The 72,089-nt window shown below is 46.7% G+C and overlaps 1 protein-coding gene, 2 long non-coding RNA genes and 1 other non-coding gene across 6 annotated transcripts; 3 read left to right on the top strand and 1 right to left on the bottom strand.

Annotated features, from left to right (window-relative positions):
• The first annotated feature begins 11,029 nt into the window (after nucleotides 1–11,029).
• On the top strand, nucleotides 11,030–15,065 carry LOC119960564 (leucine-rich repeat and immunoglobulin-like domain-containing nogo receptor-interacting protein 1). The gene is made up of 2 exons (XM_038788225.1): nucleotides 11,030–11,105; nucleotides 12,535–15,065. Exons 1-2 carry the CDS (start codon nucleotides 11,092–11,094, stop codon nucleotides 14,465–14,467), a joined length of 1,947 nt encoding a protein of 648 aa, XP_038644153.1. The 5' UTR covers nucleotides 11,030–11,091; the 3' UTR covers nucleotides 14,468–15,065.
• Nucleotides 15,066–24,817: 9,752 nt separating this feature from the next.
• Nucleotides 24,818–29,344, bottom strand: LOC119960550. 2 transcript variants are annotated; one of them, XR_005459443.1, is made up of 3 exons: nucleotides 29,293–29,344; nucleotides 26,591–26,702; nucleotides 24,818–24,877 (listed from the first exon to the last, which is right to left on the bottom strand). It is a non-coding gene; the product is annotated as an uncharacterized LOC119960550 (long non-coding RNA). The 2 variants fall into 2 exon arrangements; XR_005459442.1 differs by lacking the exon at nucleotides 29,293–29,344 and adding an exon at nucleotides 29,021–29,059.
• Nucleotides 29,345–37,545: 8,201 nt separating this feature from the next.
• Nucleotides 37,546–42,679, top strand: LOC119960551. 2 transcript variants are annotated; one of them, XR_005459445.1, is made up of 3 exons: nucleotides 37,546–37,923; nucleotides 39,513–39,596; nucleotides 42,640–42,679. It is a non-coding gene; the product is annotated as an uncharacterized LOC119960551 (long non-coding RNA). The 2 variants fall into 2 exon arrangements; XR_005459444.1 differs by lacking the exon at nucleotides 37,546–37,923 and adding an exon at nucleotides 38,091–38,129.
• Nucleotides 42,680–68,820: 26,141 nt separating this feature from the next.
• Nucleotides 68,821–68,893, top strand: trnak-cuu. Its single transcript has one exon. It is a non-coding gene; the product is annotated as a tRNA-Lys (tRNA).
• The last annotated feature ends 3,196 nt before the right edge of the window (nucleotides 68,894–72,089 follow it).

The raw sequence follows: 72,089 nt of genomic DNA, 5'->3' as shown, positions 1-72,089 counted from the left end.
GGCAATGAATTCCACAGACCTACCACTCTCTGGCTGAAGAAATTTCTCCTCATCTCGGTTCTAAAGTGACTCCCTTTTATTCTAAGGCTGTGCCCCCGCGTCCTAGTCTCCCCTGCTAATGGAAACAACTTCCCTACGTCCATCCTATCCAAGCCATTCATTATCTTGTACGTTTCTATTAGATCTCCCCTCAACCTCCTAAACTCCAATGAATATAATCCCACGATCCTCAGACGTTCATCGTATGTTAGACCTACCATTCCTGGGATCATCCGTGTGAATCTCCGCTGGACCCGCTCCAGTGCCAGTATGTCCTTCCTGAGGTATGGGGCCCAAAATTGCTCACAGTATTCTAAATGGGGCCTAACTAGTGCTTTATAAAGCCTCAGAAGTACATCCCTGCTTTTATATTCCAAGCCTCTTGAGATAAATGACAACATTACATTTGCTTTCTTAATTACGGACTCAACCTGCAAGTTTACCTTTAGAGAATCCTGGACTAGGACTCCCAAGTCCCTTTGCACTTTAGCATTATGAATTTTGTCACCGTTTAGAAAATAGTCCATGCCTCTATTCTTTTTTCCAAAGTGCAAGACCTCGCACTTGCCCACGTTGAATTTCATCAGCCACTTCTTGGACCATTCTCCTAAACTGTCTAAATCTTTCTGCAGCCTCCCCACCTCCTCAATACTACCTGCCCCTCCACCTATCTTTGTATCATCGGCAAACTTGGCCAGAATGCCCCCAGTCCCGTCATCTAGATCGTTAATATATAAAGAGAACAGCTGTGGCCCCAACACTGAACCCTGCGGGACACCACTTATCACCGGTTGCCATTCCGAAAAAGAACATTTTATCCCAACTCTCTGCCTTCTGTCTGACAGCCAATCGTCAATCCATGTTAGTACCTTGCCTCGAATACCATGGGCCCTTATTTTACTCAGCAGTCTCCCGTGAGGCACCTTGTCAAAGGCCTTTTGGAAGTCAAGATAGATAACATCCATTGGCTCTCCTTGGTCTAACCTATTTGTTATCTCTTCAAAGAACTCTAACAGGTTTGTCAGGCACGACCTCCCCTTACTAAATCCATGCTGACTTGTCCTAATCCTACCCTGCACTTCCAAGAATTTAGAAATCTCATCCTTAACGATGGATTCTAGAATTTTGCCAACAACCGAGGTTAGGCTAATTGGCCTATAATTTTCCATCTTTTTTCTTGTTCCCTTCTTGAACAGGGGGGTTACAACAGCGATTTTCCAATCCACTGGGACTTTCCCTGATTCCAGTGACTTTTGAAAGATCATAACTAACGCCTCCACTATTTCTTCAGCTATCTCCTTTAGAACTCTAGGATGTAGCCCATCTGGGCCCGGAGATTTATCAATTTTCAGACCTTTTAGTTTCTCTAGCACCTTCTCCTTTGTGATGGCAACCATATTCAACTCTGCCCCCTGACTTTCCTGAATTGTTGGGATATTACTCATGTCTTCTACTGTGAAGACTGACGCAAAGTACTTATTAAGTTCCTCAGCTATTTCCTTGTCTCCCATCACTAGATTACCAGCGTCATTTTGGAGCGGCCCAATGTCTACTTTTGCCTCCCGTTTGTTTTTAATGTATTTAAAGAAACTTTTACTATCATTCTGTTTCCTGTTGGTTAGCCAATCTTCAGTCCATGCCAGTATGTTACCCCTTATATCCTGAGTTTTCATTTTCTACAATAACCTTTGATATGACAACTTATCAAATGCTTTCTGGAAATCTAAGGACAATACGGTCACCCGTTCCCCTTTATCCACAGTCATGTGGTCCATCAAGTAACTCTGATAAATTGGTTAAACGTGGTTTTCCTTTTACAAAACCATGTTGACAGTGCCTGATTGCCTTGAATTTTTCTGAGAGATCTGACATAGCATCTTTAATAATAGCTTCTAACATGTTCCCTATGACTGATGTCAGGCTAACTGGCCTGTAGTTTCCAGCCATCTGTCCCTCTCCCTTTGTGAATAAAGGAGTTACATTATTTTCCAATTTAATGGGATCTTCCTTGTATCTAGTGAATTTTGGACAATGAAACGAGTGCATCAACTCCCTCATTAGCTGCTTCTTTCAAGACCTTATGGTGAAGTCCATCCGAACCCGGGATTTTGTCAGCCTGCAGACTCAAAACATTGCTCATTACCACTTCCATGGTGGTTGCAATTTTCTTTCCATTCCTTCCTGATTTACGGATATTTCTGGGATGTCATTTGATTCCTCCATACCTGATCAATTCATTTGCCAAAACCTTACTTTTCATTGTTCATTTCCCAGATGAGCTTTGTGGAGAATCAACACTCACTTGAATTATTTACTTACACAAATGTCTATAGAAACTCTGTCTTTATATTTCTAGCCAGCTTTCTCTGGTACTCTAATAATAATAATTGCTTATTGTCACGAGTAGGCTTCAATTAAGTTACTTTGAAAAGCCCCTAGTCGCCACATTCCGGCGCCTGTTCGGGGAGGCCGGTACGGGAATTGATCCCCCACTGCTGGCTTTTTCTGCTTTATAAGCCAGCTGTTCAGCCTAATTATTCCATCCTTATTAATATTTTTGTGTTTATATTCTATGCTTTATATTCTGCCCAATGTTCTGACCCGAAATCTGCCTTTGAGAAGTTACATGCTTTGTAAAAAACATTGATATGTCTTTAACTTTTTTAGTTAAAGACAGATGCTGGGCCCTCCCCTTGGAATTTTCCATTCTCACTAGAATGTATCTATTCTGTTTATACTGAAATATCCCTTTCAATGTCTGCTACTGAATATCTATTGACCTGACACACAAGCTCATTTGAAAGTTCATTTAAGCTAGCTCTGCTTTGATACCCTCATAATTGCTCTTATTAGGGGCAGCACGGTGGCCTAGTGGTTAGCACAACCGCCTCACGGCGCTGAGGTCCCAGGTTCGATCCCGGCTCTGGGTCACTGTCCGTGTGGAGTTTGCACATTCTCCCCGTGTTTGCGTGGGTTTCGCCCCCACAACCCAAAAATGTGCAGAGTAGGTGGATTGGCCACTCTAAAATTGCCCCTTAATTGGAAAAAATAATTGGCTAATCTAAATTTATAAAAAAAGTAAAAATAAATAATTGCTCTTATTGAAGCTTAACTTACTCGTCTTGGACTCAATCTTCTTCCCCTCAAACTGCTTGTCAAATTCAGTCATATTATGATCACTGTTACCTGGGGATGCCTTCACCATGAGGTTATCAATTAATCCTTGTTGCACAATACCCAGCCTGGTGTTACCTGACCTCTGGTTGGCTCCAAAATTTGCTGATTGTAGAAACTATTGCAAGAACATTCTGTGAACTCCTCACCTATGCTACCTTCAACAATCTGATGTTTCCAGTCTAATAGTAGACTAAAATCCCCCTTGATTATCGCTGTACCTTTTCTGACAGACTCCCATTATCTCTTCCTTCACACTCTGTCCTACTGTGTCGTTACAATTAGGAGGCCTGCACATCACTCCCAGAAGTAAATTATTGCCTTTACCATTTTTCATCTCAAACCAAACCACTCCTACATCCTGCTTTCTTGAGCTTAGGTCATCCCTGTCTCATGTACCAACAGCATCAATAATTAACAACGCCACTCTTCCACCTTTTCCGAGATTTCTGTCCTTCCTAAATTTTACATACACTACAATATTCAGCTCACCATCACCTTTTGAAGGGAAATGAGGGATGGGCAATAAATGTTGGGACTGGCCAGAGACACCCACATGCCATGAATGAATATAAAACAATTCAAGCCCCAATCTATGTCTCTGAATGGCCATCAGATCGTACTTACTTATTTCTAGGTGCTGCCAATTCATCAGTTTTGTTTCAAATGCTACTTGTGTTTTGCTGCAGAGCCTTTGGTTTTGTTCTTTTATTATTTTTGTAGTGTTTATCTGATGTAATTTTAAATGTGTTCTCGCCGTCTCTTCCTGCCACAGTCTGTTTATCATTTCCCATATTCTTACCTTTCTCTCTGGTCTTACTCTTTACTACATCATTCAAAACAAATCAGAAAAGATCCAACAATGGAACAGTCGGTAACAGGACATCAATCAGTCTCCTCCTATCTGAAAATGAAAATGAAAATCGCTTATTGTCACAAATAGGCTTCAAATGAAGTTACTGTGAAAAGCCCCTAGTCGCCACATTCTGGCGTCTGTTCGGGGAGACTGGTACAGGAATTGAACTGTGCTGCTGGCCTGCCTTGGTCTGCTTTCAAAGCCAGGGATGTAGCCCTGTGCTAAACCAGCCCCTATCTGAGAGAAATCAAGGACTGGAACACTGTCGTTAACACAAGGCTACTTTTATTAATCTATATCCAGAATATTAAACTCCGGCCGAGTCACAGGAATGATTAACATCAACTGAAACAAACTCCAACTGTCAGAATGAACACGGCTCAGTCCTGGATGTGATTAACAGCAGCAATAACAGAATCCAACCCCTTGTGAACTCACTGGTGTTTCTGCGGGGCGAATGAACGCTAGAATCCTTTCCCACACACAGAGCAGATGAATAATGTCTCCCTGGTGTGAATGCGCTGGTGTTTCAGCCGGAGGGAATGCTGAGTGAATCCCTTCCCACACATGGAGCAGGTGAACGGCCTCTCTCCAGTGTGACTGCGCTGGTGAATCAGCAGATCCATTTTGCCTTTAAAGCTCTTCTCAAAGGCGGAACATTTAAAAAGGTCTCGTATCAGAGTGAACACGTTGGTGTGAGGCGAGTTGGGCAGACTGTGTGAACCCCTTCCCACATTCAGAGCAGATGAATGGTCTCTCTCCAGTGTGAATGCGCTGGTGTCTCAGCAGGGTGGATGACTGAGTGAATCCCTTCCCACACTCGGAGCAGATGAATGGTCTCTCCCCAGTGTGAATTCGCTGATGTACAGTGAGCTGATATGATCGTCTGAACCCAGTCCCACAGTGAGAGCACCTAAACGGTCTCTCGTCAGTGTGAACACGTTGATGGATCATCAGATCCCCAGAACATTTATAGCATTCCCCGCAGTCTGGGCATTGAAACGGTCTCTCATCTGTGTGAACTCGCTGGTGTCTCAGCAGGTTGGCTGAAACAGTAAATCCTTTCCCACAGTCGGAGCAGGTGAATGGCCTCTCCCCAGTGTGAACTCGCTGGTGTGTGGACAGATTAGATGACTCAGTGAATCCCTTCCCACAGTCGGAGCAGGTGAATGGTCTCTCTCCAGTGTGGACTCGCTGGTGTCTCAGCAGGGCCGATGTCTGAGTGAATCCCTTCCCACACTTGGAGCAGTTAAATGGCCTCTCCCCAGTGTGAACTCGCTGGTGTACGGACAGATTAGATGACTCAGTGAATCCCTTCCCACACTTGGAGCAGGTGAATGGTCTCTCCCCAGTGTGACGGCGTCGATGAGTTTCCAGGTGGGATGGGTAAGTGAATCCTTTCCCACACTCCACACAATTCCACAGTTTCTCCTCAGTGTGACTGCATTTGTGGCTTGTGAGGCCTGTTGATCGAGTGAATCCTCGTCCACACACACAACACGTGTACGGTTTCCCCGCACTGTGAACGATGCTGTTTCCTTCCATGATTGATGATATTCAGGATATGATAAATCGAGGACTCTGTCAGATCCTGATGTGATGCTTGGTCTGAGTTTCTGGACTTTGAAGCCTCCCCTTCGAACACCCTGTGAAACTGATTGAAAAGAGAAAATAGGGAGTGAGAGAGAACCCACAAAAACACAAAGGCAGGTTGTGAAATTGAGCTGAATGAACCTGGTCATTTGTGGGGACGGCACTGGGAAAAAGTGACCATGAAAATGGCTGGATTGTCACAAAAACCCAACTGGCCTCTTTGAGAGGAGAGTGAAAGAGGCGAAGAGGGATTTTGTATATCTACAAGACATATTAAGAGAGTTGATGGCAAAGCAAATTCGATCTTGAGCTTCATAAACAGTAATATTGATACCGAAACAGGGTAGCTATGCTTCCAGTGGCACAGTGATTAGCACTGCTGCCTCAGTGATTAGCACTGCTGCCTCACAGTGATCAGCACTGCTGCCTCACAGTGATCAGCACTGCTGCCTCACAGTGATCAGCACTGCTGCCTCACAGTGATCAGCACTGCTGCCTCACAGTGATCAGCACTGCTGCCTCACAGTGATCAGCACTGCTGCCTCACAGTGATCAGCACTGCTGCCTCACAGTGATCAGCACTGCTGCCTCACAGTGATCAGCACTGCTGCCTCACAGTGATCAGCACTGCTGCCTCACAGTGATCAGCACTGCTGCCTCACAGTGATCAGCACTGCTGCCTCACAGTGATCAGCACTGCTGCCTCACAGTGATTAGCACTACTGCCTCACAGTGATCAGCACTGCTGCCTCACATTGCCAGGGACCCGGGTTCAATTCCGACCTTGGCGACTGTGAGTGGAGATTGCACTGTCTCCCCGTCTGCGTGGATTTCCACCCGCTATCCAAAGACGGGCAAATTAGGAGGATTGGCCTTGATAAATTGCCCCTTAGTGCCCAGGGATGTGCAGGTTAGGTGGGGCTATAGTGTGGCACAGTGGTTAGCACTACTGCCTCACAGCTCCAGGGTTCCGGATTCAATTCCAGTCTCGGGTGACTGCCTCTGTGGAGTTTGCCTTTTCTCCCCGTGCCTGCGTAGATTTCCTCCGGGTGCTCTGGTTTCCTCACACAGTCCAAAGATGAGGTTAGGTGGATTGGCCATGATGAATTGCCCCAAAGGTTAATTGGGGTTACTGGGCTACGGGGAGAAGGTGGAGGCATGGGCTTAAACTGAAGTAGGGTGCTCTTTCCAAGGGCCAGTGCAAACTCCTTGGGCTGAATGGCCTCCCGCTGAACTGTAAAGTGTATGATTCTGCACTGTAGGAATTCTTCGGAATCTTTATAAATCTCTGGTCACCACTCTTCAGGAAGGATGTGAAGGTTCTTGGAGAAGGTACAGAGGAGATTTACCAGAATGGTTCCAGCAAAGGAGGTTGAGGGGAGATTTGATTCAGGGACACAAGATTATGCCAGATTTCCATCGGGTGGACAAAGAAACTCTGTTTCCATTCACTGATCGTACAAGCAGCCGGGACACAGATTTAAAGTTTCGGGTAAAACTTGGATTGAACGATATAAGATGCTGAGGGGTCTTGACAGGGTGGATGTGGAGAGGATGTTTCCTCTTGTGGGAGAATCTGGAACAAGGGGTCACTGTTGAAAAATGAGGGGTCATCCATTTAAGCTGGAGATGAGGATTTTAGATTCTCTTGAGGGTTGTAAGACTTTGGAACTCGTGTCCTTAAAAGGCAGTGGAAGCAGACTCCTTGAATATTTTTAAGGCAGAGCTGGATAGATTCTTGATGGGCAAGGGGGTGAAAGGTCATCAGGGCTAAGGAGGAATGTAGAGTGGAGGTTAGAATGAGATCAGCCGCAATCTTATTGAATGCTGAGCAGGCTCAAGGGGCCGAGTGGCCTGCTCCTAGTTTGTATGTAAAAGGTACAGGAGATATGAGGTGATATGAGATATGTTTTTACACAGCGAGCGGCAATGACCTGAAATGTGTTGCCTATGAGGGAGTTTGAAAATAGACACAATGAATGATTTGATTTCAAAAGGAAATTGGATCTGAGGGAAATAAACCTGCGACAATAACGACAATACGGAGAACAGGAGAATGGGACCGACTGGATTGCTCCAGAGAGCTAGCATGGATTCAATGGGCCGAAAGCCATTCTCTGTGCCATCATGTCTCTGACTCTTTTGTGTAATCTAGTTTTGTAATTTAACCCCGGAGGGGTTCAGATATCACTCAGGTAAATCTGTGCTACACTCCCTCCGAGGCCATTCTATCCTTCCTCAGGTTTGTTGCCCAGAACTGAACACAGTTCTCCAGGTTTGGTCTAACCAGGGTTCGTGAATCTTGGGACTTTTCCAGTCACACTGAGACCTGAAATCTTCCCTCACAGACAGAACAGACAAACCTTTTACCTTCCACACTCAGATAGAACATTACAGCGCAGTACAGGCCCTTCAGCCCTCGATGTTGCGCCGACCGTGAAACCCCTCTAAAGCCCATCTACACTATTCGATTATCGTCCATATGTCTATCCAATGACCATTTGAATGCGTTTAGTGTTGGCAAGTCCACTACTGTTGCAGGCAGGACATTCCACGCCCTTACTACTCTCTGAGTAAAGAACCTACCTCTGACATCTGTCCTATATCTATCTCCCCTCAATTTAAAGCTATGGCCCCTCATGCTGGATATCACCATCTGAGGAAAAAGGCTCTCAATGTCCACCCTATCTAACCCTCTGATCATCTTGTATGCCTCAATTAAGTCACCTCTTAACCTTCTTCTCTCTAACGAAAACAGCCTCAAGTCCCTCAGCCTTCCCTCATAAGATCTTCCCTTCATACCAGGCAACATTCTGGTAAATCTCCTCTGCACCCTTTCCAATGCTTCCACATCCATCCTATAATGCGGCGACCAGAATTGCACGCAATACTCCAAATGCGGCCGCACCAGAGTTTTGTACAGCTGCAACATGACCTCACGGCTCCTAAACTCAATCCCTCTACCAATAAAAGCTAACACACTGTACGCCTTCTTAACAACCCTCTCAACCTGGGTGGCAACTTTCAGGGATCTACGTACATGGACACCGAGATCTGTCTGCTCATCCACACTACTAAGAATCTTACCATTATCCCAATACTCTGTCTTCCTGTTATTCCTTCCAAAATGAATCACCTCACACTTTTCCGCATTGAACTCCATTTGCCACCTCTCAGCCCAGCGCTGCTGCTTATCTATGTCCCTCCAAACTTGTAACATCCTTCTGCACTGTCCACAACTCCATTGACTTTCGTGTCATCTGCAAATTTACTCACCCATCCTTCTACGCCCTCCTCCAGGTCATTTGTAAAAATGACAAACGGGGCAGCACGGTGGCCTAGGCCACCTCACGGCGCCGAGGTCCCAGGTTCGATCCCGGCTATGGGTCACTGTCCGTGTGGAGTTTGCACATTCTCCCCGTGTCTGCGTGGGTTTCACCCCCACAACCCAAAAATGTGCAGAGTAGGTGGATTGGCCACGCTAAATTGCCCCTTAATTGGAAAAAATAATTGGGTAATCTAAATTTTTTAAAAAATAAATAAAAATGACAAACAGCAGTGGCCCCAAAACAGATCCTTGTGGTACACCACTAGTAACTGGACTCCAGTCTGAACATTTCCCACCAACCATCAGCCAGCCAATTTCTGATCCAAACTGCTAAATCACCCTGAATCCCTTGCCTCCGTATTTTCTGCAATAGCCTCCCGTGGGGAACCTCATCAAACGCTTTACTGAAATCCATATACATCACATCAACTGCTTTACCCTCATCCGCCTGTTTGGTCACCTTCTCAAAGTACTCAATAAGGTTTGTGAGGCACGACCTACCCGTCACAAAACCATGTTGACTATCTCTAATCAAATTATTCCTTTCCAGATGATTATAAATCCTATCTCTTATAAACCTTTCTAAGACTTTGCCCACAACAGAAGTAAGGCTCACTGGTCTATAGTTACCATGGTTGTCTCTACTCCCCTTCTTGAACAACGGTACAAGATTTGCTATACTCTCGTCTTCTGGCACTATTCCTGTAGACAAAGATGACTTAAAGATCAAAGCCAAAGGCTCAGCAATCTCCTCCCTAGCTTCCCAGAGAATCCTAGGATAAATCCCATCCAGCCCAGGGGACGTATCTATTTTCACTTTCCAGAATTGCTAACACCTCTTCCTTATGAATCTCAAGCCCTTCTAGTCTTGTAGCCGGAATCTCAGTGTTCTCCTCGACAACATTATCTTTTTCCTGTGTGAATACTGACGAAAAATATTCATTTAGCACATCTCCTATCTCCTCGGACTCCACGCACAACTTCCCACTACTGTATTTGACTGGCCCTACTCTTACCCTCGTCATTCTTTTATTCCTGACATAGTAGCCTTGTGGATAGCACAATTGCTTCACAGCTCCAGGGTCCCAGGTTCGATTCCAGCTTGGGTCACTGTCTGTGTGGAGTCTGCACATCCTCCCCGTGTGTGCATGGGTTTCCTCCGGGTGCTCCGGTTTCCTCCCACAGTCCAAAGATGTGCAGGTTAAGTGGATTGGCCATGATAAATTGCCCGTAGTGTCCAAAATTGCCCTTAGTGTTGGGTGGGGTTACTGGGTTATGGGGATAGGGTGGAGGTGTTGACATTGGGTTGGGTGCTCTTTCCAAGAGCCGGTGCAGACTCGATGGGCCGAATGGCCTCCTTCTGCACTGCAAATTCTATGATATCTATAGAAAGCTTTAGGGTTGTCCTTGATCCTACCTGCCAAAGACGTCTCATGTCCCCTCCTGGCTCTTAACTCTCTCTTTAGGTCTTTCCTAACTAACTTGTAACTCTCGAGGGCCCTAATTGAACCTTCACGTCTCATCTTTACATAAGCCTCCTTATGTAATGTAGAGGGAGCTTTACTCTGTATCCAACCTCGTGCTGTACCTGTCCTGGGAGTGTTTGATGGGGACAGTGTAGAGGGAGCTTTACTCTGCATCTAACCCCGTGCTGTACCTGTCCTGGGAATGTTTGATGGGGACAGTATAGAATGAGCTTTACTCTGTATCTAACCCCGTGCTGGACCTGTCCTGGGAATGTTTGATGGGGACAGTGTAGAGGCGGCTTTACTCCCTGTCTAGCAGGTTGCTCTGTGTAGATGAATGTGGGTCACACTCCAGCTTTTCACACTTTGAGCCGGTATTTTCTCTTTCTGCCCCGGTGTTTATCCATGTCAAATGTTTAAATATTCAGGAGGAACAATGTTTATATTGAAACCCGATCAAGCCCCTCGTCCGGAGCCTCAGCCACAGGCTCCAGCTGGTGTGTAACCTGTAACCAGATCCCAGCAGGATTAAAACAAGCTGACAAGCGGCAGTCGCTCCTTGTACAGCGAAAGCTGTTCCCGGACCGTCAGCAGATACAGGACCGAAGAAGACCCTCAAACTCTTCGTCATAAATATGAAGCTTATGAGGTAATCACGATTTTCAGTCAAATATATTCAACCCCTCCCATCTCTCTCTGTACCCCGAAGCCCGCCCTTGCATAGAAATTTGGGAAGGACACAAAGGTGTTTGTGGGAGCGAGGTGAAGCCACAAGAGGGGATGACGATGTGGGGGGTGGGGGGAGGGGGGTGTTGTGGAGGGTAGTGGAGAGGGTACGAGAGGGAAGGTGGACAAGGCTGTGTCATGGGGACGGGTGCAGGGTGGGGATTCCGGAGAGGATCCAGTCCAGAGGAGGTGGGCGGGCGGGCGGTCCTAGAGGCCCCGGGGAAGTTACTGAAGAGTGGGGGAGACCACCCACCCCCCCACCCCAGCATGATGGGGTCTGGGGGAAAAAGAGTCGAACCGCAGAATCCCTACAGGGCAGAGGGAGACCATTTAGCCTATCGGTTCTGCGCCGACCCTGTGAAAGAGCACCTGAATCTAGGCCCACTCCCCTGTCCCCACCCCGTAAACCCGGGACAAATACGTGGTCCAAAGGAGAGGGGCTGGTGGTGTTCGGGACACCGGGGATCCTGTGTGTGAGGGGGCTCCTGTGGGTGTCTGGGGAAAGGGGTTCCTATGCGCGCGGGCATTTGTGTTTGGGGGGGAGGTGGGGCATCCTGTGTCTGGGGCGGGGGGGGGGTCCTGTGTGTGGGGGGTGGGTGTCCTGTGTATGGGCCGTGGTGTTCTGTGTGTGTCTGCGGGGAGGTGTCCTATGTGTGGGGGAGGTGTCCTGTGTGTGGGTGTGTGTCTGGGGGCGGTGTCCTGTGTGTGGGTGCGTGTCTGGGGGAGGTGGTGTGTGTCTGGGTGCGGTGTCCTGTGTGTGGGTGTGTGTCAGGGGACGGTGTCCTGTGTGTGGGTCTGGGGGCGGTGTCCTGTATGTGGGTGCGTGTGTCAGGGGGCCGTGTCCTGTGTGTGGATGTGTGTCAGGGGACGGTGCCCTGTGTGTGGGCGTGTGTCAGGTGGCGGTGTCCTGTGTGTGGATGTGTGTCAGGGGACGGAGTCCTGTGTGTGGGTGTGTGTCTGGGGGCGGTGTCCTGTGTGTTTGTGTGTGTCAGGGGCGGTGTCCTGTGTGTTTGTGTGTGTCAGGGGCGGTGTCCTGCGTGTGGGTGTGTGTCATGGGACGGTGTCCTGTATGTGGGGGCGGTGACCTGTGTGTTGGTCTGTGTCTGGGGGCGGTGTCCTGTGTGTGGGTGTGTGTCTGGGGGCGGTGTCCTGTGTGTGGGTGTGTGTCTGGGGGCAGAGTCCTGTGTGTGGGTGTGTGTCTGGGGGTGGTGTCCTGTGTGTGGGAGAGGTGCCCTGTGTGTGGGTGTGTGTGTGGGGGTGGTCTCCTGTGTGGGGGAGAGGTGCCCTGTGTGTGGGTGTGTGTCTGGGGGTCCAGCTCCCCTCACTGACCCCCTGTTGTGTTTGTTTTGCAGGCCGGGGGGCAGGACGCTGTTGCCGGTGGTGTGGCCTCCTCTCCTCCCCCTGCTCCTCCTCCTGGGCCCGGGGCTCGGCTGCCCCTCCGACTGTCTCTGCTGGAGCCCCAACCGGACGGTGAGCTGCTCGTCCCGGGGGCTGGAGGCGCTGCCGCGGGGGATCCCGGCTGGCACACGGGCGCTGGACCTGAGCGGCAACCGGCTGGAGCGGCTGGACTGGGGCCCGGCGCGAGGCCTGAGCCGTCGGCTGGAGGAGCTGGAATTGGGCCACAACCGGCTGCGGGAGCTGGAAGCCGCCACCCTGGGCGGCCTGGAGCGGCTATGGCGCCTGGGCCTAGGCCACAACCTCCTGCGCTACCTGCAGCCCGGAGCCCTCCGCGGCCTGGCCGCCCTCCGCAGCCTGGAGCTGGCCGGCAACCCGCTGCTGCTGCTCAGCGATCACACCTTCCGCGGCCTGGCCGCCCTGCGCACCCTCAGCCTGGGCTCCCCCGAGCTGGCCTGGGCCGGCCCGCGGGCCTGGGCAGGCCTCAGCGGCCTCAACCAACTCACCGTCCGCGGCGCCGCGCTGGCCTGGCCGCCCGGGCCTGTCCTCTCCCCCCTCCTCAACCTGACCGCCCTCCGCCTGCTGGCCTTTCCCAAGGCCACCGCCCTGCCCGGCCGCCCCTTCCAGGGCCTGTCCCGTCTCCGCCTGCTGGAAATCGACTCATGGGCCTCGCTGGCCCAACTAGGCCCCGATTGCCTCCTGGGCCTCAATTTGGTCTGGCTCTCAGTCACCCGCTGCAACCTCAGCGACGTTCCCTATGCCAGCCTGAGGACTCAGGCCTACCTGCGCTTCCTCAACCTCTCCCACAATCCCATCACTGCCATCCGCGGAGCGCTGCTGCAGCATGTGACCCGCCTGGAGGAGCTGCGATTGGTGGGCGGCCGCCTGCGCGTCATCCATGACGCCGCCTTCCGGGGCCTCATCTACTTCCGGCTGCTGGACGTCACGGCCAATCAGCTGGCCAGCCTGCCGGCCACCGCCTTCCGCTCGCTGGCCTCCCTCCAGAGCCTGGGCCTCGGCCTCAACCCGCTGGCCTGCGACTGCCGCCTGCTCTGGATCGTCCGCCGGCGCCATCGCCTCCGCTTCCTGGGCTCCCAGCCGCCCGCCTGTGCCTCCCCGCCGCCCCTCCGCGGCCGCCGCCTGCCCGAGGCCGCCGGCTCCCTCCCTGCCAGCACCTTCAGCTGCCGCCGGCCCCGCATCCGCGACAAGAGGCCGCAGCGGCTGCAGGCCCGAGAGGGCCAGACCGTCACCCTGCGCTGCTCGGCTGACGGCCAGCCGCTGCCCCTCATCATGTGGCTCAACCCACGGCGCCAGCGGCTAGGCCACCCCGAGGCTGGGATGGGCCTCCCCGGGGGCCTGGGCCTAATAGCCGAGGACCAGGGCCTGAAACCCGAGGACCGCGGCCTCCTCCCCGGGCGTCCGGACCCCAGCCTGCCCCCCGCGCCCCCGCTCCTCTCTGGCCCCGCCGTGGGCCGCAGCCGCCTCCTGCCGAACGGCAGCCTGCAGATCACCTCGGTCCGCCGCATGGACTCCGGCACCTACCGCTGTGTGGCCCGCAACGCCGGCGGCAACGCCACGGCCTCAGCCTCGCTACAGGTGCGGCCGCTCTCGCTTCAGGAGCTGGGACTGGCTGGGCGCTCCGACTCCCGGGCCAAGGCCGGCCTGCGGCCCGGATACCCCTTCGACACCCACACGCTGCTGGTGGCCACCACCATGGGCTTCACCTCCTTCTTCACCGTGGTGTCGCTCTGCTTCACTTTACTCTTCATCTGGAGCCGGGTCAGCGGGCCCATCAAACACAACATTCATGTCGACTTCGTGCCGCACGCTGGCGGGGGCGGCGGAGGCAGCAGCGGGGATGACGCCAAATACAACATGAAGATGGTCTGAAGGCTGACGTCACTGTTCCTGAGACGTCACTGCGACCCCATCTATGCCTCAATTGCTAAAGGACAAGTGCCCCATATGCCTCTTTCACCATCCTATTAACCTGCCCTTCCACCTTTAGAGATCTATGGACAAACAGGCCAAGGTCTCTTTGTTCCTCAGACGTCACAGTGTCAGGCCGTTCATTGAATGCTTCCTTTTCAAATTACTCCTTCCAAAGTGTGTCACCTCACATTTTTCAGGGTTAAATTCCATCTGCCCCGTTTCTGCCCATTTGATCATCCTGTCTATATCTTCCTGTAACCCAAGACACTCAACCTCACTGTTAATCACCAGGCCAAGCTGTGTGTCATCCACAAAGGTAATGATTCTACCCCACACAAAGTCATCTATGGCGTTTATATAAATGACAAACAACAGGGGACCCAGCGCAGATCCCTGTGCTAACCCCACTGGACACTGGCTTCCAGACACTAAAGCAGCCGTCTGTCATCACCCTCTCCTACAGCTAAGCCAATTTTGAATCCACCTTACCATGTTACTCTGTATCACATGTGTATTTGTCTTCTTTATAAAGTCTCCCATGTGGGATCTTGTCAAAGGCTGAAATCTGTGTAAACTACGTCACTACCACCATCAACACACCTGGTGTCAATCAATCAATCAAAATTTGTGAGGCATGACCTCCCGCTGAGCCATGCTGACTATTCCTGATCAAACCTTGCCTCTCCAAGTGGAGATAGATTCACTCCGTCAGAATTTTCTCCGATAGTTTCCACTACCACTGACGTGAGACTCACTGCTTTGCAGTTCCCTGGCTTATCTCGACAATCTTCCTTAAATAGTGGAATCATATTAGCTGATCTCCAGTCCTCTAGCACCAACCTCATAGCCAAAGAGGAATTAGAAATTTGGGTCAGGGCCCCTACAATCTCGCCTCCCACAGCATCCTGGACACAATTCATCCAGACCTGGAGATTTGTCCACTTTTAAGCCTGCCAACACTTCCAATGCCTTGGCACTCCTTCTGTCAATTCGCTCAAGAAACTCTCGGTCTCTCTCCCAGAGTTCCATATCTACTTCCTCATTCTCTTGGCTGGAGACAGATGTGAAATATTTGTTCATCACCCAAACCAACGTCCTCTAAAGTTTCTCTCCATTTAAATAATAAGTTGCCTTTTTATTCCTCTGACCAAAATGGATAACCTCACACTTATGCATGTTAAATTCCATCTTCTCAAATGTATTCTGGAAGTCCAAATATCTGGCTTATTACTTTAAACAACTCCAAACAAATGAGTCAAACACAATCTACCCTAGGGGCTGGTTTAGCTCACTGAGCTAAATCACCGGCTTTTAAAGCAAACCAAGCAGGCCAGCAGCATGGTTCGATTCCCGTACCAGCCTCCCCGGACAGGCACCGGAATGTGGCGACTAGGGGCTTTTCACAGTAACTTCATTGAAGCCTACTCGTGACAATAAGCGATTTTCATTTCATTTCATTTTTCACAAAACCACGCTGACTGATGGATTGCGGTTTGACTTTCCAAATGTCCAGTTACTACTTCCTCAATAATGGATTCCAAGTCTCCCAACAAGAGGTTTTAAACTAACTAGTTTCCTATTTTCTGCCGTTTTGAACAGGAGGGGTTACATTAGACTTTCCCACTAATGCAGTGACATTGTCACTGGGTCAGTGACGCCCCCCTGGTCTCTGTGAGGTTGTTTGTGGAGAGAAGCCGGAAGTGACGGACAGTGAGAGTGGAGAATGTTCAATGTTTCACATTCGGCTCTGGGGCCCCACTGGTGTCAGTAAATCCCGCCCCCCGATACGGACCTCTCATCTGACACCTCACAATGCCCGGGCAATGATTGACGGCAGCTGCTGACCAATAGGGTTCAGGGGGCGGATTCAGATGACTGGTCGGGAGTGGCTGGTCCTCCAGCCAATCGGAGTGAATGAGGGGGCGGTACTGGGGCAAGTGAAGCATGCGCAGTGCGATTAATGGCGGCGCAACGAAAGTTCTTTCTGGGATCCAAAATCCGGAAAGTTGGGAATGGCGGAAGCGAGGGAGAGCTCGATTAGGCGCGTCGTTGGACACACTTCTTAAACATGTTATGTAAACCGAAAACCCGGAAGAATAACCTACCGGTACCGGGGGCCCTGAGCTTTCTCACAGACGGGACAGCGAGTCCACCATCTCTCCACGCACCAGCGTAGCTGCGCATGCGCACTCGCCAACTTTATTGGGGCACTCGCTGCCGTGCGCGCGCGCACCCACCACCTGTGCTGGGGCGGTAGTAGCGAAGCGCACGCGCATCCACCATCTTCATTGGGGGCAGCAGCAGGCTCAGTCGCCATCATTGTTGAGGGCAATATTTTTCAAATGTTTCTTCATGACAGAGTGTTTAACTCCGAGTTACAAATTCGTATGTATGAGACCGAACAATTATATCTGTCCAGGGTAGTGACAACAATTCGTATTTATTGTGCCTTGACAGAATCAAGCTTTTTAACACATCTCAGAGAAATGTTATAAAATAACAATTGACAGTGAGCAACATGAGGAGATATTAGATTTTAAGGATAATCTTAACAGAGGATGATGTGTTGGGCAGACTGGGTCGATGTGGACTGCACTTGATGCAGTGTAGCGAGAGACAGACTTCCAACACTTGATGAAATGCAACACGATTTTATTTTACATCTAAACTATTATACATGTTCAACTGTGGATTGGCACGATACTGACTTGACTGGAGACCTGATACTAGCCTAACCAGATTTAAGTGTCAATCACTGCCTGTCTGCACTCCATTATATACATAGATGTATATTATGACAGAGGAAAGTGAGTTAGAGAGTCGCAGAGTTTTAAGGAGGAAATTCCAGAGCTTGTGGCCCAGTCAAATGATAAAAGGCCAGCAACGAAAGGGAAAATGCTGGAAAATCTCAGCAAGTCTGGCAGTATCTGTAGGAAGAGAAAAGAGCTACCGTTTCGAGTCCGATGACTCTTTGTCAAAGCTGAGAAAAGGCCAGTAATGGTGGACCGAATAAATTAGGAGTGCAATAGTGGCTGGAATTAAATTAGTGCAGAGATCTTGAAGGGGTGTGGAGGAGATGATAGTGATCAGGATGATCACAACTATAAGAAACAAAGAATGGGAAATTTCAACTTTTGGTACTTAAAAGGAAAGTGAGCACATAGGGATGGGTAAAAAAGACTTGTTTGTATTGTATCTGTTTTATTGTCACATGTACTGCGGTACAGTGAAAAGTATTGTTCTGTGTACAGTCAGAAGTTCTGATGTGGAGATGCCGGCGTTGGACTGGGGTGAGCACAGTAAGAAGTCTTACAACACTAGGTTAAAGTCCAACAGGTTTGTTTCAAATAACTAGCTTTCAGAGGAAGGAGCAGTGCTCTGAAAACTAGTCATTTGAAACAAACCTGTTGGGAATTTAACCTGTTGTTGTAAGACTTCTGACTGCAGTCATAAGTTCATAAGATACAGGAGCAGAATTAGGCCATTTGGCCCAACGTGTTTACTCCGCCTTTCTATCATAGCTGATATGTTCCTCATCTGCTACCCACAATGCTAAAGACCAAGAGCTGGATTGCAAAATCAGCCAGAGCATCTCCCGAGAACACATGACCGAGGAGCAGGAGTAGGCAATTTAGCCTCCCAAGCCTAAACACTTTCAATGTGATCATGGCTGATCCCATCCTGAGCTCAACTCTATATAAGCCTTCAACCCATTACCAATTAAAAATCTGTCTAACTCCTCTTTGAATTTATTCACTGTCCCTTCATCCACCGCACTCTGGGGTAGCGAATTCCACAGATTCACAACCCTTTGGAAGAAGTAGTTTCTCTTCAAATCTGTTTTAAATTTGCTACCTCTTATTCTAAGATTATGACCTCTCGTTTAAAATGCCCCACAAGAGGAAGCATCAGCTCCACGTCTACTTTATGATCTTCATTATTGTCACAAGTAGGCTTACACTCTAATGAAGTTACTGTGGAAATCCCCAAGTCGCCACATTCCAACACCTTTTCAGGTACACAGAGGGATAATTCAGGATGCCCAAATTAACCAACAGCATGGCTTTCGGGACTTGTGGGAGGAAACCGAAACGCCCAGAGAAAAGCCACGCCGACACAGGGAGAATGTGCGGACTCCGCACAGACAGTAACCTAAGCCGGGAATAGAACCTGGGACCCTGGCGCTGTGAAGCAACAATGCCAACCACTGTGCTATCTTGCCACCCACTATCTATACCTTTTAACATCTTCTTTACCTCAATTAGATCTCCCCTCATTCTTCTAAACTCCAGAGAGTATAGGCCTAAACTGTTCAATCTCTCCTCATACGACAAACCCCTCATCTCTGGAATCAATCTCGTGAACCTCCTCTGAACTGCCTCCAATGCCACTACAACTTTCCTCAAAAAGGGGTCAAAACTGTGCACAATAATCCAGGTGCGGTCTTCCCAATGCCGTGTATAGTTGCAACAACTCTTTATTACTCAATTCCTTTTGCTAACATTCCATTTTCTTTCCTAACCTATCTATATCCATTTGTCAGGTTCTTATTTTCTCATTGCAGCTTCCTGTCCCACCTATTTTTGTGTAATCTGCGAATTTGGTTATAGAACCTTCTATACCTGTATCAAAGTCATTAATATAGATTGTAAATAGCTGGGGCCCAAGGACCGAACTCTGTGGCAGCCCACTAGTTACATCTTGCCATCCAGAAAAATATCCATTATCCTGACTCTCTGTCCCCTGTCTGTCAGCCAGTCTTCTATCTAAACTAATAAATTACCCCTAATCCCATGTGATTTCACCTTGTCAATTAACCTTCTGTGCGGCAACTTATCAAACGTCTTCCGGAGGTCCAGATATACTACATCTCCAGGATCCCCATTATCCACTTTGCTTGTTACATCTTCAAAGAACTCACAATTCTTTAGTCCAGAAATTTACTTCTTAGTTAGTATATGGAATGGTGGAATGTGAATTCAATTTTTTTAAATCTGGATTTAAAAGTCTAATGATGGCCACGAAACCATTGTTGTTTGTCATAAAAACCCATCTGGCTCCCTCATGTCCTTTAGGCAAGGAAATCTCCTGCCCTTACCTGGTGTGGCCCACATGTGACACCAGACCCACAGCAAAGTGGTTGACTCTGAAAATGCCCTCTGAAACGACAGAGCAAACCACTCAGTTCAAGGGCAATTAATGATGGGAAGTAAATACCCAGCCAGCGACACCACATCCCAGGAGATAATTATATTAAACTTGAGGAAGGATGTGAAGGCAATGGAGTACAGAGTCCAAAGAAGCTTCACAAGAATGATTCGAGGGATAAATAACTGGAGCTATGAGGAGAGGTTGGGTCTGTTTTCCTTGGAGAAAAGAAGGCTGTTTGGAGACTTGTAGAGGTAATCAAGATCCTGAGGGGTTTGGACAGGGTAAATAATGAAAAGCTATTTCCCCTCAGGAGTACATCAAGAACGAGAGAGCACAGATTCAAAATAATTAGCAAAAGGAGCAGAGGTGATGCGAGGCCAAATGTTTCCACCCAGAGGGTGGATGGAGTCTGGAAAGAACATATTCAGATGGAGATGGAGCTTCAATCAATGTATTTAAAAGGGAATTGGATTATTATCTGCAAAGAAAGAATGTGCAAGGTTACAGGGATAAGGCAGGGGAGTGGGATTAGGTAGAATGTTCTTTCGGTGAGCAGTGCAGGCTCGATGGGCTGAATGGCCTCCTCCTGAACTGTAATGATTATGTGGTTCTGTCAGCACAGGCCCTCCATCATCAGCATTGGAACTGAAACTCCGATCATTACATCAACACAGAACCACACTGGAATTTCAGAAAACTGGGAAATCGTCCGAGGGCAACTGACACCAATATCAGGTGAAACTCACCAACCGCCCAATGTCTCCAACAGATTGATAGGATTGATGAAAGCTCAGTGTTTAATCTGGGAGAAGGTGAACCAGAGAACAGAAATAATTCAGAGTAAGAAAAGATCAAAATAATGTCCCAGTCAACAGATCAATCAGTCTCCTCTTATCATTGAGGAAACCAAATATTCAAAACAGTGTCTAAATCAAAGCTGATTTAATCAATATTTATACAGAACATCAATAAACACCCCAGTTTTCAGGCTGATTAATATCAGCAGCAACAAACTCCAGCTGTCAGAGTGAAGATGGTTCGGTCCAGATGTGATTAACAGCAGAATCCAAATCCAATCCCTGCAGTCACTTGTGAACTCGCTGGTGCCTCAGCATGTGGGATTACTGAGTGAATCCCTTCCCACACACCGAGCAGATGAACGGCCTCTCCCCAGTGTGACTCCGCTGGTGCTTAAGTAGGTTGGACTTCCAAGTAAAGCCACAGTTCGAATGGCTAGCATCTTGGCTGAAATGCTACTTAGAGCTCGGGCAGTGTCATTGGGTTATTTTCTCTCAGGCTGCAGCCAATTTAATGTATTCTCTGGTCAGTACGATGATATTCATTTCTCAGCCCCTGTGATCTCACGTTTAGACCTCTTGATGATAGCGGGAGGTTGATATTTCTCAAACTGTGGGATGAGAGGTCCATGTTTTGAGTCTGCGTTTATAGCATCGGCTAGGGAAAGGGAAAGGGAATGACGGATGAAGGGTATAATGAATCCTAAATAGCACGCTCCTCTCCCGCTCACTGGGAGCCAAGGTTATGCAGTATTACTGAAGATGTAATAGGTGCTATTATAGGTAGAATATTGGGACCAACGTTCTGTAAAATTTGTCCCATCGGTGTGATTAGGTAGCCCGTTAAAGTCGATGGGATTCTCTTCATATCCATAGACCACTACCTTTCTTGAGTCATGAGTGCACATTTTACTGGTACTCACATCCAAATAATATTCACATTTACTGTATCCCACATTCCATGCTCTATGATTATAGCTGATTAAACATATGGTCCCAGTCTGATTATGACCAGTTGGGAAGGTTACTTGGGGTGGTTTCTGTTTCCGATCATAGACATGTTGATACCATCCCTTGAAAGTGTTTAATGGGCAGCCTGCAGATCGCCATCTCTTAACCTCATGGTTTATCATTTCTTTGGTTCTGGTGTCTCCACATTGGGGAAGGGTATAGTCGGGATTTTGGAAAATGTAGCATTCTGCCATTTGGGATAAAGTAAAAGGAACAGGCTGTAGTGGGATACCTGCTTGGGAATTGGTAGGGATAGAAGAACACACCCAGCACTTAGAGACGTTAAAGTCTCTGACATAGGTATAGGACATAAGAACATAAGAACTAGGAGCAGGAGTAGGCCATCTGGCCCCTCGAGCCTGCTCTGCCATTCAATGAGATCATGGCTGATCTTTTGTGGACTCAGTTCCACTTTCCGGGCCGAACACCATAACCCTTAATCCCTTTATTCTTCAAAAAACTATCTATCTTTACCTTAAAAACATTCTAGATATTGGTGAAATAAATCAGCTGTTTTAAACAAGTTGTAGATTTTTGTCTTTCCCGCCTGAGGCAAGGATCACCTGGCTGGAGCTCAGAAAGGACAATCTCACCTCATAGAATCAGAGAATTTACAGTTCAGGGGGAGGCCATTCGGCCCATCGAGTCTGCACCAGCCCTTGGCAAGCATACCCTAACTTAAGCCCACACCTCCACCCTATCCCCGTAACCCAGTGGCCCAAACCTTTTGGACACAAAGGGCAATTTAACATAGTCAATCCACCTAACCTGCACATCTTTGAACTGTGGGAGGAACGCGGAGCACCTGGAGGAAACCCACGCAGACATGGGGAGAACTTTCCTACTCCGCAGAGACAGTGACCCAAGCCGGGAATCAAACCCGGGTCTGTGAAGCAACAGTGCTATCCACTGTGCTACCGTGCTGCCATTGCATCCAAGCTCCCGGATTGTCTGTCTTCTCTCCGGGTAAGATTCTGTTTGTCTCTTGTATTTCACTGTGACAGGGCAGAGACTTGATTGAAGGGATTCAAACATGGAAGATCTGGGAAAGATGGGCATGGATTTGGGAGGTGGCTACATGTTCAAAGAGTTTGGAGAGGAGAGGGAGGTTGAAGATGGGGCAGTAATTTGTAAGGATGGCAGGGTCAAGGGTTTGTTTTATTGAGGAGGGGGTGATGATGGGAGATCTGAAGGACGGAGGGACAGTACCTAAAGAGAGAGAAATGTTGACAATATCCATGGACACAGGGTAGTTGGCTGATCAGTAGCTGAGTGGGAATAGGGTCGATGGAGCAGGAGCTGGGTCTTATGGACAAGATGAGCTCCGAGAGGGCAGGAGGGGAGATGGGAGAGAAACTAGAGAAAGATGTGAATTCAGGGCTCGGGAAAGGATGAAATTTAGAGACAGTTTGGTCTGGTGGGCTCGTGGAAGGGAGGGAAGCAGCAGAGGCAGCTGATCGGATTGACTCAATCTCAGTCACAAAAAAGCTCCACAAGCTCCTCACACTTCTTGTTGGAGGCGAGGATCGAAGAGACAGGGGAGAGCAAGAGTACTTCAAAAGGAACTAATTTGTATCAGAGTAATTAAAAAGTTTCAACACACTGCGTATTTAAGACAAATCTAATTTATTTGACTATGAGCCAGAATATTGGCCCCTGTAAATGGCCTGGATTTGTTATCAACATAAAGAGACCCAAACGAACATGGTTCTGTCCTATATGTGCGGAACAGCAAAATCCAATCACTGTGGTTACTTGTGGCCTCGTTGGTGTCTCAGCAGGTTGGATGAAGAGGTGAATCCCTTCCCACACTTGGAGCAGGTGAATGGCATCTCCCCAGTGTGAATGCGCTGGTGTGTCTGCAGGGCAGATAACTGAGTGAATCCCTTCCCACACTTGGCGCAGCCGAATGGCCTCTCCCCGGTGTGAATTCGTTGGTGTTTCAGCAGGTTGGATGACTGTGTGAATCCCTTCCCACACTCGGGGCAGGTGAATGGCCTCTCTCCGGTGTGACGTCGCTGGTGCTTCTGCAGGTCAGATAACTGAGTGAATCCCTTCCCACACTTGGCGCAGGTGAATGGTCTCTCCCCAGTGTGAATTCGCTGATGTGTCTGAAGGTTGGATAACTGAGTGAATTCCTTCCCACACTCGACGCAGGCAAATGGTCTCTCCCCAGTGTGAATTCGCTGGTGTTTCAGCAGGTTGGATGACTGTGTGAATCCCTTCCCACACGGTGCGCAGGTGAATGACCTCTCCCTCGTGCGATTTCTCTGATGTTCAGTGAGGTGAGATGATTGTCTGAACCCAGTCCCACAGTGAGAGCACCTGAACAGTTTCCCGTCAGTGTGAACACGTTGATGGCTCATCAGTTTCCCAGAACTTTTATAGCACTTCCCGCAGTCTGGACATTTAAAAGGTCTCTCATCAGTGTGAACCCGCTGGTGACTCAGCAGGTTGGATGACCGAGTGAATCCCTTCCCACATTTGGAGCAGATGAATGGTCTCTCCCCAGTGTGAATTCGCTGGTGCAATTTCAGGTTTAATAACCGAGTGAATCCCTTCCCACACTGGGAGCAGGCGAATGGCCTCTCCCCAGTGTGACTTCGCTGATGTACATTGAGGTCAGATGATCGTCTGAACCCAGTCCCGCAGTGAGAGCACCTGAACGGTCTGTCGTCAGTGTGAACACGTTGATGGCGCATCAGTTCCCCAGAACTTTTATAGCACTTTCTGCAATCTGAACATTGAAACGGTCTCTCATCCGTGTGAACCCGCTGGTGTGTCTGCAGGGTGGATAAAGTGGTGAATCCCTTACCACACTCTTCGCAGGTGAATGGTCTCTCCCCAGTGTGAATTCGCTGGTGACTCAGCAGGTTGGCTGAATAAGTAAATCCCTTCCCACACTCTGAGCAGGTGAATGGTCTCTCCCCAGTGTGAACCCGCTGGTGTGTGGACAGTGTGGATGATCGAGTGAATCCCTTCCCACACTTGGAGCAGCTGAATGGTCTCTCCCCACTGTGAACTCGTTGATGATTCCGCAGGTTGGATAACTGAGTGAATCCCTTCCCACACTTGGAGCAGGTGAATGGTCTCTCCCCAGTGTGAATGCGTCGATGAGTTTCCAGCTGGGATGGGGAAGTGAATCCTTTCCCACAGTCCGCACATTTCCACGGTTTCTCCTCGGTGTGACTGCATTTGTGGCTTGTGAGGCCTGATGATAGAGCGAATCCTCGTCCACACACACAACACGTGGATGGTTTCCCCGCATTGTGAACGATGCTTTTTCCTTCCATGTTCAAAGAACGATGATATTCAGGATATGATAAATTGAGGGCTCTGTCAGATCCTGATGTGATGCTTGGTTTGATTCTGCAGACTTTGAAGCCTCCCGTTCGAACACCCTGTGAAACTGATTTAAAAACAGAAAATAGGGAGTGAGTGAGAACCCACAAAAACACAAAGGCAGGTTGTGAAATTGAGCTGAATGAATCTGGTCATTTGTGGGGCCGGCACTGGGAAAAAGTGACCATGAAAACTGCTGGATTGTCACAAAAACCAAACTGGCCTCTTTGGGAGGAGAAAGAGGTGAAGAGGGATTTTGTATATCTACAAGTCATACGAAAGAGAATAGATGGCAAAGCAAATTCGATCTTGAGCTTCATAAACAGTAATATTGATACCAAAACTCTGCTTCTGGTGGCACAGTGATTAGCACTGCTACCTCACAGCACCAGGGACCCGAGTTCAATTCCGGCCTTGGTGACTGTGTGGAGTCTGCACTTTCTCCAAGTGTCTGTGTGGGTTTCCACCCGGTGCTCAGATTTCCTCCAACAGCCCAAAGAAGGGTAAGTAAGGTGGATTGGCCTTGATAAATTACCACTTAGTGTCCAGGGATGGGCAGGTTAGGTGGGGCTATGGGGTTACAGGGATAGGGTAGGGGTTTGGGCCCAGACAGGGTGCCCTTTCAGAGAATCAGTGCAGACTCAATGGGCTGAATGGCCCCCTTCTGCACTGTAGGAATTCTATGGTTCTAATTCTATTCTATGAATCTTTATAAAGCTCTGGCCACCACTCTTCAGGAAGAATGTGAAGGTTCCTGGAGAAGGTGCAGAGGAGATTTACCAGAATGGTTCCAGCAAAGGAGGTTGAGGGGAGATTTGATTCAGGGACACAAGATTAAGCCAGATTTCCATTGGGTGGACAAAGAAACTCTGTTTCCATTCACTGATCGTACAAGCAGACGGGACACAGATTTAAAGTTTTGGGTAAAACCTGGATTGAACGATATAAGGTCCTGAGGGGTTTTGACAGGGTGGATATGGAGAGGATGTTTCCTCTTGTGGGAGAATCTGGAACAAGGGCATCACTGTTGCAAAATAAGGGTCACCCATTTAAGATGGAGATGAGGATTTTTTATTCTCTTGAGGGTTGTAAGACTTTGGAACTCATGTCCTTAAAAGGCAGTGGAAGCAGACTCCTTGAATATTTTTAACGCAGAGCTGGATAGATTCTGGATGAGCAAGGGGGTGAAAGGTTATCAGGGGTAGGCAGGAATGTGGAGTTGAGGTTAGAATGAGATCAGCCGCAATCTTATTGAATGCTGAGCAGGCTCGAGGGACTGAGTGGCCTGCCCCTAGTTTGTATGTAAAAGGTACAGAAGATATGAGGTGATATGAAATATATGTTTTTACACAGCGAGCGGCAATGACCTGAAACTTGCTGCCTATCAGGGAGTTTGAAAATAGACACAATGAATCATTTGATTTCAAAAGGAAATTGGATAGACATCTGAGGGAAATAAACCTGCGAGGATACAGGGAGCAGGTGAATGGGACCGACTGGATTGCTCCAGAGAGCTAGCATGGATTCAATGGACCGAATGCCCTTCTTTGTGCCATCATGTCTCTGACTCGTTTGTATAATCTAATTTTGTAATTTAATCCTCAGGTCAATCTGTGCTACACTCCCTCCGAGGCCATTCTATCCTTCCTCAGGTTTGTTGCCCAGAACTGAACACAGTTCTCCAGGTTTGGTCTAACCAGGGTTTGTGAATCTCGGGGCTTTTCCAGTCACACTGAGACCTGAAATCTTCCCTCACAGACAGAACAGACAAACCTTTTACCTTCCACACCCAGATGCTGCTGAAATTCAGGTTCTGACGAATCGAGACTGTCAGATTGCGATGTGACATTTGGTTAGCGTTTCCCGTCTGTTAAACCTCCTCTTCCAGTATCCTGTAAATTTACAGAAACCTCACTGTCAGTTTAGGATAAAAATTCACAACATTTTCTCCTCATCAACTTTGATTAAATGTATTCCTGGAGGTTTGATCACATAACCTGCCCCCATCCTCCAGCCATTAATCGGTCAACACATCCATCCTTGTGACACACTGCCTTCCTCGGCCAATTGGGAAGCAAAAGGACTCATTACCTTACAGGACAGTTACTGTCCTAACGATTTTCCAGACACCCAGGTATGAATCTCACCAACACAGGGAGCGGAGTTGGTGTGAACTCGGGCAGGAGGAGCTTCGGAACGGTAAATATAAATAATGTACCTCGGGAATTCAGGGCCTAGGCAGCAGGGAGAGGAGTTGGCGCAAATCCAGGGAGAAGGAGCTTCGGAACAGTAAGTATAAATAACTTACCTCAGAGTAAAGCTGATTGGCTGGTTGGGAATCTGTTCTAAATTTGAGAAACTGGAGTAATTAACTAAGTAGGGAGTAACTCGGAGATCAGTAACCAGAAAATTGCTGTTAGTATCTATAATCAACGATTTGGATGAGAATGTACAAGGCATAGAACATTACAGCGCAGTACAGGCCCTTCGGCCCTCGATGTCCTTGATCAGTAAGTCCTCTGTCCTTCATCAGTAAGTTTGCAGATAACACTAAAATAGGTGGTATTGTAGACAGTGAGGAAGGTTATCAAAAATTGCAGCAGGATCTTGATCAGCTGGGTAAGTGGGCCGAGAAATGGCAAATGGTGATCAATACAGATCAGTGTGAGGTGTTGCATTTCAGAAAGTCAAATCAAGGTCCGACTTTCACAGTGAATGGTAGGGCCTTAGGGTGTATCATGGAACAGAGGGATCTTGGAGTTCATGTGCACGGTTCTTTAAAGGTGGGGTCACAGATAGATAGGGCAGCACGGTAGTATAGTGGTTAGCACAGTTGCTTCACAGCTTCAGGGTCCCAGGTTCGATGCCCCGCTGGGTCACTGTCTGTTCGGAGTCTGCATGTGTTCTCTGGTTTCTTTCCACAGTCTAAAGATGTGCGGGATAGGTGGACTCTCCATGCTAAATTGCCCTTAGTGTCCAAAGAAAAGGTTAAGTGGGGGTTACTGGGTTACAGGGATAGGGTAGATAAGTGAGCTTGAGTAGGGTGCTCTTTCTAAGGGTTATCCAGCTCTGGAAGACTCGATGGGCTGAATAGTTTCCTTCTGCACTGCAAATTCTCTGAAGAAGGTTTTTGGCATGCTGGCCTTCATCAGTCAGGGCATTGAGTATACAAGTTGGGAAGTTATGTTGCAGTTGTACAGAACGTTGGTGAGGTCGCACCTGGAGTATCGTGTTCAGTTTTGGCTGCGTTGCTATCGGAAATATGTTATTAAACTGGAGAGAGCGCAGAAGAGATTTACAAGGACGTTGCCAGGACTCAAGAGACCGAGTGAAAGGGAGAGATTCAACAGACCAGGGCCTTTGTCTTTGGAGCGTAGGGGACTGAGGGGTGATCTTATAGAGGTGTATAAGATCATGAGAGGCATGGACAGGGTGAATGCACTCAGTCTTTTTCTCGGGGTTAGGGAGTCGGGAACTAAAGGGCATAGGTTTAGGTTAAGACGGAAAAGAATTAATGGGAATCTGAGGAGCAATGGTTTTACACAGAGGATAGTACGGAATGAGCTGCCGGAGGAAGTAGTTGCGGCAGGGACATTGACAACACTGAAAAGGCATTTGGACAGATACATGGATAGGAAAGGTTCAGAGGGATACGGGCCAAATACAGGCCAATGGGATTGGCTTAGATGAGCTTTTTGGTTGGCATGGACCAGTTTGGGCTGAAGGGCCCATCTCCATACCATAGATTCTATGAACCCCAAGTCTCTTTGGACACCCCCTGTACTGAACCTCTTTCCATTTAGAAAGTACTCAGTTCGATCCTTTTTCGGTTCAAAACAGATAACCTCTCACTTGGTAATAATGGCACAATCTTGCCCATTCACCTTGTCTGTCAGTCAATATCTTCTTGCAATTTAATGCAATCATCTACGCCGTCTATGATGCCACCGAACTTTGTATCATCAGCAACTCAGAGAGGCTGGTTTAGCACACTGGGCTAAATCGCTGGCTTTTAAAGCAGACCGAGGCAGGCCAGCAGCACGGTTCAATTCCCGTAACAGCCTCCCTAAACAGGTGCCGGAATGTGGGGCTTTTCACAGTAACTTCATTTACTTGTGACAATAAGCGATTTTCATTTCATTCACAGTGCAGAAGAGGCCCTTCGGTCCATCAAATTTGCACCAACACATGATAAACCTGACCCACCTACCTAATCCCATTTGCCAGCACTTGACTCATAGCCTTCAATGTTATGACGTGCCAGTCTTCATCCAGGTACTTTTTTAGAGGATGTGAGGCAACCCGTTTCTATCACCCTCCGAAGGCAGTACATTCCAGACCGTCACCACCCTCTGGATAGAAATATTTTTCCTCACTACCTGTGTCAATAAATCTAATCCCCACTCTCTGCTGGTTAGCCAATCCTCTATCCAAGCTAATATATCATCTCTCAACCCCGTGGGATTTTATGTTGATTATTACCTTTTGTGTGACACCTTATCAAATGTATTCTGGGAGTCCAAATACATCTACAGGACCCCATTATCCACTTGGCTTGTTACATCTTCCAAGAACTGGAAGAAATGAATCAAACACAATCTACCCTTCGCAAAACCACGCTGACTCTGATGGATTGCAGTTTGACTTTCCAAATGTCCAGATACTGCTTCCTCAAAAATGGATTCCAACAGTTTCCCAACAACAGACTTTAAACTAACTAGTTTCCTACTTTCTGCCTTTTTGACCTAATCCAGTGACATTGAAGATTTTCTCAGTGACCCTCAGTCACCATCATTGGGATTAACTTTAAATTCCAGATGTTATTAAATTAATGGATTGGAGCTCATGTCCCCAGAACATTTTCCTGTCTCTCTGGGTGACTAATGCAGTGACATTGTCACTGGGTCAGTGTCTAACCCCCTGGTCTCTATGAGGTTGTTTGTGGAGAGAAGCCGGAAGTGACGGACAGTGAGAGTGGAGAATGTTCATTGTTCGGCTCTGGGGCCGCACTGGGGATTTGTAAACCCCGCCCCCCAACACCGACCCCTCACCTGACGCCTCACAATACCCGAGCAATGATTGACGGCATCGCGCGACCAATAGTGGAGTCGGCGGGTTCGGGCGGACATGTTCGGAGTGACTGGTCCTCCAACCAATCGGAGTGAATCAGTGGCGGGACTGGGCAGAGTGAAGCATGCGCAGTGTGATTAATGGCGACGCGTAAAAGGTTCTTTCTCGGATCTGTAATCAGTGACGGTGGGAATGGCGGGTCGGAGGGAGAGCTGGATCATGCGGGTTGATAGGCACGCTTCGTAAACATGTTATGTAAACCGAACACCTGACAAAATAAACCACCGGTACCTGGGGATCTGAGAGGACTTTGCAGTTTTGTTCCAGAAGAGACTATGCGGCCGCCATCTTTATTTGGTGCTCGCAACGCTACGCATGCGCCCTCGGCATCATTATTTAGATCAGTCGCGGTAGTGCGCACGCGCACCCACCATCTTTATTGGGCACAGTAAGAAGTCTTACAACACCAGGTTAAAGTCCAACAGGTTTGTTTCAAACACGAGCTTTCGGAGCACGGCTCCTTCTTCAGGTGAATGGATTCACCTGAAGAAGGAGCCGTGCTCCGAAAGCTCGTGTTTGAAACAAACCTGTTGGACTTTAACCTGGTGTTGTAAGACTTCTTACTGTGCTCACCCCAGTCCAACGCCGGCATCTCCACATCATCTTTATTGGGGCACGAGCAGCAGAGCGCAGGCTCAGTCGCCATCATTGTTGGGGGCAACATTTTTTAAATGTGTCTTCCTGACTGTTTCACGCTGAGTTACAAATTCTTATTTATGGGGCAGAATATATGTCGAGGGCAGTGACCATAATTCGAATTTATATTATGACTTGAACAAAATACAACTTTTAAGACTTTTAGAGAAACGTCAGAAAATAACAATTGACACTGAGCCACATGAATGAAAATGAAATGAAAATCGCTTATTGTCAGGAGTGGGCTTCAATGAAGTTACTGTGAAAAGCCCCTAGTCGCCACATTCCGCCGCCTGCCCGGGGAGGCTGGTACGGGAATCGAACCGTGCTGCTGGCCTGCTTGGTCTGCTTTAAAAGCCAGCGATTAGCCCTGTAAGCTAAACCTTTTCAGCCTCTCATGAGGAGATATTAGGTTTTAAGGAGAATCCTAACGGAGGAAATTGAGTCAGAGAGTTTTAAGGAGGAAATTCCAGAAATTGAGGCCTTGGCAACTCAGTAATGGTGAAGAGATTAAAATCAGGAATTCTCAAGTGGCTGGAATTAAATGAGTGCAGAGATCTCAAAGGGGTGTGTGTGGAGGAGATTACAGTGATCTGGATGATCACTACCATGGAGGAAAAGAAGAATGAGAAATTAAAACTTTTCTGTGCCTTTTAAAAGGAAGCATTTGCAGATCAGTGGGACAGGGGCTGGTGTGAGTAAGCATATGGGTAGCAGAGTTTGGGATGGGATGGAGGGGGTTGTTTAATGTTGGAGTCCGGTTGCGAGTGCATTGGAATAATTTGGTTGAGATGTAACAGAAGAATGGATGATGGTTTCTGCAGCAGATGAACAGAGACTAAGGCGGAGTTGAGCTATGTTCCTGAGGTGGAAATCGGCAATCTTGGTGATGATGTGGCTATGTGGTTAAGAGCTCATCTAGGGGTGAAACATTTGACAGGAATGGAATTGGTAACAAGGGAGTGGAGTTTGTAGAGGGGATGAAAGGGAATGGGTTCAGTCTTCTCAATATTTAAATGGAGGAAAGTTCTGCTCATCCAGCACTGGATGTCGGACAGGATCCGACTGTGTGTGGCTTGGCAAGGAACTTGCAGGTGGTGATGGGGCTGGTTTAGCTCACTCAGCTAAATTGCTGGCTTTTAAAGCAATCCAAGCAGGCCAGCAGCACGGTTCGATTCCCTTCGATTCCCAGCCTCCCCGGACAGGCGCCGGAATGTGGTGACTAGGGGCTTTTCACAGTAACTTCATTAAAGCCTACTCGTGACAATAAGCAATTTTCATTTCATTTCATGTTCACATACATCTGCTGTCCTGCTCCATCCAGGTGTTTTGTAGATTCTGTCAAATTGTGATTGAGTTGTTGGTTCATTGCTTCCTGTTACCCTCACTCTGTTCTCTCTCCCTTTCCATCAATCTATTTGATTCTCTCTTTCCCACTACTCACTCTCTTTCTCTCTCACTCTGTTTCTCACAAATAATTCTCTAGCCCAGAGGCTTGTGGATGATCATAATATTCATTATTGTCACAAGTAGGCTTACATTAACACTGCAATGAAGTTACTGTGACCATCATTGAATATATTTAAGGCTGGGATGGTGAGATTTTGGTCTCTCAGGAAGTCAAAGGACATAGACAGCTAACAGGAAAATAGAATTGAAGACTGAGATCAACAACAATCGTGTTCAATGGCAGAGCAGATTTGACGGGCCAAATGGTCTCCTTCAGCTCCTATTTCTTGTGTTCTTGCAGAAGCCCGAATCTTCTGTGGGCTCAGGCCGGGCGGCAGGTTCCCTTCCCTGAAGGACATTAACAAACTGGTTCACTTTTCACAAAATGTTCAACAGTTTTCGTGATCACTTTTCCCATTGCCGGCCCCGCAAGTTACCAGATTGATTCAGCTCAATTTCACAACCTGCCTTTGTGTTTTGTGGGATCTCGCTTACTCCCTTTTTCCTGTTTTAAATCAGTTTCACAGGGTATCAGCAGGGAAGGATGTGCAATTGGGAAACTCCAACCAAACACCACATCAAAATCTGACAGTCGTGTAACTGATCGGAACCCGAATATCATCAGATTTTGAACATGGAAGGAAAAAGCACAGTTCACAGTGGGGAGAAACCGTACACATGTTCTGTGTGTGGACGAAGCTTCAGCCGATCATCTGATCTGTCAAAACACAAGCGCAGCCACAGCAGGGAGAAACCATGGAAATGTGGGGACTGAGGCAATGCATTCAATTACCCATCTGACCTGGCAACCCATCGACGCATTCACAATGGGGAGAAGCCTTTCACCTGCCCCGAGTGTGGGAGTGGATTCACTCAGTCATACAGCCTGTTGATGCACCAGCGTGTTCACACTGGGGTAAGGCCTTTCTCCTGCCCCAAGTGTGGGTGTGGATTCACTCATTCATCCCAACTGCTGACACATCAGCAGATTCACAATGATGAGCAACCTTTTAAATGCGGGAAGTGCTTTAAAAGTTCTCGGGATCAGGTGTCCCATCAAAGAGTTCACACTGACGAGAGACCGTTTAAACGCTTCGATTGTGGGAAATGCTTTAAAAGTTCTGGGAAACTGGTGTCCCATCAACGTGTTCACACTGACGAGAAACCATTCAGCTGCTCCGACTGGGACTGGGTTCAGACGATCATCTCCACTCACTTTACACCAGTGGATTCACACTGGAGAGAGGCCATTCACCTGCCGAGAATGGATCAAGCTGGCACTTGCTACTCAGATTCCCCAGTACAGACACCCTTCACTTTAAAAATAACATTTCATTCAGACATAAGAGAAACCATCACCGGTCCCCCCCCCCCCCCCCCCTCACTCACACACACACACACCCCGCAGGACCAGAGGGACAGTGAGAGTCCTGAACATTGTTGTACAGTCTCATTGATATTTCATATGAGCCTTTTTCTGTTCCATTGAATCCCTTCAGTGCAGAACGAGGCCATTCAGCCCATCAAGTCTGCACTGACCCTCCAATACGGCACCCCACTCAGGACCACTCTTCTACCCTATCCCCAGAAACCCACCCAACCTTTGGACACTCAGAGGAAATCTTTTAGAATGACCAATGCACCTAACCTGTGCTAACCACAGTCTTTGGACTGTGGGAGGGAACTGAAGCACCCAGAAGAAACCCACGCAGACACAGGGAGAAAGTGCAAACTCTACACAGTCACCCAAGAGTGGAATCAAACCCCCTCCCTCTGATCTCCAGTTAGCCTCTGTTTGAATGAACAGAGCCCCAGTTTCTCTAATCCCTCCTGGTAACTAAAGCCTCTCTTCCGTGGGATCAGCTCAGTGAATCTCTTCTACACCCTCTCCATGGCCTTGACATCCTTCCTGGTGTAAGATCCCCAAAACCTAATCTAATATTCTAACTGCAGCCTAACCAATGATTTGAACAGGTTTACATGACCTCTGTCCTTTTGTACTCCACACCCAGAATTATAAAACCTTGGATCCCATGTGTTTTTGAAACACTTTATCAACTTGTCCTCCCACATTTAAATGTTTGTGCATCTGAACTCCTTTTAGAGTTTTGGAGATATTAACATAACATGGCTGAAATACATTGACATCCAATGTCTGATATAATGTGTGTTATGGGAGAGAGAAGTTTAGTCTGTGTTAGAAACTCAAGCAGGAGCTTCACTGCAGACAGGTCACCGTGGAAACGCTGATGAGACATTTCATTCCACAGAATCAACTCATTGGAAACTCCAATCGGATCGGGGAGGGGACAGAGTTTGTCTGTTATTAACCTCAACATAAACTTAAACCAGAGTGAATAATGGAACAGATTAAATTCTAATGTGTGATGTTTATAGCTACAGTAATGGAATTATCAGAAATAATAGAATTAACAGGCAGGGTAGTTCAGGGTAAATGAGGAAATTACTTCAGAAACGTAACTGCTGGGAACCAAGAATGTGCCCTTGTAAATCGCAGATTAGAGAAATTCCTGCTTGCTGCATGAACTGTGTTCTGTACTGGCCACCAAACCTCAGGAAAAATACATTGCACTTGGTAACAGTCCAGTACAGATTGACCATGATGAAGTGAGGCTGGTGAACTGACTGAATCACTTCCCCCACACACGGAGAACATTAACGGTCGCTCCTCCATGTGAACATGTCGACGAATCTCCAGCTCTGATTAAATCTAATACACAATCCCCAGATTTCCAAGGTTTCTTCCAGCGTGACTACATATCATTCAAAAGGTCAGACCATCGGCTAAAACGTCATCCACGTTCCGAACACGGGAACTGTTTCTGCCACATTGAACAGGGTCTTTGAACAAAGAACAATACAGCACAGGAACAGGCCCTTCAGCCCTCCAAGCCTGTACCGGTCATGATACCAACCTTTGCCAAAACATTCAGCTTGTGCCGTATCCCTATACCAATCTTATCCATGTGTTTGTCAAGATGCCTTTTGAACGCCGTTCATGTATCTCCTTCCATAACCTCCCCTGGCAATGCGTTCCAAGCACTCACCGCCCTCTGCGTAAAAAGAACCTGCCTTGCACATCTCGTCCAAATTTTGCCACAGGGACCTTAAACCTATGCGCCCTGGTGACTGACCCCTCCACCCTGCCTGCTGATCCCACTCTATCCATGCCCCTCATAATCTTGTGGACCTCTTTCAAGTCACCACTCTTGAATAGGATGGGATTAGAGGGATACGGACCCAGAAAGTGGAGAAGATTTTAGTTTAGACGTGCAGCATGGTCGGCACGGGCTTGGGGGGCTGAAGGGCCTGTTCCTGTGCTGTGCTTTTCTTTGTTCTTTGTATCAACAGCTTCATGAGTAACTGAAGAGACTGGATTCTGCTGTTATTTCTGCTGTTAATCACATACAGGATCGATAGTCTTACAATATTTGGTTTATTTCTGCTGATGTCAACAACCCCAATAACTGGCTGCAGTTTAATATTCTGGATTCGTCACTGATTTTGGGGCTGCAGTGTCTCTTTTTGAAAACATCTTTCCTCTTTATTCAAGATCTTTCCCAGGAACACACTTGCAATAGCGTTATGAATTTTTACTTTAATCCTAAATAGTTTTTGGTGAAAAATCAATAATTCAGTTTCTGAAACATTCTACTGATCTCCAAGTGGAAAATGCTGATTAATCCTTGCTGACAATTCTTTCTGACTTACACATTCTTCACTGTGACACCACCATTATGAAATTAAATTATCAACATGAAATAAACTGTAAAATATTTCACAGATTCATGAATAGAAACTTAATCAATCAACATTACTATTGATGAAGTTTGGAAGTTGCTGAGTTGAATCATTTCTGACACAGCAGCAGCAAAATTTGGTAAAGATGGAAACCACAACAAAGACTGGTTTGAGACCCACTCAGCAGAGATAACATCTGTAATTGAAGCAAAAAGCAGAGTCTACCCGATGCCCAACATAAACCCAAGAGCTAAAACAGTGCATCACTTGGGACTTGAACATTGCCAAGGCCATTGTGTAAAAGATGGAGATGCTGTGCAAATAAATACTGGAGCAGCCTATGTCCAGGAATCTGAAACCAAAGATGGTTTCATATTTCTTTTGGTTTCAGATTCCAGCATCCGCAGTAATTTGCTTTTATCAAGGAATCTGAACTGTCTTTGATTATGGATTATTAGTTTTTTTAAATTTAGAGTAGCCAATTCATTTTTTCCAATTAATGGGCAATTTAGCATACCCAATCCACCTATCTTGAATATTTTTGGGATGTAGGAGCGAAACCCACACAAACACTCCACATGGACAGTGACCAGGAGCCACGATCGAACCAGACACCTCGGCGTTATGAGGCAGCAGTGTGAACCACTGTGCCACCGTGCCACCCCGATTATGGATTATGGTGACATTCTCACCAACAAATGTAAATATGCCCCTCTTGGGTTGAACACAATTGTGAGCTGTACTCCTGTGAGATGGACACCTCCCAGTCTCTTTTACTCTCCAGTTTCCTGTCATGGTTGAGTTGGACAAGGAATCCTCATCACTTGAATTGGGAAAGGCGATTGATTGTTGAGCAAGCAGAAAGGCACCCGGCAAGGATGGAATTCCAGCTGAACTGCTCACACACAGAAAGTCCCATTGACTGTCACACCTTCATGACATGCTCCTCCTCTATTGTTAGGTTGTCAGCTGCTCCTCATTTCAAGGATGACATCTACTCACTCTTGTGGTCTATCTGTGATTGGAGAAGGTGTTTCTCAACCCACAGATCTTTGACAGAGATCCCTCTCTGCCACTCTCTGCCTCATCATTGAGGTGTTGGAAATCAAAAGTAATAATAATAATAATCGTTATTATTGTCACAAGTAGGCTTACGTTATCACTGCAATGAAATTACTGTAAATATCCCCTAGTCGCCATACTCCGGCGCCTGCTCGGGTGAATTCAGAATTTACCTAACAAGCAAGACTTTCAGGGAGAATGTGCAGACTCTGCACAGACAGCAACCCAAGCAGGAATCGAACCTGGGACCCTGGCGCTGTGAAGCAACAGTACTAACCACTGTGCTACCATGCCATCCTAATGATGCAGTTTGATTGGCACGCTGTCACGATAGTGACTGATTGGCAGCATACTCTTGCCAGTCATTATGGCCACTGCTTATTACATAAGAGGGGAGTGAACAGGAGTGGAGTAAATTCAGAGACAGAGAAGGCAGCACCCAGTTATTAGCCTTGACCATTTCATTTCATTTTCATTTTTCATTGACCAGAACATCAACTTTTCCAGCATTGTTTCTCCAGAGTTATTAAAGCTTCGATTGTCTCACATGAAAGAAACACAGGTCCAGGTGCTGATGGAGATCCTGGTGCATCCTCAGCCACCAACAGTAATTATATATAAAATCGAGGACTTGAAATATGTGAAGATATGATCGGTAAGTTTGCAGATGGAAAATCATTGGTGTGGTAACTAGCGAGGACAAAAGCCTTAAATTACGGGATGATACAGATGGGCTGGTCATATGGGCAGTACAGTGGCAAATGGAATTTAACCAGGAAAAGTGGTAGCTCTTGTCCAGAGTCCATGCAGAAATGATGTGCCGAGTGACTTCCATCTGTGCTGGATCATTTTAGAAAACACTGAACATTCAGTATCACGAGCAAAAGAGAAGATGGAGGAATTACTGATTCTGCGATGGAACTCAGAAAGAGTTTGCGTCTTCTGGGGAAGAGAGAGGAAGGACCCATTGGGGTCTGAATTGTTCCACGGGAGAGCAGCATTCAATCGTTTTGAGAAATGGAGAATAGCAGAATACCCATCGACAATCATTTGCGAGATTATTTTGATCCATCGGTAACCAAATTATTTTGTATTTACTGTTTACAATTTCAATGGTGCGGCTATTACCCATCACTCCATGCGGCTGTGAATGTGCCCTATTCACTGCACAGGAGCCCAATGCGTAGACGCAATGCTGGGCTGTATCTGGAACATGCGCAGTGTCACTTTGCTCAGAGGTCTGCGAGTGCGGGAGCGGTTGTTTGGGGCGGTGAGAGTCGGTGAGGCGGAGGGAGGAATGGAGCCGGGAGTCGGGGTGGGAGGGAGTGAAGGCTTCATAAACACCCCCTTCTGGTCACAAGGCCGGTTTAAGACCCTGCAAATCCCGCGTTTGCAGCTGCGGAGCTTTTATTTGGTGCCAGGCCCAGTTCCACGGCCGCCATCTTTGTTTAGCGGAGCGGCTGAGGGGCCATCTTGATGACGTAACAGAGGCGGTGCTTCAGGATCTCGGTGACCAGGAGAGAAAATCATTGTCTGGATGATTGACAGGTCCCTCCAGAGAGGGAGGTGCTACTTCCATGTGTGGCAATCCGAAGAACAGAAGAATAATAACATCAGAATTAGCAGGAAAAGGCCATTCAGCTTATTAACCCGGCACTGCCATTCAATAAAGGCATGGCTGATCCGAATGTGCCCTTAATTACATTTTCCTGCCTTCCCCAGAAACCTTTGACTCCCCAGTAGATAAAAAAAAGACGAACTTAGCTTTGAGTTTATTCAGTGACCCAGCGTCCCTGCTCTCTGGGAAAGAGAATTCCACAAACTCAGCTTTGACAAAGTCATCCTGACTCAAAACGTTAGCTCCCTTTTCTCTCCACAGATACTGCCAGACCCGCTAAGATTGTATTTTCTGTTTTTGTTTCACATTCCAGCATCTGCAGCAATTTGTTTTTATCCTCAGACTGATGACCCTCTGAGGGAAGACATTTCTCCTTATCTCAGTGTCAAATTGGAGAACTCTTATCTTTAAACTGTCCCCTTAGTTCTTGAATCCCCATGTGGGAAAGTATTCTTTCATCAAAACCCCTCGGAATCTTAGATGTTTCAAGAAGATCACCTCTCATTCTTCTAAACTGCATCGGGTACAGACCAAACAGGCTCAATCTTCCTCCATAAAACAAACTCTCCCACCCCAGGAATCAGACTAGTGAAACTTCACTGAACTGCCTCCAAAGCAAGTAAAACCCGTATTAATTAATTCTGGGACATTAGCACTGCTGTCTCACGCACCGAGGTCCCAGGTTCGATCCCGGCTCTGGGTCACTGTCAGTGTGGAGTTTGCACATTCTCCCCGTGTTTGCGTGGGTTTCACCCCCACAAGCCAAAGATGTGCAGGGTAGGTAGATTGGCCAAACTAAATTGCCGCTTAATTGTAAAAAATGAATTGGGTACTTAAAAAGCTATCCTGGGACTGGCAACAAGGGGAGAGAACGTTTGGAACTTCTATCCTCTACTCAAAGAGTGATGGATTTTGGAAACTCCTTCTACCGGGGGTTAGAAGGGGAGGATTTACACCCAGCAAACTCAAACCAAAATAAATGTTTGTCTGATCTTAATTTCTAACCTTGACTAACATTTCTGACCATTGTAATTTCCTTTTACAGGTGCTTCCAAAGCTTCTGATATCTTTCCAGCCAAAGGTTGCAGCAGGAGATTATAAACTTGAAAACACCAAAATTGTGACAGAGGTGAAGATTATTATTATTAATTATAAATTTAGAGTACCCAATTATTTGTTTCCAATTAAGGGGCAATTTAGCATGGCCAATCCGAAGCTGGCACTCCCAGTGTAGACTGTTGTGAGGTTGTTGCTGTAGTGGAGAGTGGCTGCTGCTGTTGCTGCTCTCTCTTTTTCTGTTGCTGCTGCTGCTGAGTTTGCTGCCTGTTTCCAGTGCTGGTTGCTGCTGAGCTGCCTGGAGGAAGGAGAGGTGAGAGAAGGATGGAGAGGGGAGAGAAGGACAAAAACAAGGTGGGTGTAAAGCCCTTTGGACTGCTTGTTTGCAGTCTTCCCAACTGATAACATCTGCCTTCAGCAAGGACAAAACCTTCCTTATTCTATCCAGTGTGCTTGTTCCGGGGCAGGGGGATCAAGTGGACAGTGTGTTTGCTGAGCCCCCTCCCCATCATCAGGGAGGAGCTGGATTCCATTGGGTGGTCGTTCCAGGGTGGCAGCACAGACTGTTTTTGCTGAATCCTACTTGGGCCGAAGACCTCGAGAACCAGCTCCACTTACCTCCTTGTGAACCTGCTCTAGGCCTGGCGAAGTGCGTCATTTATAGCTCCAGGCAGTGGGCGACCGAGGGGGTCATCCGACCAGATTGTTTGCCCCTTTTCCACGGCTACATTCGCAGCTGGGTTTCCCTAGAAAGGGAGCATGCAGTGTCCATGGGCACCATCAAAGCCTTCCATGCCCGGTGGGCACCGCAGGGGTTGGGGTGCTTTATTGACCCCTTTAAATACACTCCCATTAGATGTTTTTAAGTTTCTGCTGATCTTTGTTACGTTCGGGCAGTGCCCCTAACTGGAGCGGCCCTTTTTGCTTTGTCCCTAAGTTTGTTTCCTTTGTTCTATTTTTTTGGTGGACCTCAAGACTGGCCAATCCACCTACCCTGCACATCTTTGGGTTGTGGGGTGGGACCCACGGAGTCACGGGGAGAACGTGCAAACTCCACACGGCAGTGATCCGGTGCCAGGATCGAACCTGGGTCCTCAGCACCGTGAGGCAGCAGTGCTAACCACTGCCGCCGTGCCACCCTTTGTCATGATGTCTCCATTCCTATTTTATCGCACACCTCCCAGTGACACTCATTGTAACACAGAAACTTCAAAATATCATTGCTACCTTGCATTTATTTTGCCCTCCTATTATTATCTAATGATAACAGTGACAGAGTAACATACACCAGAATTGGAAGAACAGGCAGGTTATTGTCTAATCATGACAGAGTTACGGGGGTGGTTCGGTAGTTAGCACTGTTGCCTCACGCTCCAGGTACCTGGGTTCGATTCCGACCTTGGGTCACTGTCTGTGTGGAGTTTACACATTCTTCCCGTAGCTGCGAAGATTTCCTCCCACAGTCCAAAGATGTGCAGGTTAGGTAGATTGGCTGTGCTAAATTCTCCCTTGGTGGGGTTAAGGGGTTAGGGTGGGGGATTGGCCACGGTAGGGTGATCTTTCAGAGGGTCGGTGCTGACTCGATGGACCAAATGGCCTCCTTCAGCACTGTAGGGATTTTATGATTCTACACTGGATCCAAAGATGTGGCCAGCACGGTAGCATGGTGGTTAGCATAAATGTTTCACAGCTCCAGGGTCCCAGGTTCGGTTCCCGGCTGGGTCACTGTCTGTGCGGAGTCTGCACGTCCTCCCAGTGTGTGCGTGGGTTTCCTCCGGGTGCTCCGGTTTCCTCCCACAGTCCAAAGATGTGCGGGTTAGGTGGATTGGCCATGATAAATTGCCCGTAGTGTCCTTAAAAAAGTACGGTTGGGTTACGGGTATAGGGTGGATATGTGGGGTTGAGTAGGGTGATCATTGCTCGGCACAACATCGAGGGCCGAAGGGCCTGTTCTGTGTTCTATGTGTTCACTCACACACTGCAGCCTAACTCTTATTGGAACAGACACTGTGTTTGTTACTCTCGGAGTGAGTGAATCCTTTGCTATTTCCCCTCTGGGCCCCATCTCCACTATTATTGTCTGATTGTCCCACTGAGACTCTCACTGTTATTATTGGACAATCAGCGAGTCAGCCTGAGCCTGTGGCCGCTCTCACCATCTGGAACCGTCACAATGCCCGGATGATTGACGGCTGCTCCGGACCAATAGGAAGATATAGGGTGGGACTGGAGGACCGACGGGGAGCGGGTAGTCCTCCAACCAATCGGAGTGAATGAGGGGCGGGGCCCACTGTGATTGAAGCATGCGCAGTGAGTAATGGCAAAGAAGAAGTACTGTGTCTTCAGATCAGAAATGAGTAACAGACGTTTAACAGTATGGAGGGAGCGAGAGATTGCGGGGGTGGGCGGAAACGTTGTGAACAGCTGTTGTAAGCTGCAATCCTCGGAAAAGAGTTTCCGGGACCCCTTTGTACCGAGCGGAGCTGCAGCTCTTCATATTCGGCTCGGGTGAACGGCCGCCATCTTTATTGGATGTGCATCAGGGCGCATGCGCAGTTGTCATCTTTGTCGGGGCGATGTTTCAATGAGTGGGAGGGGCTTGTTCCCCATTGTTCAGAATGGAGACAACTCGTCCATCAAACTGGATTAGTCTTTGAGTCCCAATGTCTTATTCATGACGCAAAGCTGTGGCAGAGATGGAAAGAAAAGGAAGCCAATCCTGGTCTCCGGATTTCACTGTCTTAGACATTCTGTCCCATGTGTCCAAAGCTCTGCGGCTCTGTTCAATCACATGAAGACCCAGGGCAGAAACTCAACCCTGAGGAGACGTCACCCTCAAATCAGGGGACTGCTGATGACAACGAGGGTCAGTGTGCAGTGGAGGGCATGAGCGGTCATCCTGGACCCATGAGCGGTCATCCTGGACCCATAAGCAGTAAGAGAGAATGTAGTGAATTTCTATCCTGGACTGACAATGATTAATTTTGGAATCTCCTTTTACAGGGGATTAGGAGGTGAGGATTTACACACAGCAAATTCAAACCAGGAGAAATATTTATCTTTCCTGAATATTATTTCTGGACTGACAGTGATGCCTTTGTAAACTTCTTTCACAGGGGCTTAGAAAGGGATTCGCAGACAGGAAACTCACAACCAATCCTCACATCAAATTCTGACACCACTGTTCGAGTTATCAGGACCTGGAGATTATCGACCTTTGTGTGTAAGCATTGCGTTCCATATCATTATCACTCACTGTATAAAATGTCTACCTCCTATCTCCCCTGTAGATCTTGTTCACAATGTTAAATCTGTGTCCCGTAATCCTTTTACAATCTACTGATGGGAACAGTTTCTAAAAATCTTTTGCTGGGTTTGCCGTTGTTGTTTCTGGTGCCTGGGCCGATGCCGGGTGGTCCGTCTGGTTTCATTCCTTTTTCATGTTTTTGTTGTGGTTGAATCAGCTTGGACCAGTCCATTTAGGATCTAGAACACAATTGAAGTCACCTCCAAGAATCAATTGATCTGGATCCAGGTCTGGGATGGATTCCAACAATTGTTTTACAAATGTTTCTGTGAGATCCCCTCATTAAAAGAAAAGATAGAGAAGCAGAATTAGGCCATTCAGCCCATTGAGTGTTTGAGTTTGCTCTGACATTCGATCATGGCTGATATGTTTCTCATCCCCATTCACCTTGTATTGTAGCTCTCTTGAAATGAATGCGAACATTGCATTTGCCTTTCTAACTGCCAACTTTCCAATATTTGTTCTTGGGATGTGGGTGTTACCTTGGCCCAATGTTACTCATTGTAATCAGTTCGCAAAGCATAATTTATATCAAAAATATCCATTTCAATGGCGGGTTTATTACCCAACATGTGTATCAGCTGAGAATGTGTTCTATCCACATGACAGAAGCTTCTCGCACATGCGCAGAGTCCGGCTGTGACTGGAGCATGCGCCGTTCGGGCTGTGACCAGTGCATGTGCAGTTCAGATTGTCGCTGACGATGCAAGGAGCGGGAAAGAAACTGTCGATCAACTTTCAGGATTGGAGCCGGTGGGTGGCCGGGGAGCAATAGAAGCTGTGGAGTGAGCCGGGAGGCTTCATAAATACCCCGTGGAGGCTTCAACTCCCGAGTAAAATGTTAACAGTCCTGTCTTCAACAGCACCGAATAGAGTGAAAGCTCAGTGGTGACAGGCCCGGGTTACCGGCCACCATCTTTACAGAGGACAATGTGCCGCAGGGAAGGGGCTGGTTTAGCATAGTGAGCTAAGACAGCTGGCTTGTAATGCAGAACAAGACCAGCAGCGCGGGTTCAATTCCCGTACCAACCTCCCCGAACAGGCGCCGGAATGTGGCGACCAGGGGCTTTTCACAGTAACTTCAACGAAGCCTACTTGTGACAACACGTGATTATTATCATGCACTGCGAACCTGGACCAAATGCCAACTCTCCCGGATTGACTGACTGGAGTCTCCACGATTTTATTTTATTTTCATTTGTGGGAGTCACTGGCTGGGCCAACATTTATTGCCCATCCCTAATTTCCCTCAAACCGAGTGGCTGGCTCGGCCATCTCGGAGGGCATTTAAAGAGTCAACCACATTGCTGTGGTTTGGAATCGTGTCGGCCAGGCCAGGTAAGGATGGCAGATTTTCTTTTCTATTCATTCCCGGGATGTGGGTGTCGCTGGCTGGGCCAGCATTCACTGCCCAGCCCTAATCACCCATGAACTGAGTGTATCTCAGAGAGCATTTTAAGGGTCAACCAGCTGACTGTGGATTTGGAGTCACATGTGGGCCAGACCAGGTAAGGATAGAAGATTTCCTTCACTGAAGGACACAAGTGAACCAGATGGGTCTTTGCAACAATTGACGATGGTTTCATGGTCATCAGTAGACTTTCAATGAATTCAAATTTTACCTTCTACCGTGGCGAGATTCATACCTGGGTGTCTAGAAAATCATTGGGATAGTGAAAAATATTTTTGTGACTCTGGAACATGATTAGCACAGTAAAAATATTAATTTTGGGTCTCTGGAAAATCGTTTTGACAGTAAAAAAGATTTTTGAACATTTCTCTTCAGCGGATATAAAAATATTGAAAATGGGATGAAGGTTGTTTGCCTGACTGTCAATCACTGTCCTTTTTCAAAATAAATTTAGAGTGCCCAATTCATTTTTTCCAATTAACGGACAATTTAGCGTGTCCAATCCACCTAACCTTCTCATCTTTGGGTTGTGGGGGTGAAACCCACGCAAACACGGGGAGAATGTGCAAACTCCACACGAACAGTGACCCAGAGCCGGGATCGAACCTGTGACCTTGGTGCTGTGAGACGGCAGTGCTAACCATTGCGCCACATGCTGAATATTGAAAATGGAATAAAGGATGTTTGGCTGACAGTCAATCACTGTCCTGTAAGGTAATGAGTCATTTTGCTTCCCAATTGGCCGAGGAAGGCAGTGTGTCACAAGGATGGATGTGTTGGCCGATTAATGGCTGGAGGATGGGGGCAGGTCATGTGATCAAACCTCCAGGAATACATTTACTCAAAGTTGGTGAGGAGAGAATGTTGTGAATTTCTATCCTAAACTGACTGAAGTTTCTGTAAATTTACAGGATACTGGAAGTGGAGGTTTAACAGACGGGAAACGCAAACCAAACGTCACATCGCGATCTGACAGAGTCACTCGGTTCATCGGAACCTGAATATCAGCAGCATCTGGGTGTGGAAGGTAAAAGGTTTGTCTGTTCTGTCTGTGAGGGAAGATTTCAGGTCTCAGTGTGACTGTAAAAGCCCCGAGATTCACAAACCCTGGTTAGACCAAACCTGGAGAACTGTGTTCAGTTCCAGGCAACAAACCTGAGGAAGGATAGAATGGCCTCGGAGGGAGTGTAGCACAGATTTACCTGAGTGATATCTGAACCCCCCGGGGTTAAATTACAAAACTAGATTACAGAAAAGAATCAGAGACATGATGGCACAGAGAAGGCCATTCGGCCCATTGAGTCCATGCTAGCTCTCTGGAGCAATCCAGTCGGTCCCATTCTCCTGCTCAATCCCTGTATCCTCGCAGGTTTATTTCCCTCAAATCCAATTTCCTTTTGAAATCAAATCATTCATTGTGTCTATTTTCAAACTCCCTGATAGGCAGCAAGTTTCAGGCCATTGCCGCTCGCTGTGTAAAAACATATCTCATATCACATCATATCTCCTGTACCTTTTACATACAAACTAGGAACAGGCCACTCGGCCCCTCGAGCCTGCTCAGCATTCAATAAGATTGCGGCTGATCTCATTCTAACTTCAATACCACATTCCTGCCTACCCCGATGACCTTTCACCCCCTTGCTCATCCAGAATCTATCCAGCTTTGCGTTAAAAATATTCAAGGACTCTGCATCCACTGCCTTTTAAGGACGTGAGTTCCAAAGTCTTACAACCCTCAAGAGAATAAAAAGTCCTTATCTCCATCTGAAATGGCTGACCCCTTATTTTGCAACAGTGACCCCCTTTTTCCAGATTCTCCCACAAGAGGAAACATCCTCTCCACATCCACCCTGTCAAGACCCCTGAGGATCTTGTATTGTTCAATCCAGGTTTTACCCAAAAATTTAAATCTGTGCCCCGACTGCTTGTACGACCAGTGAATGGAAACAGAGTTCCTTTGTCCACCTGATCAAAATCTGGCATAATCTTATGTCCCTGAATCAAATCTCCCCTCAACCTCCTTTGCTGGAACCATTCTGGTAAATCTTCTCTGCACCTTCTGCAAGAACCTTCACATCCTTTTTTTAAAATTTAGAGTATCCAATTCATTTTTTTCCAAGTAAGGGACAATTTAGCGTGGCCAATCCACCTAGCCTGCACTTTGGGTTGTGGGTGCGAAATCCACGCAAACACGGGGAGAATGTGCAAACTCCACACGGACAGTGACCCGGAGCTGAGATCGAACCTGGGACCTCGGCGCCGTGAGGCAGCAGGGCTAACGTTCTGCACCAACGTGCTGTCCACTTCACATCCTTCCTGAAGTGTGGTGACCCGAGCTTCATAGAATTCCTGCAGTGCAGAATCATAGAATTTACAGTGCAGAGGGAGGCATTTCAGCCCATCAGGTCTGCACTGGCCCTTGCAAAGAGAACCCTCCTTCAACTTAAGCCCACGCCTCTGCCTTGTCCCTGGAACCCAGTGACCCCAACTAACCTTCGGACTCTTAGGGGCAATTTAGCTTGGCCAATCCACCTAACCTTCACATCTTAGGACTGTGGGAGGAAACTGGATGAAACCCGCGCAGACATGGGGAGAAATTGCAAACTCCAGACATAGTCACTGAGACTCGAATTGAACCCGGGACCATGGAGCTGTGAGGCAGCAGTGCTAACCACTTTGTCACTAGAAGCATAATTTCAGCATCAATATTTCAATTTATGAAGCTCCAGGTCCAATATGCTTTGTCAACTACTAGCTTAATATGACTTGTAGATATTAAAAATCCCTTTCTCTCTTCCCAAAGGGACCAATCAGGTTTTATAACAATCCAGCCATTTTCATTGTCACTTTTTCCCAGTGCCAGCCCCACAAATGACCAGATTCATTCAGCTCAATTTCACAAACCTGCCTTTGTGTTTTCGTGGGTTCTCTCTCACTCCCTATTTTCTGTTTACAATCAGTTTCACAGGGTGTCAAAAGGGAAGCTTCAAAGTCCGGAAACTCAAATCAAGCATCACATCAGGATCTGACAGAGTCCTCAATTTATCATATCCTGAATATCAGCGGATTTTGAACATGGAAGGAACAAGCATCATCGACAGTGGGGAGAAACCGTACTTGATTTGTGTGTGTGGACGAGGATTCGCTCTATCATCAGGCCTCACAGGCCACAAATGCAGTCACACTGAGGAGAAACTGCGGAAATGTGTGGACTGTGGGAAAGGATTCCCTTCCCCATCCAAACTAGAAATTCATCGACGTAGTCACACTGGGGAGAGACCATTCACCTGCTCCAAGTGTGGGAAGGGATTCATTGATTCGTCAGCTCTGCAAAATCACCAGCGAATTCACACTGGGGAGAGACCGTTCGCCTGCTCCACGTGTGGGAAGAGATTCACTCAGTCATCCACTCTATCCACACATCAGCGAATTCACACTGGGGAGAGACCCTTCACCTGCTCAGAGTGTGGGAAGGAATTCACTCGTTCATCCCACCTGCTGAGACACCAGCGAATTCACATCGGGGAGAGGCCATTCACTTGCTCAGAATGTGGGAAGGGATTCAGTGATTTATCCACCCTGCAGAAGCACCAGCATGATCACTCCAGGGAGAGACCATTCACTTGCTCAGAGTGTGGGAAGGGATTTACTATTTCATCCGACCTGCTGAGTCACCAGCGAGTTCACACTGATGAGAGACCGTTTCAATGTCCAGACTGCGGGAATAGCTATAAAACGTCTGGAAATCTGACACGCCATCAACGTGTTCACACTGACGAGAGACCGTTTAGGTGCTCTCACTGCGGGAATGGGTTCACACAATCATCTCAGCTCACTGTACATCAGCGAACCCATACTGGGGAGAGGCCATTCACCTGCTCCAAGTGTGGAAAGGGATTCACCACTTCATGCCACCTACTGAGACACCAGCGAGGCCACAAGTAACGACTGCGATTGGGTTTTCCTGTTCCTCACATTCAGGACTGAACCATGTTCATTTCGGTCTCTTTCTGCTGATAACAAACTCCAGCCCATTTACAGGGGCTAATATTTCTGGCTAAAAGTCAAATAAATTAGATTTGTGTGAAATACGCAGTGTGTTGAAACTTTCTAATATCTCTGACACAAGTTAGTTAATTTTGAAGTACTCGCTCTCCCCGTCTCTTCCATCCTTGCCTCCAACAAGACGTGTGAGGAGCTTGTGGAGCTTCTTGTGACTGAGATTGAGTAAATCCGATCAGCTGCCTCTGCTGCTTCCCTCCCTTCCACGAGCCCACTGGACCAAACTGTCTCTAAATTTCATCCTTGCCCGAGCCCTGAACCCACATCTTTCTCTAGTTTCTCTCCCATCTCCCCTCCTGCCCTTTCAGAGCTCATCTTGTCCATGAGACCCAGCTCCTGCTCCATCGACCCTATTCCCACTGAGCTACTGATCAGCCAACTACCCCGTGTCCATGGATATTGTCAACATTTCTCTCTTCAGGTACTGTCCCTCTGTTTTTCAAATCTGCCATCATCACCCCCTCAATAAAACAAGCCATTGACCCTGCCATCCTTACAAATTACTGCCCCATCTTCAACCTCCCGCTCCTCTCCAAACTCTTTGAACTTGTTGTCACCTCCCAAATCCTTGCCCACCTTTCCCAGAACTCCCATGTTTGAATCCTTTCAATCAGGTCCATGCCCTGTCACAGTTGTGAAATACAAGAGACAATCAGTGGTTAGCACAGTGAAGCAACATTGCTGACGTCAAGGAAATACCACCAGACAGACCCATTGGAGGAGACAGAGAGAAAATCCTACAGAATCATAGAATTTACAGTGCAGAAGGAATACATTCGGCATTGGAGCCTGCACCGGCCGTTGGAAAGAGACCCTACTTAAGCCCATGCCTCCACCGTATCCCTGTAACCCAGTAACTCCACCTAAACATTTTTGGTTGCACATTGGTTAGCACTATTGCTTCACGGGTCCCAGGTTCAATTCCCAGCTTGGGTCACTGTTTGTGTGGGGTCTGCACATTCTCCCTGCGTCTACGTGGCTTTCCTCTGGGTGCTCCGGTTTCCTCCCACAAGTCCGGAAAGACGTGCTGTTAGGTAATTTGAACATTCTGAATTCTCCCACTGTGTCCGAACAGGTGCCGGAATGTGGCGACTGGAGGCTTTTCATAGTAACTTCATTGCAGTGTTAAGCCGACTTGTGAAAATAAAGATTATATTATAAAGGGGCAATTTAGCGTGGTCAATCCACCTAACTTGCACATCTTTGGACAGTGGGAGAAAATTGGAGCACCCGATGGGAACCCACACAGACACGGGGAGATTGTGCAAACTCCACACAGTCACCCAAGGCTGGAATAGCTGAAACATCAACACACTGCTCCTGGTAGTTGATGGTACAGTGGTTCAATAAATATAATGAGTGGATTAAAAAGTTATGTCACATAGAGTAAAAACAGAAAATGCGAGATTAATTCAACAGCATCATAGAATCCCTGCAGTGCAGAAGGAGGCCATTCAGCCCATCAAAATTGCACACACAAACCCGATAAAAGAGCCACCCCACCAAGGCGCAGTTCCACTGACATTTCCCCGTAACCCCACTTCACCGTTGGTAACTAAGGGGCAATTTAGCATCGGCAATCCACCAAACCGGCACATCTTTGGACGGTGGGAGAAAACTGGAGGACCCGGAGGGAACCCACACAGAGACGCGGAGAATGTGCAAACTCAGATAGCTGCAGTGATATCAGAGTGTGGGTGGAGCTGGGCTGTCTGTCTTCCCTGCAGCTATTTGATATACACCCAGTTCTTAAAGGTACTCTCACATGACAATTCTGAATTCTCCCTCTGTGTTCCTGAACCGGCTCCGGAATGTGCTGACTAGGGGCTTTTCACTGTAACTTCATTGCAGTGTTAATGTAAGATCACTTGTGACAATAAAGATTAGTATTATATTTAAAAAATGTTCCGCCAAATCTCCATCCCGCGCACAATGATTCCCACGGCTGGAAATATGACCCCAACAAATGGGATGAAGCCAAATCTTTAAAAGTCAAAGTCTTTATTTCAAATTGTTGCCCTGCTGTCAGGGAAAGGGTTAACTTCTCTGCTTGTTTACAAAAGGGAAGAGGAAACATTCACAAAGCTTCCCACAGCTTGTGAGCTCCGAAACATAACTTCAAGGCTGAAGTTTATCTTCAGAGATTGAAACATTTTGGTGCCTTTTCCAATTGTCCCAGTAAATTGTGATTCACACTGAAAGGTTTACTTTCACTCAGTAATTAGAACATTTCACTTTCTCAGCACTGAACACATTAGATCCAAATCCCAATTGTTCTCTTCCCTTGTAGCTGGTGTGTGGAGAGATCATGTTCACTGTAGATCTGTCAGCACAGAAACCGCACTGTGCTTCTGGATAAACTCAGTCTGCAAGTAGATGAATCTTTTAAACATCACCCAAGTGAAGGTCTTCCCCTGACTCTAAGGAGTGAGATGTCCCTGTAGTTGATGCTGTCTCCTCTGTCACTGCTGTTTTTATTGCATCACACATGTTCCATGGACCAGTCTCACAGTCCAAAAGGGGAGGGCAGGAAGGTGTGACAGTCGATGGGATTTTCTGTGTGTGAGCAGTTCAGCTGGAATTCCATCCTTGCCGGGTGCCTTTCTGCTTGCTCAGCAATCAATGGCCTTTTCCAGCTCAAATGATGAGAGTTTCTTGTCCAACTCAACCATGACAGGAAGCTGGAGGAGAGTCAAACAGAGACTGGGAGATGCCCTTCTCACAGGGGTACAGCTCACTGTTGTGTTCAACCCAGCTCCTCCTCACTCTCTCACCATGACTGATACTGAGCATGCTCAGAACACACACCCACACTGCACCAGCGCACTGGCCTCGTACACTCACTGATAGGGGACTTTCTGCAGCCCGTGGGATTCTGGGTAATACAGCCGCCATAGGGCAATTAGTTAACAGGAAGATTCTATTTCCCAGTCAGCAAAACAGAAGATCCACAGTTAGGCAAGATGCTGGGCATGAAGCACAATGAGAGGTTTGGATACTTTATTTAATACAGAAGCACATTATTCTGATATCACTGAGACATGGGCAGCAAGCAGGCTGATCTACAGTATGTACAGTATTTACGACACATGGGACACGGTATATCATCTCATCAAATCAGTGATAGGTTTGTTTACTGTTCATAATTGTGACTGGCTCACATTCATGATTCATGCAAAATGCAACTCCCCAGGTTCTCTGACCCACTCGTTCCAGACCTGTTTTCACTCCAAGGGTCTTACCATCTGCCTTAGTTTTTATCCAGCCATGTATGTTCAGCTCACACTGCCCAACAACCAGCCTCTCCTGCACTGGGGCACAGGGTTTCCATCACCAAAAATCTGTCCTGGTCCACGCACATCAACGCTACCACCAAGAAAGCACAACAGCGCCTCTACTTCTTCAGGAAACTAAGGAAATTTGGCATGTCCACACTGACTCTGACCAACTTTTCCAGCTGCACCATAGAAAGCATCCTATCTGGCTGCATCACAGCCTGGTATGGCAACTGCTCGGCCCAAGACCACAACAAACTTCAGAGAGTAGTGAACACAGACTAGTCCATCACACAAACCTGCCTCCCATCCATTGACTCAATCCACACCTCCCACTGCCTTGGGAAAGCGGGCAGCACAATCAAAGGCCCCTCCCACCAAGCTTACTCACTCTTTCAACTGCTTCCATCGGGCAGGAGATGTAAAAGTCTGAGAACACGGACGATCAGATTGGAAACAGCTTCTTCCCCGCTTTTACCAGAGTCCTAAATGACCCTCTTCTGGACTGACCTGATTAATACTACACTCCAAAATGCTTCACTCAATGCCTTTGTCTACGTATTTACATTGTGTACCTTGTGTTGCCCTATTATGTATTTTCTTTTTAGATTACCTTCTTTTCATGTATAAAATAACCTGTTTGAGCTGCTCGCAGAATAATAATTTTCTCTGTACCTCGGTGCACGTGACAATGAACAAATCCAATTCATATCGAGGGAGCAATCTGCCTCTCTTGCATTGGTGCACTGCATTTTCCTCATAACACAGTGGCATAGAAAGGTGACAGCACAAAACAAAGGCACTCAACAAATTGTATCTGTGCCAACTTTCTGCAAGAGTCACAATCCTCTGTCATTGGCCCTGAACTCTGCATATATTTTTCTCCTCAAAAGAAACGAACAGATGGCCAAGGAGCTGGAGTTGGCTATTCAGCCCAGTCTGCTCCACCATTTAATAAGGTCATGGCTGATCTGACAGTAACAGATAGTTGTCCAATTCTCTTTTCAAGGCATCAATTGAATCTGCCTTCACCACATTTTCGAGCAGTGCATTCATGATCCCACATGCAGCACAGAATGTTTTTCTTCACATCATAAGACAGAGGAGCAGAATTAGGCCACTCGGCCCATCAAATCTGCTCCGCCATTCAATCATGGCTGATATTTTTCTCATCTCCATTCTCCTGCCTTCGCCCCATAACTCCTGATCCCCTTATTAATTAAAAACTTATCTATCTCTATCTTAAAGACACTCAGTGATTTGGCCTCCAAGGCATTCTGTGGCAAAGACTTCCACAGATTCACCACCCCCTGGCTGAAGAAATTCCTCCTCATCTGTTTTAATTGCTCCTCATCATCTGAAGAAGGAACTGTGCCCCTAAAGCTAGTGAGTTGAAACAAACCTCTTGGATTTTAACCTGGTGTTGTAAGACTTCTTACTCTGTTTTGAAGGATCATCCCTTTAGTCTGAGATTGTGTCCTCTGCTTCTAGTTTTTCCGACAGGTGGAAACATCTTCTCCATGTCCACTCTACCCAGGGCTCGCAGTATCCCGTAAGTTTTAATAAGATTCCCCCATATCCTTCCAAGGCCCAGAGACCTCAACCGTTCCTCATACAACAAGCTCTTCATTCCAGGGATCATTCTTGTAAACCTCCTCTGGACCCTTTCCAAGGCCAACACATCTTTCCTCAAATACAGGGCCCAAAACGGCTCATAATACTCCAAATGGGGTCTGATCAGAGCCTTATATAGCCTCAGAAGTACATCCCTAGTCTTGTATTCTAGCCCTCTTGTCGGATTCGACTGTATTAGTTGAGGGATTTTGATTACTGGAACTTAGTCGAAATTTGAGTTAAAACTTGTCAGGTGCAAACAAGAATTGTTTTATTTGTCTTCTATTGATTGCAACTTGAAAGTCATTTAAAAGGCAGTTTGTAGACAATTTGAAGCTTTCAAAGAATCACAGGAATTATCTTATTAGACAAACAGCTCAAAACATAAAACTTTTAAAAGTCAAAGTCTGAAAATGAAATGTGAATACAGAGAGACAGTAAATAGTTAAGATCAAAGTACAGATGCTTCTAACCTCCCAACAAAACCTACCAAAGACTAACTGAAGCTACCTACCCCACCATCCCAAAAACTATCCTCAAAAACTATTCTCCTCAAAAGTTAAAACTAACCCCCCAAAAATTATCCAAAAACTAACCCTGAAACTAAACCTAAAATGGCAAAACAAAAACTCTCTAGTTATACTGTTTGATATCTGTCTTAAGTCGTCTGATCACACCCCAATATAATCCTAATTGGTTTGGGTTAGACTCAAACACATTTGATTTGACGGCAAGCCGTCCATCTTCAATATGTAACATTACTTCTAATTGTTGCCTATCTGCACACTTGTGCATGTTAAAGAATGCGATATTGTGCTTTATCAAAGCCAGCAAAAACTGGTTTTCAGCTGACTTGACTATTGTAACAATGGAGACTTCATGTTATCTTGTCATGCAATGCTGGACAATGACTTGATAAATGTAAATCAAACTGTCTATTGTAATCTAGTAAAGTGAATTATGCTGCTTCTATGAAATTGTTATGTTTTGAGAATGTTGGAATCAAATATATTTGATTCGATGTTATAACTGTCCATTTATTAAAAACAAGGCAACATAGTCTAAAATGTTTCAGCTTGTACAAGTTATGGAATGTGATTCACCCTAATCTCGAGTGGCGTGAGAACAGTAAAACCTTCACTCCTGCCACCTCATTGCCATGGATTCAGCCCTTGTCCTTGGAGAAATGTAATGAAAAGTTTTTGTCTTATCAGATTTCTGTGTTACTTTAAAACTATGTCAATGAATTTGCAGAATATGTGTTTTTTAATCCTTAATATAAAACTGGGGCTTAATATTTACGATTAAACAGCTATCTTTTACCTATATTAAGTGTATTAGAAATACCAGGCTTCTACGCCTCTCGACGTGAATACATTGCTTTTGTCTTCCTAACTGCCGACCTAACCTGCACGTTAACTTTTTTTTAAATATTAATTTTTTTAAATTTAGAGTACCCAATTCATTTTTTCCAATTAAGGGGCAATTTACCGTGGCCAATCCACCTGCGCTGCACACCTTTGAGTTGTGGGGGAGAAACCCACACAAACACGGGGAGAATGTGCAAACTCCATATGGACAGTGACCCAGAGCCGGGATCGAACTGGGACCTCGGCGCAGTGAGGCTGCAGTGCACCTGCACGTTAACCTGAAGAGAATCTTAAACAAGGACTCCCAAGTCCCTTTGTGCTTCTGATTTCCTCAGCATTTCCCCATTTAGAAAATAGTCTGCCTCCATTTCTCCTTCCAAAGTGCATAACCTCACACTTTTCCACATTGTATTCCATCTGCCACTTCTTTGCCCACTCTCCTAGCCTTGCTCAGCATTGCTTCTTTTTCTAATCACGGAAAACGAATGCCCTCTGTTTATAATCTTGCCCTAAATATGACTTGCTGGATCAAATGTCTATTGTAGATCCTTAGTTTTAATGTGGTCGACTGCCTTTCCATTTGAGAACTGTTCAATCAAGTTATTAGAATTATTTGTAGCTAGGGCAGCACGTGGAGCAGTGGTTAGCACTGGGACTGCAGCGCTGAGGACCCGAGTTTGAATCCCAAACCTGGGTCACTGTCCGTGTGAAGTTTGCACATTCTCCCCGTGTTTGCGTGGTTTTCACCCCCACAACCCAAGGATGTGCAGGTGATGTGGATTGGCCAGGCTAAATTGCCCCTTAATTGGAAAAAAGAAAAAATAATAATTGGGTACTCTGAATTTTTTTTTAAGAAAAGGATTACTTGTAACTTCCCCACCAATCAGTTTTTTCCATTATCCTGAAGTGACCTTATTTCTATCGGGAGTTAACTGAAGTGTGTTCCTAACCTCTCATTATCTAAATTTCCATTGATCACTTTTCTGTCCACCTGACCCAGTCCAAGGCTTTCTCCCTCATTGTCTAAAACACATCAGCAACTTTTGTATAATCCTGGTGCATACATTTAAGTCTAAATCATTGATATATACGGGGAAAATGTGGAGCCCCACTGGAAACAGACGTCCAGACATCATTCAGTCCTGGATGTGACTAACAGCAGCAACAACAGCTGAATCCAGACCCTGCTGTTGCCTGTGAACTTGCTGATGTCTGTGCAGGTTGTTTGACTGAGTGAATCTCCTCCCACACACGGAGCAGTTAAACAGCCTCTCCCCAGTACCGCTCCCACGTGTGGGCTACACGGTAGCACAGTGGTTAGCACTGTTGATTCAAAGCTCCAGGGTCCCAGAATGCCTGGCTTGGCTTACAGTCTGTGCGGAGTTTGCATGTTCTCCCCATGTCTGCGTGGGTTTCCTCCGGGTGCTCCAGTTTCCTCCCACAAGTCCAAAAATGTGCAGGTTAGATGGATTGGCCATGCTAAATTGCCCTGAGTGTCCAAAAAGTTGAGGTGGGGTTATGGGTTAGGTTGGAGGTATGGGCTTAAGTAAGGTGCTCTTTCCAAGGGCCGATGCACTCGATGGGCCAAATGCCCTCCTTCTGCACTGTAAATTCTATGATTCTGTTTCAGTGTGAACTCGCTGGTGTTTCCGCAGATGCTGTTCACTTTTAAATCTTTTTTCACAGTCAGAACATTTAAAAGGTTTCTGATAAATGTGAACAGGTTGGTGTGCCATCAGGTGGGATGACTGAGTAAATTTCTGGTCACACACGGGGCAAGAGTACGGTCTCTGCCCAGTGTGAATTCGCTGGTGTTGCAGGAGCTGAGATGAACATGTGAATCCCTTCCCACACACGGAGCAGGTAAATGGCCTCTCCCCAGTGTGAGTGCGTTGGTGTCTCAGTAAATCCTTTTTAGTTTTAAAACTCTTCTCACAGTCAGCACATTTAAAAGGTCTCTGATCAGAATGAACAAGTTGGTGTGTCATGAGGTGTGATGACTGAGTGAATCCCTTCCCACACACGGAGCAGGTCAATGGCTTTTCTCCAGTGTGAGTGCGTTGATGCATCCGTAAACCTGTTCTGCTTTTAAAGCTCTTTTCACAGTCAGCACATTTAAACGGTCTCTGGTCAGAGTGGACCTGACGGTGAGCCCGGAGGTTTGACGAAGCATTAAATCTCTTCCCACATTCCAAACAGGTGAATGGCCTCTCCCCAGTGTGAGTGCGTTGATGTAACAGTAAACTATTTCTGCTTTTAAAGCTCTTTCCACAGTCAGCACATTGAAACGGTCTCTGATCAGTATGAACAAGTTGGTGGCCCAGGAGGATTGATAATTGAGTGAATCCCTTCCCACACACGGAGCAGATGAATGGCCTCTCCCCAGTGTGAATACGTTGATGTGTCAATAAATCCTTTCTGCATTTAAAGCTTTTTCCACAGTCAGCACACTTAAACGGTCTCTGATCAGTATGAACAACTTGGTGTGTGAGGAGGGATGATGACCGAGTGAATCCCTTCCCACACTCAGAGCAGGTGAACGGTGTTTCCCCAGTGTGAATACGTTGATGAGTTTCCAATTCAGACGGGGATTGGCATCCCATCCCACAGTCCCCACATTTCCACGGTTTCTCCATGGTTATCAACAAGAAATCAGGTGTAGGTGGGATGCAGATTTGAGGTCACTATCAGATCAGCCGTGATGTTATTAAATGGTGGAACAGGCTCACAGGACTGAATGTCCTATTGCTGCTTCTTGATTCCTTTGGTGCGAATGTCCTGTCTCTCCAACTTGGATCATCAGTTGAAGCCTGAGTACGGTGTCTCCCTGATGTAAATTATGTAATTCAATTTCATGCTGTGTGATTGGTTAAAGCACAGTTCGAGCTAACTGTGGAATATTACTTAGATGTCTGTGTCTCGGTGCTTTTCCAATCACAGGGATTTTTGAAATTATAATAGAACCAAGCCACTCTGTCACAGATTCTGCTGCTGTCAATACTCGGCACATATCTCCGACTGTCACCCCGATCAAATCTCAGCCTTTGAGCTGATTTTCGATTCCATTTTCTCTCATGTGCGTGTCCTGTTTCTTTTTGAAAACAACTCAGCGCTTTCCTCAACACCTTTCCGTGGTAATGAGTTGCACATTCTGAACCTGTGATAAATAATTTTGTCTGTATTATTCACTTGAATTGATTTGTCACTTTCTTGCATTTATGACGTATTGTTTATTGATGGTCACTCTCTCACATCGCCCCTCTCCAAACTACTGATAATTTAAAAGATTTATAGCAGGTCAATGCTTAATTTGTTGTTGTCGATAGAAAAAGGCCCCACTCCATTTAATCTTTCCTGAGAGCTGTAATCTCTCATTTTACACAAGTCATCACTGTTGATGCAGGATAGAATTCACAAAGAGATAAACCTTTCTGTTGGGTTCAGTTTGTTGTGTGCAAATTCTCCAATTCTAACCCCCCGTAAAAGGAGTTTACAAAAGCCATCACTGTCAGTCCAGGATCGAAATTCTGAACAGGCAATTCTAGCTTCTCTGGAACATTTTTTCCTCTCTTGTTCCGCCAAAGCTGTAAATCCTCGTCCCACAGACTCTCCCTGGGCTGAAATCCAAACCCATCTCATCATTTCTTTCCTTCACTCCCAGTTTCCTGCAACCCAGGGAGCTGACAATGATGGTGGAGGGTTTGCTCCAGCTCACAATGCCCGGGGACTGATTGACGGCGGGTTTGACCAATAGGAAGAGGGGGCGGGGCTGGAAGACCGAACAAGGGCGGCTGGTCCTCCAGCCAATCAGAGTGAATGGGAGGCGGAGCAAAGCCGGGGCTCTCGCTCCCTCCGCATGCGCCCGGCCACCCGGGCCTGTCTCGGGGAAAAGCCCGAGCAGCTTTCGCCGGTTCAGCTGCCATATCCGAGCTTCATATTCGGGGTTTGGGGCCTCTGCGGAGTGTTTATGAAGCCTCCCGCTGCACCCTACGGCTCCATCCCACCCTCAGGACTCACCAAACCGAATTTGACAAGCTCAAAATTTCCGCCCGACCACCCGAATCGTGAGACCTTAACGGTACTGCGCATGCTCCAGCTCACGTGGGAGACCGGACTCAGTCCCGCCCCTCCTTCACTACGATTGCTTGGAGGACTCGCTGCAACCACTCGGTCCTCCAGACCCGCCCCTCTCTTTCTGTTGGCCCAGAGATGCCGTCAATCACTCCCTGGGCCTGGTGAGCTGGAGCATGCGCAGTGCCGATGCTGGACACAGACACAAAAGGAGATATGAGGACAGGTGACCAAAAAATTGGACAAAGAGGTGAGTTTTAAAGAGTCTGAAAGGAGGTAAGTGATGTGGAGACGGGAAGGTTTATGGATGGAATTCAGTGCTTGGGGCCGAGGGAACTTAAAACCATGGCGGAGTAATTAGAATCGGGGGGTGTACAAGAGTCCAGGATCAAAGCGGTGTAGATATCTCAGGGGGTTGTGGAGTTGGAGGAGATGACAGACACGGGGAGAGATGAGGCCATGGAGGGATTTGAAAACGAGGGTGAGAATTGACTGGGAGTGAATGCAAGTCTCAGAGCACAGGGATCATGGTGGAAAGGAACTTACTGTGAATTAAGACATGGGTGGCAGACTTTTGGATGGCTTTAAGTTTACAGAGGTAGAATGTGGGAGAGCAGCAAGGTACGTAATGGAATTGTCGAATCGGGAGGTGACGAATGCATGACCGAGGTTTCAGCCCCAGGCACACAGACACAGGAGAGAGGCTGGATAATGTAACGTAGGTGCAAACGGGCAGTCTTCGTGATAGCACAGGCATGAGTCCAAATATGTGCAGGTTAGGTGGATTGGCCATGCTAAATTGCCATAGTGTCCAAAAAGGTTAGGTGTGGTTACTGGGCTATGGGGATAGGATGGAGATGTGGGGTTAGGTAGGCAGCCTTCAGGATGTACGGCAATGCAGTATCGCCAAGCAGAAACTGATAGCCAAGTTCCGCACACAGGGGTAGAGCCTCAACCGGGACTTTGGATTCATGTCGCATTACATTCACCCCGCACCATCTGGTCTGGGCTTTGAAAATCCTACCAACTGTGCTGGCTTGAGACAATTCACATCTCTTTAACCTGTGATTATCCCTCTCTCCAGTTGCACCATCTGGACCTGCAAAGATTTAATTACCTGCAAAGTCTCGCATTCAAAGTATCATCTTGAATTATTGAATTTGTCTATATAAGTGGTTGTGGAACCCACCTCTTCATTCACCTGAGGAAGGAGCTGTGCTCCGAAAGCTAGTGATTCAACACAAACCTATTGGACTTTAACCTGGTGTTGTCAGACTTCCTACTGTGCCCACCCCAGTCCAATGCCGGCATCTCCACATCTAGACCAGTAATGCAGAGAACCAGGCTGAAGCTCCGGGGATCGGGGTTCCACACGACAGATTAACTCAGCAACCCAATTCAAGGGCAATTCAGGATGGGTGTAAATGAATAATGAAAATGTCAATCATGTAACTTTTCCACACACGGAAATGAATCGGGTTTGATGTTTCTGAGCGGTTTTAAAGCGAGGCCCTTTGAGCAAACATGATCATCACTACACTACAGAAACAGGGAACAGCGCTTCGTGCACTGACCGAGAATAGTAAACAGTGCATCCTTATTGCACTGAAGAACCTTCTATTGTGGAAGTACAATTTGACTGAAAATTAGGCAATTGGTGGAGAAATTGATCTGACTTTTGAATCATAAAATGCCACAGCACATTAGAAAACCATTCACAACTAACACATGTGAACTCTGACTGCGATTCCTGCCAGTCTCCATCGCAGAGTATTTTGCAGGGTATCATTTGGAACTTTGCGGGTGTCAGGTAATGCATTTGTTTAACTGTTGAACAATAAATAACAATGATACAACTTATCTGCAAATTTAGATGAGTAACTTCAATAATGTTTTGAATAATAATAATGAGGGACATTTGGTGTGTGAGGAGACGTGATAACCAGTACACTGAAAAAACAGCTGATTGGCAATGAGCCCATTGGAAAATCTGTTGTGCTATCTGTAAAAATGATCAAAGTCGAATAAAAATATAGATTGAACAAGAGCAAATCGATTAGTCTCAATGTCCTTCTCTCTTTCTGTGATCTTGAAGTTTCTCTATTCCAATTATTCTTCCAATTTGCTTTTGAAAAAGGAGTTTCTGCAGAATCTTTGCTCAGTTTGATTTAATGAGAACGTTCCCCTGGACCAATGACCAGAAGCTTTGGACATGAAGATGGTGTAGTTTACGATACAAACATTATGTAATCATGCAATTGGTTTCATATTGAATTTACAAAAGTGTATTTTGCTGCTGAAGCATCTTGTCATTATTTCTGAGTTGATAACAGAATCTAATTACATTTGATCTACATCCTGTTTACAGAGTCTGTCTATGAGAGAGGGATTTGTAAAGCTTAACAAAGCCCTCCAGAGATCACTTTGCTGAAGTAGTTTACTTTATTAGATTTCAAATGAATTATGAAATGCAGAAATGTCTGTCCAGCAAATATTTCCTCTCATTCAGTAATATCATTCTTACGTTCCTTCGAAAAACATCAAACAATTTTACTCAGTATTTGTTGCATTACTCAAAACTTGATATTATTTGATATTTATGTCCTCATCTGAAATTGAGACTCTCTGAAATATACAACATTGAATTTCAAACATGACTGACAAAGAAAATGAATCAAGTCACTGGGTAATACAAGTTCTGTTGAGTTCATTTGAGATTGGCCACGTCAGTTTTTAAACACAATCAAATACCTTCACAGGTAGGAGATTAAAGAATGATAAGTTTATTATATTTTACCCTCTTTGTTCTGGGTATGAAACATTCCGCTGCCTTAATCCCGTTCATGTTAATGAAACGAGGGGTGACAGCAAATCCGCACTGAGCCTGAATTTCCTCATCTCCCCGAGTGGCTTTTCCTGTTTCTCTACCACAAAGCCCGATTTTCAAAAAGGTGTTTTAGTTAAATCTCTGCCATTCCCTCTAATTCAGTTAGAATATCATTTGCCTATGTCTGTATGAGCACACATTACTATTAGATATCTTTCAGATGGTGATTAAAAATGTTAATCTACATCTGGAAATCCATTAAATTCTGTTGTGGACTGAACAAACTGAGAAGATCTGAACTGTATCAAAATGGGATCATCTTTTTCTGATCTTTGCTTCTTCAATATTCACAGAATTCTCTGAAAGAAGTTTGAAGCCGAGGAGGCCAAATATATATCTAATAAATGGGATTCAGATGATATGCAGAAACAAACGCATGTTATCCAAACATCCCTCAAACTAAGCGAGAAGAATTCAATGTTCCTGCACAGTTTTGAATGGAGGATCTTTCGCGAGTTAGATGAACATGTTAACCACTACACCACAGAAACAGGCAGCAGCGGAGCAGCCAATGGACCTATGCTATGTTCAACTGCAGTGTCTTGTTGCAGCTTCTGATGGTTAGGCTGAGAGGCCATGTCACTTATTATTCTCCTCCACCTTCCCCACATGTTTATTTCCAGCAACTTATTTTCATTTCTTCCATCGATCTGTTTTTCCTCCACCATTGTCCCCGTCCCCCCCCCCCCTTGGACAATCTGCTCCCTGTTCCTAGTCTTCCTTTCACTCACTGCTAACTTTTATTCTGCCGTTAAGATTCTAATCTCTTAACGCGCCACTGTCAGCACTGTTCTTAGCTTTTATTATCCCGATTTACATTCCCTTTTTCTTTCTGTCATTTTAGTCATTCTCCACCTATCCCTGGCCCTCTACCCAGCCCCACATCACCATAAGCTCCCTGCCCTCCCACCCCATCCACTGTCCACCCACAATAGTCTAAATCTGATCCTATTTGCAGTTCTCCAGCTTTGACAAAGAGTCACCCAGACTCAAAACGTCAGCTGCCATCTCTCTCCACAGAGGCTGTCAGACCTGCTGAGATTGTCCAGTATTTTCTGTTTTTGTTTCCGATTGAACAATCCGCAGTAAGTTGCTTTTATCTCACAATTAGACATGATTGAGACAGTTATTATGTTCATCTGCATCTGTAAGTACATTAAATTCTGTTGTGGTTGAACAAACTGCCAATATCGGAACTGTGTCAAAGCAGGAAATTCTTTATCATCTCACTGTTTCTTGAAAATGCAGCACTTCAGACTTCGCTGAATCAATTTTTGTGGCTGATATGAGACCAGATCTCCTATTCCTCTCACATACGAGATTCAGGTAATATTCAGGGACAAACGGATGTTGTGGAAAGTTTTCCTCGGACTAAATGAGAAGCATTTAATGCTTCTGGCAGTTTCAAACCGGGGACCTTTCACGTGTTAGGTGACTGCAATAACTCCTACTCTACACAGCTGGCACCCGGGCTTTTCACACTAACTTCATTGAAGCCTACTCGTGACAATAAGCGATTTTCACTTTCACAGGACCCAATGGACTTGTGCAACATTCAACTGCACAGTCTTGCTGCAGCTTTCAATGGGCAGCACATGTGGTTATCACTGTGGCTTCATAGCACCAGGGTCCCAGGTTCGATTCCCTGCTGGGTCACTGTCTGTGCGGAGTGTGCATGCTCTTCCCGTGTCTGCGTGAGTTTCCTCCGGGCGCTCCAGTTTCCTACAAGTCCCGAAAGATGTGCTTGTTCGGTGAATTGGAGATTCTGAATTCTCCCTCGGTGGAACTGAACAGGCACAGGAGTGTGGCGACTAGGGGATTTTCACAGTAACTTCATTGCAGTGTTAATGTAAGCCGACTTGTGACAGTAATAAAGATGATTATTATTATTGTAAATGTCCTCTGCACCCTCTCTAAGAACTTCACATCTTTCTTACAGTGTGAGGCCCATATCTAAGGTTCCATTCCAGAGGGATAGAATTGAAAAGCACGGAGGAAATGTTCAACTTGTTTAGAATTAGGGTTGGACAACACTGGGAGCACTGACAACATTGGTGATCTCCATTTAGAAAAAGAAAATAGAGGCACTGGATAAGGTCCAACAAAGATTCATAATAGACCAGAACTGAGAGCATTTAACACTCATGATGTGGAGATGCCGACCATCAGGAGCATAGAGACACAGAGAATCTGGGCGTGCAAGTCCACAGATACTTAAAAGTGGCAGCACAGGTGGAAATGGTGGTGAAGAAAGCAGATAGCATGCTTGCCTTCATAGGACGGGGTATTGAGGATAAAAACTCAAAAATTATGTTACAATTACATAGAATGTTGGTTAGGCCACATTTGGAATACTGTGTCCCAATTCTGGTCACTGCACTACCAGAAGGACGTGGAGGCTTTGGACAGAGTACAGAAAAGGTTTACCAAGATGTTGCCTGGTATGGAGGGGATTAGCTACGAGGAGAGATTGAATAAACGGGATTGTTTTCCCGAGAGAGATGGAGGTGGAGGGGTGACCTGATAAAAGTTTATAAAATTATTAGGGGTACAGAGTGAACAGTGCAGAAATGGCAATTACAAGGGGGCACAAATTCAAGGTGAGGGTGGAAAGGTTCAGTGGAGATGTGCGGGAAGAGTATTTTACACAGAGGGTGGTGGTGGCCTGGAATGCACTGCCAAGTGAGGTGGTTGAGGCAGATATGTTAGCGACCTTCAAGACTTATCTGGATTAGCACATGAACAGATGGGGTATAGAAGGATACAGGCGGTTGGTCTAGAGAGGACATGTGATCGGCGCAGGCTTGGAGGGCCGAAGGGCCTGTTCCTGTGCTGTATTGTTCTTTGTTCTATACAGGGCCTTGGCGAGGCCGTACCCGGAATATTGTGAGCAGTTTCCATCTCGTTATCGGAGGAAGGATGTTCTTGCTTTAGAGGGAGTGCAGCGAAGGTTTACCAGACTGATTCCTGGGATGGTGGGACTGACGTATGAGAGATTGAATCAGCTAGGATTGTATCCACTGGAGTTCAGAAGAATGAGGGATCTTATAGAAACCTATAATATTCTAACAGGATTTGATTGGGTAGATGCAGGAAAGATTTTCCCGATGGTGGGAGTGGACAGAACCAGTGGTCGCAGTCTCAGGATACGGGGTGGACCACTTAGACAGAGATGAGGAAACATTTTTTCACCCAGAGAGTGGTGAGCCTGTGGGATTTGTTACCACAGGAACTAGTTGAGGCCAATACCTTGCATGTTTTCAAGAAGCAGTTAGATACAGCACTGAGGGCAAAGGGGATCAAAGGAAATGGAGGGAAAATCGGGATTAGGCTGTGGAGTTGGATGATAAACTATGATCATAATGAATGGCAGAGCAGGTGCAAAGGGCCAAATTATCTCTTCCTGCTCCTATTTTCTATGTAATCCCATCCCACACTAAGAGCAGGTGAATGGCTTTTCCCCAGTGTGAACTTGCTGGTGTGTCTGCAGACTGGATAACTGTGTGAATCCATTCCCACAGAGGGAGCAGGCAAACGGCTTCTCCCCAGTGTGAACTCGCTGATGTCTCTGCAGGAAGGATGGATCAATAAATCCCTTCCCACACTGAGAGCAGGTGAACGGCCTCTCCCCGGTGTGAATTCGCTGATGTGTCTGCAGACTGGATAAATCACCGAATCCGTTCCCACACATAGAGCAGGTGAATGGCTTCTCCCCAGTGTGAATTCGCTGGTGTGTCTGCAGACTGGATAAATCAGTGAATCTCTTCTCACACTCAGAGCAGGTGAATGATGTCTCCCCAGTGTGAATTCGCTGATGGCTCCGCAGACTGGCTAACCAAGTGAATCCCTTCCCACACTGAGAGCAGGTGAATGGCTTTTCCCCAGTGTGAAGTCGCTGGTGTGTCTTCAGGATGGATAACTGTGTGAATCCATTCCCACAGATGGAGCAGGTGAATGGTCTCTCCCCAGTGTGAACTCGCTGATGTTTTCGCACGGCGGATGAATCAATGAATCCCTTCCCACACTTAAAGCAGGCGAACGGCCTCTCTCCAGTGTGAACTCGCTGGTGTGTCTTCAGGGTGGATAACTGAGCGAATCCCTTCTCACACTGAGAGCAGATGAATGGCTTCTCCCCAGTGTGACTACGTCGATGAGACTCCAGCTTTGATGGGGCTCTGAATCCCTTCCCACAGTCCCCACATTTCCATGGTTTCTTCCTGTTTTGGGTCTCCTTGTATCTCTCCAGCTTGGACAGTCAGTGGAAGCCTTGTCTACACACAGAACATGTGCACTGTCTCTCCTCACTGTGAATGGTGTGATGTTTTTTCAGGCTGTGTAACTGGTTGAAGCTATTTCCACAGTCAGTTCACTGGAACACTCTCACTCGGGTGTGTGTTGTGTGGGTCTCGGTGCTTTTCCGGTCACACTGATGTTTGAAATCTTTAGAAGCTGACAGTTCGGACAAACATTTCTCCTTCTCACAATGGTATTCAGATCAGAAGGAATTGAGTGCGTTTGTCACATCAAGATGTGCAGTTTGAGATTTCTGTCCATAATTCTTCCTCTTCTAATTTCCTTTAAAAACAATTTGCAAAAGTCATCACTGTTAGTACATGATGAAAATTCAGAACAGACAATTCTAGTTCCTATGGAGCATTATTTCTTCTCTTGTTCTCCAAAAGCTGTAAATCTCCATCCCACACACTCTCCCTCCATTCTCACTCTGTTGTATCTAATATTCACCCTCCAAATTCTCCTGAAGGTGCTGGTTCATGTTGATCGACAGATCCAAGCTCAGCTCACTGCTTCCTGACCAGGACACAGATTAGAATAGGAGCAAGAGTAGGCCATTCAGCCCACTGTGTCTGCACAACCATTTAATGAGATCCTTGGCCGATCTACCTCAGCACCATTCTCCCACACGATCCCCATATCCCTCAATATCTTCAATATCTAGAAACCTATCAATATTTGTCTTGAACATATCTGATGACTGAGGCTCCACATTCCTCTGGGGTAGAGAATTCCAACGCTTCACCACATCCTCGAGTGAAGAGATCCCTCCTTATCTCATCTTTCTCTCTATTTTCCTACCTGTTCCCCATAACCCTTAACTCCATTGCCAATAAAATATCTGTCTAACTTGTGCTTCAATATATTCAATGACCCCCAGATACAACTGGTCCCTGTGGAAGAGAAATCCAAAGACTAACAACCCTCTGAGGGAAGGGATGACTGGAAATCTATAACGTAGCTACAGTCTTATATTACAAGGCGAGAAATAATAATAAATATAATTTATTACAGAACCGCAAATAATATAACTAATCTGTACCATGTAACATATCTCTGTCCATTATTCATTTAATTGCCCTGAAATGTTAGCCATCTCCTGGGGAACCTACACATTTAATTGTGAACATAAGGAAAGAGACCATCCTTTTCGCCAGACAAATAAATATGTCAAGCTCAGGGAGAGACCTTGGACCACAAGGGAGAATAATAAATCAGAGGTCTCTCCGATGGCAAGGAAGGAAACCCTGGCAGGTGGGCGGGGAGGATTCACAAACACACGCTGGAGGCCCCAAACTCCCAATAAGACCCATTGATTTTATTGTCAGTCTGCAGACAGGAGCTGGAGAACTGAACCCAGGCAGAGGAGAGGGAAGGAGAAAACTGGGAGTGGAGGAAAGAAATGGTGCAGAAGGGCAGCATAGTGGTGCAGTAGTTAGCACTATTGCCTCATGGCACCGAGGTCGCAGGTTCGATCCCAGCTCTGGGTCACTGTCCATGTGCAGTTTGCACATTTTCCCCGTGTTTGCGTGGGTTTCTCCCCACAACCCATAGATGTGAAGGGTAGGTGGATTGGCCACGCTACATTGCCCCTGAATTGGAAAAAATAAACTGCGTAATCCAAATTTAAAAAAAAAAGAAATGGTGAGATGGGTTTGGATTTCAGCCCAGGGAGGAGGGAGTGTGTGTGGGACGGGGATTTACAGCTTTGGGAGAATAAGAGAGGGAAAAATGTTCCAGAGAAACTGGAATTGTCTGTTCAGAATTTCTATCCTGGACTGACAGTGATGGCTTTTGTAAACTCCTTTTACAGGGGGTTAGAAGGGGCCCCGCCCTCATTCACTCCGATTGGTTGGAGGACCAGCTGCTCTCTGTCGGTTCTCCAGACCCGCCCCTCCACTTCCTATTGGTCCGGAGCTGCCATCAATCACCCGGACATTGTTATGGTTACAGACGGTGAGAGCGGCCACAGGCTCAGGCTGACTCGCTGATTGTCCAATAATAACAGTGAGAGTCTCAGTGGGACAATCAGACAATAATAGTGGAGATGGGGCCCAGAGGAGAAACAGCAAAGGATTCACTCACTTTGAGAGTAACAAAGACAGTGTCTGTTCCCATAATAAGAGTCAGGCTGCAGTGTGTGAGTCAACACATCATTGCATCCAATGTAGAATCATAGAATTCCCTCAGTGCAGAAGGAGGCCATTCGGCCCATCGAGTCTGTAGCAACCCTCTGAAAGAGCATCCTCCCGTGGCGAATTCCCCACCCTCTCCCCATAACACCTCCCAGGGACAATTTAGCACAGCCAATCCATTTAATCTGCACATTTTTGGACTGTGGGAGGAAACCAGAGCACCCGGAAAGGAAATCTACACAGACGCAGGAAAACTCCACAGAGACAGTGACCCAAGGTCGGAATTAATCATAGAATCTACAGTGCAGAAGGAAACCACTCCTCGGCCCATCGAGTCTGCATCGGCGTTACCTGATCTGGCCAACTCACTGAAATGTGGTTCATTCTGAATTGCCTCGCAAGCCACTCAGTTTAAGGACAATTAGGAATGGGCAACCGTGCTGGTTTGCCCGTGACAGTCGCATCCCATAAAGAATAGAGAAAATCAATGGGCTGTTTCCAGTGCCGGTTTCAAAGTAATCAGTACTGGTCCCTTCACTCCTGGTTTACATCATTGATTTGAAACTATATGTAGGAACATGAGGAAGAAGTTTTCCTGTGACACAAAAATGATTGAACTCTTGAGGAATGAGGAAGAAAGCTAGAGGGAAAACAATGCAAAGGATTACATGATAAATGGCAGGACAGGACTAGTTAGGCCAGAGCTAGATTCCTGTGCACAGGAAGGTTGCACACAGAGAGTACAGAGGAGATTTAAGAACATTGACCAGAAATTGAAAATGTTTGCTCAGAGAAAGTTTGGATAAACTGGGGCTGTTTTCTTTGGAACAGAAGACTGAGGGGAGACCAAAATGAAATTATGGCAAGCAGCCCGGCTAGCTCAGTAGGTAGAGCATGGGAGTCTTAATCCCAGGGCCGTGGGTTCAAGACCCACATTGGGCGCTTCAGCTTCTTTAATGTGAGAACATTGAGCCGAACTGTTTTATTGGTGGCATGGTACCACAGTGATTAGCACAGTGGTTAGCACTGTTGCTTCACAGCGCCAGGGTCCCAGGGTTTAATTCCCACTTGGGACACTGTCTGCGCAGAGTCTTCACGTTCTCCCAGTGTCTGTATGGGTTTCCTCCCACAAGTCCCAAAAGACATGCTTGTTAGGTAAATTGGACATTCTGAATCCTCCCTCTGTGTACCCGAATAGGTCCCCGAGTGTGGTTACGGGGATTTTCACAGTAACTTCATTGCAGTGTTAATATAAGTCTACTAGTGACAATAGTAAAGATTATTCTAAATGTATAAAATTCTGGAGGTTCATGGTGGCACAGTGGTTGTGTGCCTGCGTGCTGGGGACCCGGGTTCTATCCTGGCCCTGGGTCACAGTCTGTAAGGAGTTTGCACATTCTCCCATTTTCTGTGTGGGTTTCACCCCCACAACTCAAATATGTGCAGGTTAGGTGGCTTGGCAAAATTAAATTGCCGCCAAAGTGGAAAAAATATATAAATTTATATATTTTTTAAATTCTGAGGGATCCAAATAGATTGGATAGGAAGATCCTTTAATTGAGGGATACATATAAAAGGGAGCAGAGATTTAGGAAAGGACTAGGAGGGTGGTGAGGATCTGTGACATGCTGCCTGAAATGATGGCAGAAACCCTCATAATATTTTAAAAGTATTCAGATAGACAGTTGAATTGATGTAACTTAAAAAACTTCAGACAACAATCTGCAAATTGAGTTTCGGCTGAATAACTACTTTGCAGCCACGATGAGCTGAATGAAATGCAACAGGAACAACAAACTTTGATAAAATCCGGGATAGTAACTCTCACTACTAACAAGGTCAGCAGTTTGCCCAATTTAACTACCAAGTATGCTGATGCAGTAATTTTAAAATTTACCTGCATACATAAGAGTACAACAGTAAATTATTTAACTTCCCCAATCGGTGATCGGTGTAATTAGTCTCAAATTTAACCTGGAATGGTCATTAAAAGTTTCCCAATCACTCTGATATCTGAAACCTTTGTCCTCAGACAGAACAGGCAAACCATTTTACCTCCCAATGATATTCAGGTCCTGATGAATCGAGTAACTCAGTCAGAGGATGATGTGATGTTTGGTTTGAAGTTCCCGTTAGCAAATCCTCCTTTTTCTAAAGGAGTTTCCAAAGGAATTTCACTCTCAGTCCAGGAGAGAAATTCACAAGATTTTCTCTTCCGACTTCCGGTTCCTGGATGCCCACGCATGCGCCCTGATGCACATTTCCGCTGAGAACGATGGCGGCCGCGCAGGCGCACTGCTGCATATCGCTCCCTAAACAGATGACAGGGGCCGATCAGAGAGAAAAACACCGATGCAGCAGCCACATTCGGGACAAACACCGAACTGTATCAAAATTGTCGGAACCAATTTATCACCCGGAGGAACGTAATAGAATAATGGCGGGTAATGGTACCCGTAATGCCAGGCGCGGATGAATACGCCCTATCTCCATCACAGGAGCCAGAACGCGCAGACGGGAGAATGTCCCGCCCCCTGGACGTCGCCTCTCTGTGCGGAGCATGCGCAGTGCTGCTCTGGGCTGAGCGCAGCCGCAGTGAGAGTGAGTGCGGCTCCCAGAGGCTGAATGAGAGCCGCCGCGAGCGGGGACAATGGTGAGAACCCAAACCCCCCAATAAGACCCATTGGTTTCATTGTCAGTCTGCAGACAGGAGCTGGAGAACTGAACCCAGGCAGAGGAGAGGGAGGGAGAAAACTGGGAGTGGAGGAAAGAAATGGTGCAGATGGTGAGATGGGTTTGCATTTCAGCCCAGGGAGGAGGGAGAGTGTGTGGGACGGGGATTTACAGCTTTGGGGGGACAAGAGAGCGGAAAATGTTCCAGGGAAACGAGAATATTCTGTTCAGAATTTCTATTCTAGACTGACTGATGGCTTTTGTAAACTTTTACAGGATATTTGGTGGAGAATTGGCTGACAGAAAACTCAAAACCAAACATCACATCAAAATCACTCAATTCATTAAGAGCTCAATATCTTCGGTCTTTGAATTTGGAAGAAGTGTTTGTTCTATTTCAGCAGGGTGACTCCAAAAGCACCGAGACCCACCCCCAATGAGAGTTTTCAGTTCACTGACTGGAGAGAGTTTTAACCAGTTACACAGCCTCAAAAAAGTATCACATCATTCACTGCAGTGAAATTCAATGCTTGTTTGTGTGTATACAAAGCTTCAACCAGGAGAGACATAAGGACTCCTCACCATGGAGAAACTGTGGAAACCTGCGGACTGTCGGAAGGGATTCAGTTACCCATCACAACTGGAAGCTCATCGTTGCAGTCACACTGGGGAGAGGCCGTTCAACTGCTTCATTTGTGGGGATGGATTCAACCATTCATACAACCTTCTGACACACCAGCGAGTTCACACTGAGGAGAGGCCATTCACCTGCCTGGTGTGTGGAACGTGATTCACTCGGTCATCCCACATTGTGACACATCAACTTGTTCAGTCTGATAGCAAACTTTTTAACTGTCCTGACTGTGAGAAGAGTGTTAAAAAAAAAAAGAATTTACTAACATCAATATGCTCACACTGGGGAGAGGCCATTCACCTGCTCTGTGTCTGGGAAAGGATTCAACCGTCGATCTGCCCTACAGAATCACCAGAGAATTCACACCGGGGAGAGGCCATTCACCTGCTCTGACTGTGGGAAGGGATTCATTAATTCATCCAATCTTCTGATACACCAGCAACTTCATACAGGGGATAGACCGTTCACCTGCTCTGCATGTGGGAAGGGATTTCCATGTTCATACAACCTTCTGACACATCAGCAGGTTCACAATGAGGGGAGGCCATTCACTTGCTCAGTATGTGGGAAGGGATTCACTCGTTCATCCAACCTATTGAATCACCAGCGAGTTCACACTGGGGAGAGGCCATTCACCTGCTCCAGATGTGGAAAGGAATGTTCTCATTTATCTTATCTTCTGAAACACCATCGCATTCACACTGAGGAGAGGCCATTCAACTGTAATGTCTGTGGAAAGAGATTTACTCAGTCATCCCACCTGCTAACACACCAGCGAGTTCACAAGCGACTACAAGGTTTAGATTATACCCTTATTGATGTTGTTAGTCA

Source organism: Scyliorhinus canicula, unplaced genomic scaffold (assembly GCF_902713615.1).
Source record: "Scyliorhinus canicula unplaced genomic scaffold, sScyCan1.1, whole genome shotgun sequence".
Classification (NCBI taxonomy): domain Eukaryota; kingdom Metazoa; phylum Chordata; class Chondrichthyes; order Carcharhiniformes; family Scyliorhinidae; genus Scyliorhinus; species Scyliorhinus canicula.
Note: the sequence above shows the minus strand (reverse complement) of the source record. Positions and strands in the feature narration are given on the sequence as shown.